General features: G+C 37.7%; 2 protein-coding genes across 10 annotated transcripts; one reads left to right on the top strand and one right to left on the bottom strand.

Moving 5' to 3' along the window:
• The first annotated feature begins 852 nt into the window (after positions 1 to 852).
• LOC142163357 (uncharacterized) lies at positions 853 to 3,735 on the top strand. The gene is made up of 2 exons (XM_075220632.1): positions 853 to 1,417; positions 3,611 to 3,735. Exons 1-2 carry the CDS (start codon positions 853 to 855, stop codon positions 3,733 to 3,735), a joined length of 690 nt encoding a protein of 229 aa, XP_075076733.1.
• A 4,180-nt stretch (positions 3,736 to 7,915) lies between these two features.
• Positions 7,916 to 34,571, bottom strand: LOC107812107 (uncharacterized). Of its 9 annotated transcripts, none has more exons than XR_012694278.1 (17): positions 34,362 to 34,570; positions 34,128 to 34,268; positions 33,139 to 33,505; positions 32,913 to 33,002; positions 32,734 to 32,824; positions 32,137 to 32,194; positions 29,237 to 29,280; positions 27,528 to 27,698; positions 27,321 to 27,419; positions 26,602 to 26,670; positions 18,965 to 19,103; positions 16,871 to 17,066; positions 16,491 to 16,627; positions 16,355 to 16,394; positions 13,445 to 13,619; positions 10,365 to 10,530; positions 7,916 to 8,139 (listed from the first exon to the last, which is right to left on the bottom strand). XR_012694278.1 is itself a non-coding variant. In XM_075219770.1 (17 exons), the coding sequence occupies exons 2-16, from the start codon at positions 34,263 to 34,265 to the stop codon at positions 13,453 to 13,455; spliced, it is 1,734 nt and encodes a 577-aa protein (XP_075075871.1). In that variant the 5' UTR covers positions 34,266 to 34,268; positions 34,362 to 34,570; the 3' UTR covers positions 10,178 to 10,530; positions 13,445 to 13,452. The 9 variants fall into 9 exon arrangements, 6 of the variants coding, with proteins under 6 accessions (XP_075075871.1, XP_075075869.1, XP_075075868.1 ...); XR_012694280.1 differs by lacking the exon at positions 10,365 to 10,530 and adding an exon at positions 11,584 to 13,168; XR_012694279.1 differs by lacking the exon at positions 7,916 to 8,139 and adding an exon at positions 11,584 to 13,168 and having other exon boundaries at positions 10,178 to 10,530.
• Positions 34,572 to 72,089: the final 37,518 nt, after the last annotated feature.

Raw genomic sequence — 72,089 nt, forward strand, 5'->3', positions numbered from 1 at the left:
TGACTTGAACTAGCCCTAGGACTTGGCTCCGAGGTCATCGAGATAAAATGTGATTCCCAACTAGTAGTAAACCAAGTGCACAAAATTTTTTACACAAAGGAAGAACGCATGCAACAGTATGCAAACAAGGTTCAGGCATTGCTTGCATAGTTCAAGGAATGGTCGATCATTCATATTCCTAGGGAATAAAACGTGGAAGCAAATGCATTGGCCAATTTATGGTCATCTACAGAGATGAAAGGATCTGACTCTAGTATTATCGTTCAACTTCTACATTCGATATTGGATGTGGATGGTTACTGTGATGTCAATTCATCCAACCTAGTTCGGGATTGGAGAAATGGGTTCGTCAAGTATCTTCGACATAGAAAATTACTAGAAGACCTGAAGGCATCCCGGGCAGTATGAACCAAAGCAGCTCGTCACTGCCTCGTGGATGGGCAATCGTATAGAAGATCATACCAAGGACCATTGGCCCGATGTTTGGGAACCTCGGAGGTGGACTACGTGATGAGAGAAGTCCACAAAGGAATTTGTGGGAACCATTCTGGTGTAGATTCGTTAGTTCTAAAGATAGTTAGGGCGGGTTACTATTAGCCCCGGATAGAGCAGTTCCCAATGGCATTCGTTCATAAATGCGACAAATACCAGCGCCATGCGAAATTAGTGCACCAACTAGCAGAACTCTTGCATTCGGTATTGTCCCCATGGCCATTCATGAAATGGGGAGGGGACATAGTCGATCCTCTGCCACAGGGTCCCGGAAAGGTAAGATTTATGTTAGTTTTAACAGACTACTTCACTAAATTTGTTGAAGTAGGTACTTACTGAAAGATCAGTGAACGCGAAGTGATGGGCTTCAAATTGGACCACATAATCTATCAATTCAAAATATCGAAGGAAATTGCTTATGAAAACGGGTCGCCGTTCATAGGCTCAAAAGTCACAAAATTTTTGGAAGATGTGAAAATCAAGAGGATTTACCATTCGAGTGCTAACAGACAAGCGGAATCAACAAATAAGGTGATTATCCAGAACCTTAAAAAGAAGATAGAAACTGCTAAAGGCAAATGGCCCGAAGAGCAACAGGGTGTACTATGGGCATACCGAACAACGGCAAAGTTGAGCACGGAAGAAACACCTTTCTCTCTTGTATATGGTACGGAAGATCTGATATTGGTGAAGTTATGGGAACCAACTTTGATGTTTTCCCGATCAAACAAAGAGGCGAACAATGAAGCGATATTGGTGAGGATGGACCTGCTATACGAACACGGGGTCTTGGCGTGCGTGAGGGTGGTGGCTCAAAAGCAAAGGATGGAAAGATATTATAATCGGAGGGCCAAACTTTGCTACTTCAAAGTAGGAGACTTGATTTTGAAAAAAGTGACTCAGAGCACTCGGGAAGTTAACGCAAGTAAGCTGGGTCCAATATGGGAAGGTCCTTACTGGTTTCAACTGTTACCGGTAAAGGATCATATGAATTGGAGAATTAAAATGGAGTCAAGTTGCCTAGTAATTGGAATGTGACTCACCTCAAAAGGTACTACTGTTGATGGATCTTATCAATATTGAAAGTATGTGCTGCACTCTTTTTTCCTTCGACCAATTTTTATCCCAATTGGGTTTTTCTGGCAAGGTTTTTAATGAGGCACAACAGAAAGCATACTACGGAAGGAGCGTCATTGGTATGGATAAGACTTTTAAATGACAAGGCATTGAAATCTTCATACCAATGATAAACCGCTATGTGGATAGTTAAATAATCTTTGGCTCAATGGTAAAATGTTGATGGAAAGCAAAGCTTGCCATCAAACCAAAGACTATTTAACCATTCACAAGTTGTTTCCACCAATAAAGCAAGACTTCCAGTGTTCTAATTCGCATACTTCGTATTTGAACACTAGGGGAATAGTATAAGATAAGACAACAATAATGTCACAAAAATCGAAAATTGCTAGAACCGGGAACAATATTATCTCATTAGGACCGGGGACTGCATAACCAGTCCCGTAAAAATAAGTTCTACAAGTTAGCCACATGTATTGACAATTTTTTTACTTTAGCAAATGAATGCTTATGTACTTTTAAAGATAGAAAAAATACAATAAAGTCCTTTTATTTTTATTTTATTTCTTGTCCAAATGATGAGTTGATTTTATCATTTGAAAGTTAACAAAAACTTTAAATGCTTGTGCCGGAATGAACAGGAAACATCCTCTTCAAGAGCACCGTAAACATAAGAGGGCCATCTCTTATAAAATCCTCATAGTAAAGGGTTGATTCCGGAAGAATTTATGCCCAAAATCAAAAAGCTATTGGATGAAAATATACCCGAAGCTTTAGCCAATTCAATGCAAAGAAAATGTAATTTGCACAACACTTAAGCAAAAAATTATTTGTTTATCAAAGTGCCAAACTCGGTGAAAACTTTGGCATAATTACAAAGAATAAAAAAGAGAAGAGAAAAAAAAGTAACTAAGCATCATTGTCGCTGGAGTCCGAATGGAGAGAGGGATCTACGTTTCCCCCGGTGGAGGAAGGCGGATCAGCTACCGGTCCGGTGTCTTTATCTTCTTCTTCCTCAATTTCCCATTCGGTCCCCAAATACTAAGAATCAATAATCGAGGAGTCAATTGCAGCGGGCCGAGCGGGAAGGCGTTCACGAGCAGATAACTCCAGTTCTCTAGCCTGGGCAATACAATCATCTATATTAGCGATGCCCACTTTGGCATCTTCCAAGGTTTTCCTCCTTATATGATATGTGGCATAAGACTTTACAAATACGAGGGAATCTCCTTGGTCCTAGATCTTTGCTTGGAGCCAATCAATTTCGGCCTTCGGATCTTAAGGTAGTAAGGCGAGAATCGAGCTCAACATTCGTAGTTGAGTGAATTCGGTTCTGATCTATGGCCCTCTTCAGCCTCTCCATCTTGGCCCTCTTTCCCTTGGTAGCATTGGCCTCCTCGGTTTTGGAGCTTAAGCCTTCCTTCAAATTATTTATTTGCTCCTCAAAGACAGACTCGCTGCTCGGTAGCAGCAAGTACAACGTCGTGGAGCTCGGCCCACTTAGTCTTAGCCTCTTGAAGTTGCTCGTGTAATTGAGTAGCTTCTTGGCTGTGGGCCATTTTATCTTGCTTGCTCTGCTGCAACCGAGCATCAATCTTTCCATCTTAGCAACTTTTGCCTCCAACAGCGGGAGGCATGCATCGAGTTGGTTCCTTTCGGCCAACAATTGATCCCGCTCGGAAGCAAGTTCATGCTTATCGAGGATCAGTCTTTGCAGGCCATCGGAAGCGAGAAAGTTGGCCTATAAAAAAGAGTATCAAAGTTAGGATTTATATTGCAGCAACTAAATGGAAAAGAAGATATAAGAAAGCAAGTATGATACAGCTATTGCCTTGTGCATGGAATTGTTTAACAAGAATTCTCCCGAAAGGGAGCACATTATCTTCCAATATTTTTCGGAAGCCAGCGACTTTAGATAGTTCGCAAGCTCTACCGTCTTGGAAAACAGATGGCACTTCTTCGAATCGAAAGAGTGGTACTTCTCCTCCCTTGAGGATCTATGGAAGGGGTGAATAATTGTGCCCTAAATTCCCATGGTCAGGATACCAAGAAGGAGAAGCATCCCTTTCTCGAACATTTATTGCTAGTCGAGGAGATGCAGTTGGTACTGGGGGTGAAGGTGCAACTGGTGTTGAGGGGCATAAAGTTGCTAGTGTGAAAGGATGAGAAGCAGCTATGGCAGGGGCAGTGCTAATTGTTGTTTACTGGATGGTCGAAGGCAGACGAGGCACAGGGTACGAACTCCTTGGACCAGAGGCAGCAATGGGGATTGGAAAGCAAGAATCGGCATTATCCACCAAGTCCATCTCGCCCCAAAGAGATTGGGTCTCTCCTGTGGACGGGTTTTGAAGCTCCCCCGGTTGAGCATCCAGTTGAGCTGATGAAGATCTTTTCCTCTTTTGAAGGGAAGCTTCTCCACCACTAGCTTCCTCTTCATCATCGAGGACCACTGTGACAATGGCCAGCTCGGTCGTTGTTTCATTTATCTTCTTCCTTTAACCCCAGCTGAGGAAGAGCGTCATATTTTTAGTTACTTGTTCTCGAGTTGGGGACTCCGAGAAGAGGCACCCTCACCGGGGTCAACTAAGACATCAACCTCGGGGCAGGTCACAGAGCCTTGCAGTAGTCCTGAATCAAACAAAAAGCGGGTTAGCAACTTTTTTATGAAGTTATCTGTGTTCATACAAAGATAAAAGGAAAAAGAACTCAGATTACAATAATTTTTGGCCTTCCACATGTATTTGAGGGCCATCTCCTTCCACCGACGGGATTCTGGTGTTGTGATTTTAAGAATTTTCTGGACCCACTGGTCCAGACCTTGAACTCGTGGTGGCTCCCATCGGGTAGCTAGAACAAAAGAAATAAGAAGATCATTAACAACTGGAAACAGTCTTTTCATGAAGGAAAGAAATGAATCGAAAACTTACGGAAACTATTCCATGACTTAGGAAAAGACGGAGTTGTGGCCGGGATAATGTCCCTAGTAGCGATAATGACGAATCGCTCCATCCACCCACGGTCATTGTCATCATCCACGCTGGTGAGAATAGCGTGGTGGTCGCGTTTGCTAAAGTTTATTACTCCCCCATGGAAAATTTTAGGAGAGTAAAGATTTATCATGCGTTCAAGGGTTAGGGTTTCCCCAGTCTCCGTGCTCACTTGGCGAAGGCAAGCCACTGTTCGCCATAACGATGGGCCTATTTGTGCTAGGGAGAACTGGTACCGGTAGCAAAACTCCAAAATAATAGGGTCGACATTCGACCACAGGGAGAATTGCCTAAGGTAAAGGGATACGTATAGACATACGTAAAACCCTTCTTGGTAAAGGTAACCCGTTTTGTCATGTCCGGAGCAAGTAATGTAAGATCAGGGCAGTTGCAGTTCTTATTCGCATTATGGATACTAGAAGGACGAATGGAGGAGGAATACCTACTAACAACCCAAGTCTATGAAGACGCAATAGGGGCCTTCTCTTGGAAGTCATTAGTAGTACTGAGGTATTTTGGTATGATGGTGCTTACAGTAGGAGGTTTAAAATCGACGTCAGTTTCTTTGTCCTTGTTTCTCTTTGGGCCTCCACCTTAGAGGAGACCAGAGTTTCCAAAAAGGGTAATGAAAGAAGCCATGGTAATAATGAGTCAGAATTTTTTTTGTTAAGAGCGTTGAAGAAGATGGAAAAATCTCTAAGAAAATATAGAGTAAGTATGGAGAAGAAGAGGGACTTACGAAAATTAAGACTTAGGAAGTAAAGAAGTAAAGCAATGTGCAGAAGTAAAGATATAGACAGTAAAAAGTGTGGTCATGATTACCTGGAAAACTGGAAAAAAAATATTTGTTGAATCGTGGAACAACACGTGTTCGGGGTATTAAATGCGAGAAGACGTGCGTCCTTTCAAGCGTCAGAAACTGTTCAGGACTTTCCCGCCAAGAAAAGGATCTTTATCAACTTCCTGGTAACACAAAGATATGTCACCGGAAAGCAGGGGGACTATTTGTATGGGGTAAAATTGGTTTATAATAAATGATCGAATGATACGTGGAACCGAAGACAGGTAAAGGCGAGTCAAGTAACAATCAGTACCGGATATGACAACTACAATCGATATCTGATAAAACCCAAAGGGAGCATCGTCAACGGGAGCAAACCGAGTATTTGTCATCGGATAGCATTCAATGAGAGGATATTTTCTAATATAAAATGAGCAACTGTTACAGAAAATATTTACATTCATGGCCTGCTATTACATATTCATCAATGACTCCTTTGTTATCATTTTAGTGGGGCCTGACCCTAGGATCTTGTTTCCCTAGGTATAACTATAAATAGCAGGCCCAGCAGCCATTGTAAGAAACGAAATTCTTGTCAAACACATGCTATATTACTTTTGCTCTTAATTAGATAACTTTACTTGTTCTTATCATTGCCTTCACTTTTGTCCTTGGAGACATTGTGCTCGGAGCTAGGCTTGTCATCTTCTTCAATTTCAATTGCTAAATCTCGTTTTTAATCTTATTTCTTTATCATTTTTGAATCAAATCAGTTCGATTGTCTATAAACCACATCTCCATAGTGTCATGTTAAGTTGTCACTTACAATGGAGTACAATAGATTGGTATCATTGTTATGTAATAAAATGAGTGTGAGCAAACGTTCTGTGAATATTAAAGTGACCGGAAGATATCCCTATTATGTGACTTCGCAAGGGGTTGCTTGTTATGCTGCGTTTAACATCGAAGACGATGAAACTCTGAAAGATTTTTTGAGGACTCTAGATGAATACCGGAAATCTATTGTGATAAAACTGTTGGAAATGTACGTCAAGGCTGAAGATGTTCGCAATAATGAGGTTACGCAAAGTAGGGATATCCCTCAATCACCGGGTGGTTATTTTGGAGCAGTTTTAGCCGAACAGGTTCCGACTGAAAGAGTTTGGCATGATCTAAACTTATCTCCACGAGCGAATGGGGAGCGAGGAAATAATTTCTCCCCTAGTTTACGTAATCCACAAGCAGAGTGGTAAACATCAACTTTTCTTTGTATTACGATGTATATTTTTGTGTATTGAATTTGTATTAACACTCATATATTCCACATGGGGTACCGACCACATATGAATTTTACAAGTTATGAACCAACGGCCAGTTGGAATATGCCTAGTTTTGGTGTGTTGGATCATGGTGGTCCATCCGGGAGTCATCATCAACAGGATAATGTGCATCATGGGATATCAACACATTATGATTTGTAAGTGAATATATAAAGTTATATAAAGTTTGGACCAATTTGAGTAACTCATTATTTTGTTGGTTGTGCAGTGAAAACGAGTAACTTGTTGGTCTTGTCCTTACTTAATTGCCCGAAGACGATATATTTAATCGAGATCTGGCAAATGTGCAAAGTTGGGAAGAGAATAGTGATTATGACGACAATGCCGATGAGTCTGGAGATGACACATCCTTTCCTGACGAGGGTGATGATGAAGAGGAAGAGAATGCTGAACCTGATTTGACGAGGGAGCATGCTCCACCTCCCATTAGACCAAGAGTGTACGTGTCCCACGTGCCATTTCATTCAAGGCACATTCCCTACCTTGATCATTTGCCAAGTATGCCGGATATGGATGCCCTCACAAGGGATATTGACGAAATTCTGACAGCAATGTGAGATGAACTTAGACCAACGGTGCTGTCAAAGGGCATGCTTTTTCCTGATAAAGCGCAACGTACAATGTAAAAGAGTGCCGTGAAATGATGATATGGGAGTCATCTCCGGATGTATACAAGGTTAAGAGCCAAACGGCTGTTAAGGTATAGCGTCTTTTAAGAGCCAAATAAAGCACTAGCTAAGATAGCCCGTCCGAAAGGCATGCTATTGATGTTAGTGTTACGTCGAAAGGTTAGAATTTTGGGAGAATGGCACAATATAATCATTTGGCGCCACCATTTAAATTTTGATTCCACTACGAAAGTCTTGGAAAAATAATCGTTGGTCAGAATTTTGAAGCACGAAAGTTTCAATAATTATTGGGCAAATCTTATTGTGATTCGTCAAAATTCTAACGGTTGCCATAATTTTGCAAGTTATGGTAATAGTCACAAAATTCTAACAGTTGCCATAATTTTGCAAGTTATGGTGATAGTCACAAAATTCTAACGGTTGCCATATTTTTGTGCAATTGGCTACAAAATTCTGACCGATCAACAAATTTCTTCGCATTGTGGGTTAAAATTCTAGTAATCATCAAAATTCCTGGTACTTCAAAATTCTGACCGACGTGCTTTAAAATTCTATCGCGGGGCTATTTTTCCAAATCTTTAATTTAAATAGGAAGTACATTTGTTGAGATTACCAAAATGAGGAATACTAAGATTATATATTAGAAAGATTCATAAATATGAAAACTTCACAAATGATCCAATTCTAGTAAACTTGAGCAGAACTTGGTGCAGAGTAGAAGTTGAAGAAGGCTACCGAAAAGCTTCCCTCTAGCAACTGCGAGTGCGAACGCAACTATTTTCTGTGCAGTTCCTTTTTGGTATTGCTCTTGACTGCTTCTTATCTTTATACAACTGCAATCAAGAAAGAGAATGTGAATCAGTGCACGGATTATCTAGCTCACTGTTTACGAACTTAAGCTGTAAGTTATATCATATTTCAAGTTAAGCTGAAGGAAACTAACTAAATGGGATTGTTCCAATCACCAAATCATTAAGGAGCATATAGATTAGTCTAATAAATTTCAAATTAAGATGACAAATCTAGAACTTAGGTTGTACTAAACAAACCAGTTTAAATACAATACTGAATCACAAGTCTCCTCAAACTTTGGAAGCAATATGAAAATTTTCAAGAAATCCTACTATGCCTTCATGTAGACTTTTTTTTTAGTAGGTAAAGCAAAATTTCTCTTGATAAAACAGTACCAACGAGGTACTGAAATGTTACAAAAAGCTGGACTCCATCAAACACTACGCAAAAATTGTATCTAGAGAGCCCATAAACACTATGCCTTAATGTAGACTTTGTAATCATCTTACAAATATCAGTTCACAAGCAGTAAACAGAAGCTGTAAAGATTCAGTAGATAGACCCGTCATATCATCTTTCCACAAATGATGCGCCTCAATGCCAGATTGCCATTATCGTAGTGTATTATATATCCTTTTTCTCTTTGTATTGGAAGTCAGAGCAAGCATCGAGTGCCAAAAGGTAAGTGATAAAGAAATGTTTGCTTGGAATCCTCACTTCACTTTCTCGTGCATGGATGCTCAACATCAAAGTTTTAGTCAGCGGAGGTGAATGCAGGGTGGAGAAAGAAAGAAGGAGAAAAGGGAGAACCCGAGACTAGACCAAGTTATAATTTTGTTGATTATAATGCAAGAGGAAATCAAACTGTTCCAAGCCATTTTAATCAGCTCAGATATCTTTGATATTGTTTGTTGAAGTAAAACCAAGGTCTACTTCCTTGACAAATTGAAAACCAAGGTAGTTAAATTACATCTATAATTATCCTTGATTCTCTACAAAATCACCTACTAGGACTTTGATTCTGGGGAGACGAGTTCAGACCAAGGCTCTCACCCAGATTGTTTCATATAGTCACAGGATTATCTCAAAAAAGAAAACACAATCTCTTATGTTTTCTGCTACTAATGCAATTTTTTGAATTATGCTCGCTGGACGCAATTAACCCCTACAAAAGCTAAACTATTAGGAATAGCATTGAGGAAAAAAATATCATGCTAAGAGAGCAAATAGGATGTCAATTTCCAATCTGTAAGGGAATCATTGAATGGAACAGGAAAGAACTGGCTTTTTTTCCCTATATCGAGTTTTCTGTTATTTTCTTACATCGTGGAAAAGTGTTCCACAAACAGTATTTTAGAGCATTTGGACAGTCCAAAAAGCGCAAGAGAGAGGCTATTGAATGGAACTATAGCAGTAGTTAGATGGAAAGTAAAGGTCTAGTATAAGATTGTATTCTCAAAGGTCTGGCGAAATGAATTTTTCTCCAGAAGGCATTCCACCGTCTAACATGTTCCAACCCTATGATGTACTTGCGCAAAAATGAAGGTGCCTACAAATCAATACTTGCTCAGAGGTTAAACAAGGAAAAGTGATGATAATCAGAAGTGATAACAAGATTGCAAAAGGAATGTGCAGCTTTTAGCTTGTCAAAAATCCACTTCACCTTCTCTTAAGTACTTTAAAGAGAGTCCACAACAAAAATAACCATCGGAGATTGTTGAAGTTAGAGCTCATATGTTGATTTAGTGTTTGGAAATTCAGGAAATAGTATTATCTTTTAATTATCAAATAAGAATGATTGCTAACCCATGGCAGACAGATAATATGAATCTAGCAAATAATCAAGAAAGAAAAGAATACTCATTCTCTCATTCTAGTTTAAGAAAGTAAATTGATTGACTTTTGTTTTCAGATGCACTGCTTACATCTGTATGTTAACGTGATAGATTTAAGACCTTAAGCGCTTTTAAATTAATTTTTAAAAAATACTCTTTTTTCCCTCTATGTGCTCATTTAAATTAATTATAACTTTCGAGAGGTCTTACTCTTTGCTCAAAAATAAACCTTTTTCCCAAAAAAGAAAAGAAAAAAAAAACTTGGTATTAGACAAATTTTGTTGAAGCTTCTACCTTTTACATAATACAGCAAATAAATCTCACTCTTGATTTATATAAGCAATAATTATGCAGTCAGAGAAACAGAACACTGGGTGTGGAATGTGAAGCAAACCAAAAGTAATTATGCACCACCCTCGTGATAACCATACCAGTTTCTCCAACGACCATTTTACTCCTGACACACCACTGTAGACGGAGAGGGAATAAGGGACAATTTGTCGAATACCAATTTAACGTAGGGACATGAGTGGAATTCTGATGAATATCGGCATTCTTTTTTTTTTTCTTTTTTTTTTGCCAAGGCTGTGCAGCAACCTACAAAATGACAAAACAGAAAAGAATTACTAATGGCTTAAGGACAAACTACCCAATCCAAATAACATCGTTGTTCGAACTTCCAACTCTCACTTATATATAGGAAATAATTAGTCTATTAGATAACATGCTAGTTAGTTTTCAACCTGAAATTGTCTTAATAAAAAAATGCCTCTCCAGATTGATCATTACTTTATGTTAAAAAGAGCTACTCCGTCCCTCCCAATTTATGTGGCAAAGTTTAATTGGACAGATAAAAAGGACATTGTGCCTAAGGAATTAGGGCATCAGGGATCTACAAGCACACAATAAAGCTATGCTCTCAAGATGGCTATGGAGATATGGACAGGAGGAATCTAGGCTATGGAAGGATATCATAGTTGCTAAATATGGAGCACACAACCACTGGTGTTCCAAGAAAACACACACTCCTTATGGAGTTGGCCTGTGGAAGAACATCAGCAACCACTGGGATGAATTTTTCCAAAATGTAACTTTCAAAGTTGGGAATGGAACTCGTATTAAGTTTTGGAAGGATAGATGGATCGGAAATACACCTTTGAAAGACATGTTTCCCAATATGTATCAGATTGCTTTGAACATAGACTCCACTGTTGCTCAAAATAGAGACAATGGCACTTGGTGCCCACTTTTCAGAAGAAATTTGCAGGATTGGGAGGTCAGCAGCCTACTCACAATGTTAAGCTCCCTAGAAGGTCATAACACCGAAGATCAACAGCCTGACAAACTTATTTGGGGAAATTCTAAGAGAGGCAAGTACACATTCAAAGAAGGATACATTCACCTCTGTGGCCAGAATCCAATGATAGATAAGTGGACATGGAACCACATCTGGAGAACTAAAGTGCCTACCACGGTGACTTGCTTCACATGGTTGTCTCTAAATGGGGCCTGTCTCACTCAAGACAACTTAATCAAGCAGAACATCACACTAGTTAATAGATGCTACATGTGCCAACAACAGTCAGAAAGTGTAAACCACCTATTCATCCACTGCTCAGTTGCAAAAGAAATTTGGAACTTCTATACTACCTTTGGTCTGAAATGGGTTATGCCACAATCAACAAAAGCTTTTGAAAGTTGGTATTTTTGGAGAGTTGACAAATCCATCAGAAAAATCTGGAAAATGGTGCCAGCTGCAATATTTTGGTGTATTTGGAAAGAAAGGAACCGAAGATGTTTTGATGGCATTTCAACTCCACTCTACTCCCGCAAGGCTGCGTGTTTAGTTAACTTATTTAGCTGGAACTATCTCACCCCTGTTACTAGTGCTGATACTTTTGTGGATTTCATTAGCTCCCTGAGAGCAGCATAGGCTTTTGTATATGGAGCTAATTATCCTATCTCTTTTGTACTCTTTGCATCTTCTTGATGCCCTTTAATGAATCTAATTTATTTCATCAAAAAAAAAAAAAAAAAAAGGAAAGTGTGCCACATAAAATGGGACAATGGAAATACTATTTTCTTCACTACTTGAACCAAAGGAAATTCTTCTTTTACCAACTTATTTCTACATCTTGGAACTCTTAAATTTGTGGACCCCAGGTGGGATCAAGGGCGGGTCTAAGGTAAGGCAGATAAAGCCTTTGCCTCAGGCCCCGAAATAGTAAGGGCCCCAAAATTACAAAATACTATATTAGTATTATATATAATTCAAAATTTATACAAATATTATTAATAAAAAATTCAAATTTTTACATTTTTAAAATATTGATTGAGGTTGCTATTGAGTGAGTAAATAACGATAAATTTTTTCTCGCATTAAAAAATAGCATATTTACCTTCTCATCAATTCTAATTCCTCTTCCTCTTTGTATACTCTTTCTTCTCTTCATGTTTTTGATGATTTTACTCTCTAATTTCAACTCGAAATCTCTGAATTAGCTAATTATTTTTTGTCATATTTTATTTATTCATGCATCAGAATGCAAGTTCTTTTATGTCTCATCTGTTTTAATAAAGAAATTCTCCAGGACAGTGGCGCAAGATTCGTACTCAATGGATAATGAGCTGAATCCTCTACCTATTTCTAAATATCATGCTTTTATCCACCGGAGAGTTCGAAACCGTGATGTGAGCCTAACATCATCACGCGTTGGGCTCGTATCATAGAAAGTCATGTGGGTTTCTTTTGTGCCTTATTATCAGATGAATATTATGAAAATTTAAGGGCCTTTTAATATATTTTGGCTTTAGGCCACAAAATTAGTTGAGCTGCCCCTGGGCGGGACCATCGGCCCAGCCACCAAACTATATTCCAAATAATACCGAAGTGGGATTAGAGCACCATGTAACTTAGGCAGTATGATAAACCATGGTTTTTCTTCATGTCTTCAGCATTCGGTCATCTTAATCAGTCAGCTATGACGGAAACTTAAAACTAAAAGGGGAAAAAAAACAAACAAAAGGCAATGCTATAAGCTTTTATTTATAACTTCCTAATGAATATGGTACAGAAATCTCTAGCCTTCTCAAACATCCGTCTTGTATAATAATGGATAGCAGCAGCTGTGCACATTGAGAGATTTTTCCTTACTGGACTTGAGCTCAGGTAATATACTTTATTCACCTTTTCTGCAGCATTGGTTCTTCAGTCGACCACTAAATACTAATTAGCCTACAGTAGCCGTATAAGTGATTCAAAAAAAACAGGATGGAATTAGTACCATACTTAGTACACTCTTCACTGGGATTAATCAAAGGCAAAGAGGAAAAGTATTATATTCAAGTCCAAATGAAAACTACATTACTTGAATGGAAAAAAATACTTATGAAATTCAACACCCACAACAATTTGGCAAGGAAAAGGTTATGGTTGAAAGTGATGGAAAACTGTTAGATCCACCAAAATAGGAAAGGATATGATTCGTAAAAGAGAGATAAGAAAACTCACAAGACAACTTAGTAGTCTTCATCTTCGGAATAAGAGCCATCGACGTATTGGTCATATATCTGATATTCTCCAAGACTCTGATCATCTTGCACTTCATCCACTCCCGCTGTACTGAATGGAAAATTACCAAAGAGCTCTTGCAAGTAATCTCTTGAAACATTATCGTGGTTTGTGTCTGGGCAGCATATAGGAAAATTAGAATTTTGGGTAACTACTATCCGGCTCCAACAAAAACCTTGGCACACAATTCCAGTGTTTATAAACCAGAAGTTCATGGCTAGAAGACCCTAGAAAGGAAAAGGAGAAAGGAAAATTGCTCTAAACCACAAAATTAGACCTTAGAGGTACTTGAGCATCAAAAGTAACATATTGATCACTCCATGTAATTTCTATCTTCATTCCAATGCAACGAAAGGAATGTCTATTTTTTACCCAAAAAGAACTACTCTTTTTTTTTTAATAACCATGGTATCCAAACCAGCTTGCATGCACCTCAACTAATTCGACAAGGCCAAAAAGAACTTCTCTTTTATCACACAAAAAAGAAATCATCACTTTACAACACAATGTTCTATAACGACCCGACTAGTCGTTTTGCGTTCTAGCATTTTGTTTCGAGATTTGAGACTTCGAGTAAGCTCATTTGATGTTTTATGACTTGAATATAGGGTTGGTTTTGATTTTCAAGAGGTTCGGGAATGTTTTGGAAGATAAATTCTTATTTTGGAAGCTTTAAGTCGGAAGAGTTGACCATGGTTTGACTTTTGTGTAAACGACTCCGCATTGTGGATTTGAAGGTTCTAATAGGTTCTTATGATGATTTTGGAACTCGTAAGAATTTTTAGTTCGGGCCTCGGGTGGCTCGGGATTGATTCGACGCTTCTATTTGAAAGTTGAAATCTATGAACTTAAGAGAGTTGCATAATTTGGACTGACCATTGATTCTTGATTTTGATGTTATTATTCGTGTTTTGAGCCTTTCGATAAGTTTGAGTAAAAATGAACTTGTTAGGATGATTGGACGGGGACCGGAGGAGCTCACGTGAGTTTCGGGGTGGTTTCGGATCATTTTGAGCTAAGTTGATTGTTGGTTTTTCTATTGTCAGTGATGCTCTTCGCGATAGCGAGGTGTGTGTCATGATCGCGTAGAGGGACAGTGGCAAGTAGAATTTTGTTCACCACGATCGCGCGGAAGCTGTCCGTGATCCCGTAGGTCGATTGGTGAAGTTTCGCGGTCGCGAGCATTATTATGCGATCGCGTAGTAGACTTCTGGGACTGGAGGTGTTACTCTCTGCGATCGGGTGCGCAGGGTTGCGAATGAATACGTGTCTGCCAGTGACACTTTGTGATCACATAGGTGTGCCCATGCAATCGCGAACTCGATGCATTATTTGGTTCCGCGGTATTTTATGTCCAAAATTTTGAGAATTGTTCATTTTGCACTATTTTGAGTTTCGGAGAACGTGAGGAGGCGATTTTGGAGATGGATTTTGTGAGAAAGCACGGGAGAAAAATATATTATTAATCACTTGATTATAATACAATGAGCCCTATTTATAACTATATACAATACATATCTTACTCCTATTCTATGTGGGACTAGGACTAATTACATATTAATTACATAACTATCTAACACTTTCCCTCGAACCGGTGCATACAAATCATATGTACTGAGCTTATTACATATGTAACTAATACAAGGACCAGTGAGGGACTTGGTGAAAATATGTGCAAGCTTGTCATTCGACTTCACAAACTTTGTAGCAATATCTCCTAAGCGTATTTTTCACAAACGAAGTGATAGTCAATCCCAATGTGCTTAGCCTTGGACAGAGTTATCCAACACTTGTGCTGGTTGAGGTAGTTGATATACCATAGGTGTGCAAGTTCGTCCAAACCCCACTGTTATCTTCTTCTTTTTTTTAAGAAAAAAGAGATTGACTAGACCGGTTGCTAAGCTTTCCAATAGAAACTAGCTACTCCCCTCTACCTTTATGTTCAATATCATGTAAACTATTGCAGATAGTTACTTATACTCCCTCTATTTCAATTTATGTGAACTTATTTGATTGGGCACGGAGTTTAAGAAAAAAGAAAAGATTTTTGAACTTGTGATGTAAAATGAGGCATATTGCATTAAGGTAAATTGTTTTCAAATATGGAAAGGGGTCATTCTTTTTGGCACGGATTAAAAAGGAAATAGGTTCACATAAATTGAAATAGAGGAAGTATCTTTTTAAGACAACAACTTTTCATGTAGACTTCATGTAACTACAGCATTCTACCCTCTAGTTCTTCTTTATTAATTGCTCTCCTGCTTCTTTTATCAGGCTGTGAGAAGAAAAAACAAAATTATTAAAGATGAGTATCTGCAAATTTTCCTAGAAGAATCATTTTTCCTATACTTCGTGAAAATCTCTTGCAGGTTTGATGATCATTCAACTAATACCATCCATCAGCATGTAAGCATAAAAGAAGAATGACATAATAATAGCCTGTTTGGCCAAGCTTCTTTTTGGCCAAAAGTGCTTGTTTTGGCCAAAAGTGCTTTTGGCCAAAAATTGAGGTGTTTGGCCACGCTTTTGGAAGGAAAAAAAGTGTTTTTAAGGAGAAACAGAAGCAGTTTTGGAGAAGCAAAAAAAAGTAGTTTCTCTCCAAAAGCACTTTTTTGAGAAGCACTTTTGAGAAAAATACACTTAGAAGCAATTTTTTAAAGCTTGGCCAAACATTAATTGTTGCTCAGAAGTGCTTTTCAAACTAATTATCCAAACACAAACTGCTTCTCACCAAAAGTACTTTTGAGAAAAGTACTTTTGAAAAAAAACACTTCTCAAAATAAGCTGATTTTTGCAGCTTGGCCAAACGGGTTATAAATCTGATTGAGCATGGTTTTGTTCCAAGGATACGTGGATCATCATGTATAGAGACATCCCCTTCCTGGCCAACCTAAGAAGACAAGGCATTAGTTGACTTTACAATGAGAAGGATGCTTATCACAAATTGCTTATGAATGCATCATCTCAAATATAAATATCATCTTACAAGGTCAAGAGGTTCACATGCATCCATCTCATCTTCAACATTATCATCCTCAAAGTCATCTTCATCATCTTCTAAATAATCAGGTTCATCAACTTCATTGTTTTCTGCTTTGTCATCGACTTCATTGTTTTCAGCTTCTGACATTTCAAGGAATTTATAGGAGAAAAACTTGAGTAAAGGCTCCGATGTGACAATAATGACAACTAGCTGGAAGATAAAAATATACCAAAAGTAAGGTAAAATCTGGAAGCCTGAAAGTACTCCAGAGAGCAAATCAGCTGTAGGGATAATTTTAGCTTAACAATTAAATTTCATGACAGATAATTACGTCAATGTTTAAGATTCATGATAGACTACAAATAACTCCAACTGTTTTCAACCTTTATGGACTTTTCCTTGCTCTTCAGGTCTTGTAACTTTCACACAAGTGTGAATCCTCTTCGACTTCTCAAAGCGGGCAGACACAGTTTTTAGTAAAGACTCTGCATCGGGATGAGGGCATACTGACATAAATCTCACAGCAATGCACAGTCTCAAGCAATCAAGAATATGAGAGGAGAACCATCCTGTTGTATTCTGCAAATAAAGTTATCAGAAGAAAAGTACCATTGGTGATTGCTTCAAGTATTTGTCAGAATACACAAAGATAACTACATTTATGCAAATCGGAATTGTTTAAAGTACAAAAGAAGTGAGTTACTAAAGGAAAACCCCCAGGGCCCAAACCCCCAAGAGGCAAAATCATATGTCCTTTCCACCTATCATCTGTTGTTAACATCCTCTCAGAGAAATTACAAGGAAAAAGGCACCAGGCAGAGCATGTAGGATATACTTAAAATGTTCATAGTAAAACATTCAATCTGAAAACCAAAAATAAAGAAATAAAGAAAGAGACCAAGGTGAAAAAGAAGTATCAAGAGATAACATGAACGTGAGCACAATAAAATAAAAAAATTAAACAATCAGTCTCTAGTGGACAAATCTGTTTGCTTCTCTCCTGAACCAGAGTGACTTCTAATCCTCAAGATTGTCAAGTCAATAGTTAGATTTGATTATCTTTCAGCACAAGAGATCTCATGAGCAGAAATATGACTTTTAGAATGAATGAGTGTGAGTATGCACACACGCAAATATGTTATTATCGCAAAGATAGTCCGCACGTTTTCATTTCTCCACTCACTCAATTGGTATTGACAAAGATGAATTGCAAGTCTTTTTGAACTTTCATGGGGAAAGGCAAACATGAAATTTGCTGTATGAGAGCTATTCAGACTCAAGAGAATAGGCCACAGGTTTAACTCAACTCCAAAAAATTAGCACCAGAGGTGAGAATTGTCCAAAACAATATAAAGAGATTACAACTATACCTCCGATCAATGTAGGACTCTAACACTCCCTCCCCTTCTACCCTAAGCTGCACATTAAAACTGGACATCTGGAATATGGATGACAAAGTGGTGCCTAACATTGAGTAACACAACACCAGGGATCCTCACGTATTCCACCCCAATTTAGAAACCAAGAAACCCATGCCTTCAAGTGGGCCATGTGACCAACTGTGTGTGATAGCCCAAAAGCTAGCTAACTAAACCCTGTCTTAAAGAAGACTTAGAACTTAGGATTTTTGTCTACTCTGGTCCATATTAAGAAAATGGACATAGGACCTAACTCAACCTCCAACACTAGCTCGTGAGGTGAGGATTGCCCAAGACCATATAAAAAGACTACAATTTATACTCTCAACCAATTTGGAACTCTAACACCAGAAAGCGGCGAAGAACAAAAGGTAACACAACATCGGGGACGTGTTTGGCTGTGATATCATGTTGAAGTGTGTGACCAACCCATCTAAGACACACTATATCTATTTAATGATATCTTCAACACGTTTCCCCACCTTCGGGCCTTGATTCTTTTCCATAGGCCAAATACGCAAAAATTTTGGCTTTTGGGGTTAATTAGTTCCAAAATTCATTTTCTTAACATGGTATCAACGTATCCAGAAGTCCTAGATTCAAGAAAGAGTCTACAGTCTATATGCGAAATTACTGCGGGACTCTAGAAACATTATTGTCCTGCCTTTTCAAAGAGACAATAAATTATTGAGATAAAGTGAATAGTCGAAGCATCACTCTGCTTCGTCCCTAAGTGAGAAACAAAGAAAATATGGAACAACATATCCATTAATTAAGAAACTACTTCATTACTTTATTAGTTTTCTACCATTATAAATTTATTATTCCAAGCAAATAGTAGACAAGAATTTACCATGTATACAGCAAGAAGTTACATACTTCCATTATCATAGTGGACAACATACACTTCAATCCTACTGAACAACTAAATGGTAACGGGGTTTCTGATTTGACGAAAGCAAGGGCATCACGAGCACCACAAACCATCCATGCATCAACGTGTCTAGCATACTATTAATAGCTTGTTGAAAAGAAATATTTTACTGAATGATAACATACATCGCAAGTTTCTTGATTTGAGGGTTTTCTGATTTCTTGTTGAATGTAGTTGTCCTTGAGTTCACAAAGTTGCAATGATATTTGACATTTATAAGGAAAAACACGGAAGGCACATATATCATCCCATCTATGTTTCAATCTGTAAAAAAAAGAAAATACGGCATAAAAAAGCCGATTAGCTGGCTGTCATTATCCATTAAACCAAATCAAATCGGGTTTATGTATGAGGATCATGTTGGCTAGTTCAGCACTAATTTAGTTCTATCCTAGTTAAGCGATGTGAATATCAAAGAAAAAAGTATTAGAAAGAAGCCCTGCAGAAAAGAAGTTAGCAACCCAGAGAAATAATACACGAGAAAAATATTATTGATGTATTAACAATGATACAACGAGCCCTATTACTCCTGCTACATGTGGGACTAGCACTAATTACACATAACTATCCAACACTCCCTCTCACGCCGGTGCACACAAATCATATGTACCGAGCTTGTTACATATGTAACTAATACGAGAAAAAATGAGGGACTTAATGAAAATATCTGCAAGATAACCACTCAACTTTACAAACTTTGTAGCAATATCTCCTGAGAGTATCTTTTCTCTGACAACGTAACAGTCAATATCAATGTGTTTAGTTCTCTCATGGAACACTGGATTTGATGCAATATGAACAGCAGCTTGATTTTCACACACAAGTTCCATCTGGCTGATTTCACCAAATTTCAACTCCTTGAGCAACTGTTTGATCCAAACTAGCTCACATGTTTCCATAGCTATTGCTAGATATTTTGCTTCTGCACTAGACCGAGCAACCGCATTCTGTTTCTTGCTCTTCCAAGACACCAAATTACCTCCTACTAAAACACAATATCCAGACGTAGAACGTCTATCAGAAGGTGATCCTGCCCAATCAGCATTTGAGTATCCAACGATCTGCTCATGGCCTTGATCCTTAAATAACAATCCTTTGCATGGAGCTGACTTCACATACCCAAGAATGTGGACAACTTCATCCCAATGACTATGACAGGGGGAATCCATAAACTGACTTACAACACTCACAGGAAAGGAAATGGCAGCTCTAGTCATTGTGAGGTAATTTAATTTACCAACCAGCCGCCTATATCTTGCAGGATCGCTAAGCGGCTCCCCCTGTTCGGGCAGAAGTTTAGAGTTAGGACCCATCAGAGTGTCAACAGTGAGTCATTCATGTCTCCTCAAGAATGTCTAAGGTGTACTTCCGTTGTGAGATCACAATACCTGAGCTAGACTGAGCGACCTCAATACCTAGAAAATACTTTAATCTGCCCGGATCCTTAGTCTGAAAGTGTTGAAAGAGATGTTGCTTCAACTTAGTAATATCATCCTGATCATTGCCTGTAATAACAATATCGTCAACACAAACCACTAGATAAATACAGAGATTTAAAGCAGAATGCCAATAAAACACAGAGTGATCAGTTTCACTATGAGTCATGCCAAACTCCCGGATAACTGTATTGAAACTTACCAAACCAGACTCGGGGAGACTGCTTTAGACCATAAAGTAACCAGCGCAAGCGACATACAAGGCCACTAGACTCCCCTGGAGCAACCAAACTAGGTGGTTACTCCATATAAACTTCATCCTTAAGATCACCATGAAGAAAAACATTCTTAATGTCCAAATGATAGAGAGGTCAATGGCGAACACCAGCCATGGATAGAAAAATGTGGATTGATGCTATTTTAGCCATGGAGAGAAAGTATTACTATAATCGAGCCCAAATATCTGAGTATATCCTTTAGCAACAAGACGGGCCTTAAGTCGATCAGCCTGGCCATCTGAACCAACTTTGACTGCATGTACCCAACGACAACGAATAGTAGATTTACCAGAAGAAAGAGGAACAAGCTCCCAAGTACCACTCATATGTAAAGCAGACATCTCGTCAATCATAGCATGTCGCCATCCTGGATGAGACAACACTTCACCTGTAGACTTAGGAATGGAAACAGAGGACAAGGGGGGACACACAAGCATAATGGGGTGATGATAGACGATGATAACTTAAATCAACATAATAGGGATTAAGATTAAGTGTGGTCTGTATACCTTTCCGAAGTGCAATCAATTGACTAGGAGAAGACCAGTCCGCAGTAGGAGCAAGGTCAGGTGCAGGACGTGAATCAGTTGTGCTTGATGCTAGGAGCGAACGACGACGATATGTCAAGAGTGGTGTTCCTGTGGCTGGGGATCTAGAAGGAGCAACATTAGCCTCAACGGTTGGTATAGGCAAGACTTCTATGGCTTAGGGTGTAGGAGGAGCTATAGTAAACTCCTCAAAGATTGGTATAGGTAAGACATCAAATACATCAAGGCGATCAGAAGAGGTAAAGTAAGGTCCAGACTCAAAAAATATGACGTCGGCTGACATAAGATACCTACGAAGATCAGGTGAGCAACAACGATATCCTTTTGAACACGAGAATGACTAAGGAAGACACACTTGAGAGCACGAGGAGCTAATTTATCTTTCCTATTGGCTAAGTTATGAACAAAACATATGCTCCCAAAAAACACGAGAGGGAAGAGAGTATAAGGCTGACCAAGAAAACAATACTGAATGCGGAATCTGATTCTTGATGAGAGAGGAAGGCATCCGATTAATCAAATAACAAGCTGTGAGAACTGCATCGCCCCAAAAACGCAATAGAACATGAGACTCAATAAGAAGTGTGAGAGCAGTCTCAATGTCTCCATATTTTCTGCCCAATCAAAAGGAAATTTGAAGAAAATTGCTGAAAAATAATATGCCTTGCCGGAAACCAAATCTGTCTTGGCGGAACCTTAACTCCGGTGAACGTAAAATCAAAACAGGTAGGGATAGGCTCGAAAAATTCCAGCGATCCCAATGGAAAAGAAAATTCCAAAAAAAAACTGACGAAAAGGAGTTTGTGTTGCGGACAACCATTAAGAGAGAGAAAACTCGACCTCTTTGATAAAAACAGAACTCTAGTGCTACGAGGGAGATAATTCACCTCAGAAAGGCAACAATGACTCTGATACCACGTAGATTTTGAGAAGAATAAAAGACTTATTGTATTTTTGTGTGTTTACATTCCATAAGCAAGGAAATTTATACAAAGCTCCTAATGCTAATTAAGGAGGAAAAAATCTATAAAATCAGTCCAGCTATCAAATCAAATCAAATTAAATTAAATCTTCTAAGTATAATCAAATCTCCTAAAATCATGCTAATCAACAATCTCCTAAATATAATCAAAACTCTTGAAATCATGCCAATCAACAAATATGCCATGGATTCACAACTTCTTTTGGAATGAAATATTGTACATGCGGGGAAGTAATACTCAAAATGTTACTTTCACACCATCTGTGTTCCCCAAAAACTCACTCTACTCCTACCCCCACCATATATGATACATTCTCATTAAACTCTTCCTAACCCTTTAAAATATTCCTCAATAGCCCACACCCATATGGGAGTGTAATATTTTTAGTTCTCCCTCCCCATCCCAAAACCCCACATTTCTCCGCAATCACCACTTCCAAAAGCATTCTCATGTACCCCAAATCCCCATGACCATTTCCCAAGTAACACCTTAATACTTATGTGAACCTGAAGTGGGAGCAAATAAGGCAAATTGAAAGGAAAAATGAAATAAGTTAATTTCTTCACATGTTAGTGAAATGCAATCCGTCGATTAAACATTCTAGAGAAATGAATTTCTGAAAGTTGGTGTTGCGGGTGAACAATAAGGGAAAGATGTCGATCACTTATTGTTGCATCATAGAGTGGCCTCAAAACTTTGGGCAGTGGTATTCTCGTTATAAAACTGAAACACATACCTCACCCGAATACAATGCAAGTTGGAGGTTAAGGAAGCTCGATCACATAAAGCAGCAATAAAGATACCATTGTCAAAAAAATGAACCTAGGGTCCAACTCTTTCCCCCAAAAACTAACTCATGAGGTAAAACTTACCCAAATTTGTATAAGAAGAAAACAATATATTCACTCCATCAAAGTGGGACACCCTAAACCCCTTGCACGCTCGAACCTGGACAACTAGAGCATACATAACATAAGGCCCAAAATTCGAAAACATAACAGTATGGCTATGGCTCTAATATCATGTTAAAAAAATGGAATTTGGGTCTAACTCAATCTGAAAAACTAGCTCATAAGGTGAGGATTGTCCAAAATAACATAAAGAGACAGTATCTCATTTCTTGAACTAATATGAGATACTCTAACACCCTTTGCATGCCCAGTTCTCGGAACTGGACATTTGGAGTGTGGACGATATAATATGAGGGCCTAACATTAGGTAAATCAAGATTAGGAATGGTTGACTCTTATACCATATTATAAAATGGACCTTAGACCTAACTCAACCTCAAAAGCTAGCTCATAAACTAAGAATCAACTGAGACCGTATAAAAAGATAACATCTCATTCCCTCAACTAAGCAGGACATTCTACCACACCTGGAATGCTTAGGGATGGCATCTGGAGCATGGAGAATATGACACGAGAACTCAACATTGGGTAAATTCATAATACTGATGCGTTTGGTTGCGGTATCTGTAAAGAAGATGGACATTAGGTATAACTCAACTCTAAAAGCTATCTCTTAATTTGAAAATTGCCCAAAATCATGTAAGGAAACAACAGCTCATTCCCTCAACTAATAGGGTACATTCTAGTAGCCATTATGCCTTTTTGGTTGACAATGTGGAACGGAAAGAAGAGAAGGATATTTCAAGGCAATGGCAAGTGTTGAGTCCCACATCAGTGGAATTTGGGTTTCTTGGTCTCCTTATATGGTCTTTGTTAGACCCTTGCCAAAGTTGATCGGCAAATGGTACGGCAGTGGCAAGGATTTGGCATGATGGCCTTGCCATTGGCCTATGTGCGGGGGAAATCAACATGCAAGACAATGCGGCCGTTGTCAATGGCAACAAACTGTTGCAAGGGTAAGTGTGACGGACTACACTACTATTAGAAGGCTAAGGTGTGACGGATTACACTAAAACACGAGTGGGTTCTGTGCAAGCAAAGGCCAAGGTCTTGACGGAACTAGGCAGGCTGGACGGAAGTTTGACAAGGCAAAGCGGGAAAAACCTAGGCGCTAAGACGAGGCAGCTTAGTGCCAAGGCAGTGGCATTGGCAATATGATGTTGCCTTGGCTTAGGTGAGCGGGCTGGCAGCCTGGCACCTAAGGAATTTGTGGGCAAATGACTTAGCAAGGGAATGGCATCATGGCTTGGTGACTTGATGCTAAAATCAGCTTGGCATTGGCAAAGGGCAGACTTGATCAAGTAGGGGTGACTTGACATGAACAAGCGGTTGTGGCAGCAGGCATGCGTGCAGCTAAGTCATGGGCGACAAGCTGTGGCTATGGCATTGAGTGGGAGCAGTGTCAAAGGGCAAGGTTGGGCGCAATGCCAGCCTTGGGCGTGCAGCAGATGGCCAGTAACGCGCACATGCAGCGCACATGCAGCGGTTGTCAAGTGTGCTGTGCACATGCTGTGCAGTTGGGCGGTTACAACTGCCATGTCCAAAGAGTTGCTGATAATGGGGCTAAGTCTATGCACGTTTTTAGGCATGTTTTAGCATGACATGCACGTTTTGATCATGGGTGATCATGGCCTATCAGTTGGGGGTGTCAGCTGAAATAGGAAAACTGAAAATGGGCTGACTACACTATATATATGTGTGTGCTAGCAGCCCCAAAAACGAGTCTAAGTACCTAGGGAGGGAAAATGAGTAAGATGTGGGCATAGGGTTGTCTATGTCAAGGCTTGAGCATGGCAAATTATGTGTCATTGCCTTGACAAGAGTGAGCAGCACGAAATGCCTTAGGCAGGGGCTTTTATAGGGCAGTTTGTGCAAGAGTCAGCAATTTTGTGAGTTGGTGTCTGCCAAGGGTGGCAGCACCTTGCCAAACTCCTGAGTTTTCTTTGTAATTCATATATTATAAAAGGTTGGGAAAGTTCCCGTAAATCTGCTTGTGCCTTTACTTATTTATGTTGCCTTGAAAATATTCTAAGTGTTAAACCTCCAAAGCGAAAGAAAATCGGAGTAAGGCTGAGCCAAGTTGAGACTTGACTGTCGCACAGCGGGCTGTTTTTCGGCGGACAGAAAACGCCCCTGTGACAGTCTTGGACAATCCTCACCTCATAAGCTAGCTTTTGGGGTTGAGTTAGGCTCAAGGTCCATTTATCATGGTATCATAGCCATGCACATCCCAATTTATTGTTACAGATGTTGGGCCTCCATTTATAATGTCCACGCTTCAATTTGCAAGCCTGGACGTGAGGGGGAGGGGGTGTTGAGTCCAACGTCGGTGGGATTTAGGTTTCTTGGTCTCCTTATATGGTCTTGGGCAATCATCACCTCATAAGCTAGATTTTGGGGTTAAGTTAGGCCCAAGGTCCATTTATTAGCAAGAATTCAAGGATTGTAAAGGATTCTTCTTTTTTCATTTCACTTATTTGGTGTAAGAAGGAACAGTTTGTCAAAAGATCAACACTAGCATGCAGTCTTACATTGTACATATATCTTTTGGCCCTCTTTTGGCATAAATGAAATGATATTTGACTAACTGAAAAGAAAATTTAAGACACTTTTACTTGGAACATTTGAAGTTTCCCATAATTACAAGATCCCTCTATGTCAATAGCTATATAATCCTTTTAGTACTATACTATTACTTGCGGTGGCCCTTTGACTTTTTGACCAACTCAAGCAAGATCTAAATATACAAACAGAGAAATTACTTTTCTCTCAACTTCTGAGTTAGTCACAAGAAATTAGTTTGATCAAAAGATGGAGAAAGAAAAGATAAGCAAGTTGTTTCGAGCTGTATCCTTATGGTCCTCTGACTTTTTACCGCTACTAACCGATAACAAAAATTTTGGGTGACGATGGGTGGCAGGCGAGACTCGTATTTCCTACCGCATCTCTCCTATCCCCTTACTTGATGTAAGGAGTGAGAACTTAAAGTCTAGGAATATCTCTTACTGACCATTTTCATTTGAATGTAATTTAGATGCTCTCTGAACCAAAACTCGGTGCGGCCATGACCACAGTAAAAGCAAGGGGCAGTTTTACAGCACAATCTCTAAACATATGGCTCCTCATAATGATTCATAGATCATGAAGACAGGAAATGATTGCAATTCTAAATACACCACACGGCTAGCCACATGATTGTTGTTTTCATGTTAACTTTAGCTAAATAAGCTAAAGGAAATTAATGTTTATCAATCTACTTAACTTTATAACTCGACAAAATTTACTCCAGTTTAGTCAGCAGAACACAACTCAAATAACTTGTATACCTTTTCCATCTGAACCAAACCTAACTATTTAAAGAGCTTCTAATACATTTCCCATCTGAAACCAGACCTATAGGACATATCTTGAGGTACTTCGGAAAACCAGAAAGTGCACTTCGCGCACCAAGCAAGCTTCTTTTAGTTTTAGATAATATAAATTCAAAGACGGATAAGGTTCAATGTGAGATGAAGATTACAGCATTCTCAACTACCGAGAGCTCATAAAGATATTTAAATTCTAAGAAACGCATAAGTGATATGAAGTTGTGAGAAGATTCAGTACCCAGAAGACGCATGACTCTCACAGTAGCTTCGTAATTCAGGGAGCACTCGGAAATCAATATTCTGGTATCTGTTAAACAAATTGCAAGAAGTAAGCACAAGCATAATGAAGAGTTCGAAAAAATTGCACCTAAAACTAACGTGTTAGAATTGATTTCAAGTACCTTAAGCAACACAAGAACAAGAAAAGTGCAAATAAGATACAAATGGATCACACACCTTTGGTTGATCCCACTTGTGGGGAAGAGGAATTAGCTCTATGTCAGAGGAAGAAGACAAATGGGAAGTGACAAATAAAGAGGGGAACAAAGGAGAAAATGGATAGAAATTCCATCTCTAGGATAAATCAACTAAATTTGGTCAGTTTCGTAATCTATATTCGAAAATATTTTACGCGAACTAAAATGTGTGCAGTCATAGGATTTCTGTCACCCTCTCCTAACCTCTCTCTCAACTGCAGATGCCACCTCTTAAAGCAAAAATTTACTGTTTTCCCAAGGTTTGCATGGGTATATACAACAGAACTATTAACAAGCAAGTGGAAAGATACATTTTCGATGACATATGAGACAAAAACTCTAATAAATCACGGACAAGGGGGACAACGCTCAGAAAGCATAATTAGTGAATACATATAACTAAGTGAAATTCACAAGGAAAACACTTCTTTGATAAGTAGCAGTAAAAGATTACAAGAAAAGATTACTGTTTCATTCTTACATGCGGGATTCAGGATCCTTCCGAGGATCATAACCTTTCCTTATCCAGAATCTACGGAAAGGCCCACTCGAAAAGTAATATGCTACTCTAAAGAGAAGCCTGCATAATGACGGAGATAGACCAAAAATTTATACTATGAACAGTATCATTTCCAAGACTTAATCCAAATGATAGAAGTGAAGACTGTATAAGAATTTCATATGCTACCTTTTGATCCTGCCCTCTCCAAGCTTCAGACCCCCATCACGCAAGCGCTCAGCTAATGATTCTTTGACCCATATTTGACGCTCTTCAAACAACTCAGATACCACCTTCTGCCGTCTCCAATCTTCTGATCCCTGCAGTATGTGCTTTTCCCAATCCACTGGTTTAGGAATCTGTATGAATGTTAAGCAGAACAACCAGGCAGCTGCAATACCATCATACTGCAGAGTGACTTTATTGTTTTATGTGTTTGTCTTTGTTGAATAAGATGTCAAGCATCCGTCTTTTCAAGATAATATAATCTTCAGTAGACTTCTCTTCACGGATGAAGAAAAGTGCAATTAATGAGTGGCAGCAGAGTTAGTAATGAAAGAGCTTCCCAATTATAGTCAAACCTCTCTATAACAACCATGTTTGTTCCGAATATTTTTGGATGTTATAGCGAAGTGTTGTTATAGAGAACATATATTATAACATAACATGAAAATTAGTTTCGGAACAGTTTGGCTTTTATAGTGAAGTGTTGTTATATAGGGATGTTGTTATAGAGAGGTTTGACTGTATAATTTGTTGATGACTCCCACCACGATTTTACCAAGCCACCAAACTCTTCCACCCTTAAAACATGAAGTACGAGGGCTTATTTTCCCATTCGCTGCACTTCAACAATAGAGGATGCCTGACCAGTGCATAAAAGAAGAAAAAAACGCTAATCTCGCCGGAAAAGCGAAACTTGTCCTCGCTGTAGCAACAGAACAAGCTGAAACCTGGGCGGGCGGAGTCGAATTCAAGACGCAACCCCCCGAGAGTGAAAACCGTGGTTGGGATGTGGCTGGAAAAGCCTGCACGCACCAGCGCAGGCTCATGCCACGCATCGAGGGCCCTAGGGTAGTGAGCTTTCTTGGCTAGGGTTGCAGGAAGTTATGAGTCTACTGGTGGTACTCCTACACTCACAATGTCCCTAGAAAGTATAGTAACCTAGAACAGATGCATTTAGTTGCCGGACAATTCCGTGACAACAGGATATCTCTAATGTATATGGCACTGATTACTGTACAGTGTCTACTAATCTCACTAGATGCTCTGATACCATGTGAGAAAGCAGGACAAGCAAGTAAGAATTGAGAGAAACTCTGTTTGATTATTCCCTCAAGCTATAGGGTTTTAAAATAGTAAAGCATACATGTTCTAAACTAGGAAAGCAAATCAAGGATTAGATAATTACAGGAAACTAATCATCCTAATTAATTTTTTCTGATCCTAATTGTATAATACAGTATATTTGAAATATCCTTAAAAACATCGATCACAATAATTTACAGAGGGAGAGGAAAAGTACCCTTTTCGTGGTGCACTTTGGTAGAAATAAGGCAACAAAAAATTTCAGCGGACTAGCTTTAATAGATACTTTCAAGGAGATTGGAAGGTACTTTCACGAGCTTCTATTTTCAATGTATTGTAACTCCAAGACACCGTTTCAATCCTCATTAATCCTACTTGTATTGATGAATAAAGTTGTTTCTCTCATCCCAAAAGAAATAATCAAAGTTGAAAAAAGCTTTGAGGTCTCCCTTATATAGGTCGTGGAAAGTGCTTCTATAAGCAAGGGTTGTTCTAGATACATTAAAAATGGAAAGGTGGAGAAGAAATTATCAGAGTCTAATAACAGACACAGAACTAATACTGATGAACTGCTGAGACACTTAAGGATATCTTTGATATTAACATCAAGGTTAAGACTCTGCTCCATCTCCCTCTACATTGAAAAAGAAATAAAAATTCATCAGTAAAATATTAGTGTGATGAAGAGTTCGAAGAACATATGGAGCATGTCAAGTAAAAGAATATGGAGTATGTCAAGCATGCAACTCTGGAAATGCTAAGGGAAGTGAAGATAAAATAATTCATAATGGCCTCAGCACGTAAGCAGACAAATAAGAAAGAGTTGAAAAAACAATTGAAACGTCCCAAAAAATCAGTCAATACATAGAGAAAAAAGACACAACAAGGTGAAACTGACTACCCTTATGTTGTTTATAGCAGCAATAAATGGATCAATGAGCAGAAGTAAGTGAAATTGATTATCTGGCATTGTTCATGAAGCCACTAAAAGTTCTTAAAGAGAACTAAAGATGTCAATATGCCTTATGGGTGTGGGTTATGAAGGAATATTATGAAGGTCTGTGTCGAATTTAGTGGCACTCGGGATAGGTGATGGGGGGAGTGTTAGTGTTTGGGGGCATAAATGGTGTGGGGATAACATGTTGAAAGCGGAAGTCCCGAGCATTTAAAGGGTTTCATGTTAAAAGAGGCTGACGGTCCAACAAATTCGGGGGTACAAGGTGAAAACGTTTTTTGGGATTTGAAATTCAGAAGGGATTTTCACAATTGGGAGGTGACTGAGTTCCAAAGATTGCTAGCTTTACTTCAAGGTACGTTATCAGATAGCCATGATACTATCAGGTGGAATTTGGGGAATAACAAAGTGTTCTCTATTAAGTCTTTCTATGAAAAATTCTTGGTTAGGGAGGAGGATGCCTTTCCATATAATTCGATCTGGATTCCTAAGGTGCCTAGGAAGGTGTGCTTACTTGGTTAGCAGCCAGAGGGGATGATACTATCAGGTGGAATTTGGGGAATAACAAAGTGTTCTCTATTAAGTCTTTCTATGAAAAGTTCTTGGTTAGGGAGGAGGATGCATTTCCATATAATTCGATCTGGATTCCTAAGGTGCCTAGGAAGGTGTGCTTACTTGGTTAGCAGCCAGAGGGGGGATCTTGACGGCCGAAAATCTCAGAAAGCGGAAGGTTGTTTGCGTCAGTTGGTGCTACATGTGTAAGGAGGCAGGTGAAGATGTGGATCATCTTCTTCTACATTGCAGTCCAGTAGTGATGGGAGATATGTGTAGTTGGTATGGTGCCTCATAGGTGATGCAAAGACTGTAAAAAGAACTGATGTCTAGCTGGAAGACTGGGAGAGGGAGGAGACGGCACAAGGCATAAAATGTTGCTCCACTTGCAATCATGTGGGTCATTTGGAGAGAGAAAAATAGAAGAGCTTTTGAAGGGGTAGAGATGAGCTTTACTCGGCTAAGGAGTAGCATCCGATCCCTTATTTTCTTCTGGTGCACCCATGAAATTCCTTGTTGTATAGATGATTAGGTGACTTTTGCAGGGATTCATATTTTCGTGTAGGTTTTTCTTCTTTTTGGTCTACCTGATCAAAAAAAAGTTCTTAAAGAGGATCAAGAATCTGCAGCTAACTTGTGCTCATCCCTGTTGCAATCTTCATAATTCTACATATATCTCATGATTAGATTCAGTATATAGAAGAGAAAAGAACTGGAAGCTTTCTCGTCAAGGTTAGCAGACATTATTGGAGAAAAATTATATTTCTTCCATTGAGAAAAAAAGGCAGCTCAGTACACAAAGCATCCGCGTTCACGCAGGCTCAGGGAAAGGGCCGCACCCTGGTGTCTTCCATTATGTCAGATTAACTTATATTCGGTTCAACTATTTGGAAAAATGCATTTGAATTCCTTTTCATGACAAATTGTCTTGTTACCGGTTAATATCTTTATTTTTCTTTACATGAGCAAATGTGACTTACATATAAAGTACATGAGTAAGTATTCGCAGTACAAAACAGGAATCTTGGTATATCAGAAAGTATGCGAAACAAAAGGAGCTTTGCCGAAGTGTTACAGAACAAATCAAACATTTGGGAGACCACGGGTCCAAATCTCGGCAGAGACAAAAAGAATAATTTTTTCCCATGTGTTCCCTAGTGGGCAGAGTTACCCATGGTGGGAGGTAGCAGGTACTAGGTGAATTGATTGAGGCACACACAAGCCTGGACACCACTTAGTATCAAGTACCAAAAATCCATTTTTACGCTTTAATTTCAAATCAGCATTAACATTTAACTGATTTTTTTTTCTTTTTGAGAAAGAACAGTTAACTGAATTTACATCGGTTTCATACTAATATACTATTGAGTAAACTACTTTACAGCATTGATCAGTAGTTTATTGCCGTAAGAATAGCGCTAGAATTAAGAATGGAGACAATTTAACATATAGATTAAACGGATCTAACCTATTGTGGTTCTTGCAACATGCAGAAGATCGATAATGACCTACTAACAAGAGCTAGATATCACTAAAAAAAGGCAGACCGGTGCACTAAGCCCCCGCGCAGGGCCGGACCATAAGGGTCTATTGTACGCAACCTTACCCTGCATTTCTGCAAAAGGTTGTTTTCACGGCTCGAACCCTAGACCTCCTGGTCACATGGAGGCAACTTTACCAGTTACGCCAAGGCTCCCCTTCAAGAGCTAGATATCACTAAAGAAAAAAAGAAATTATATTCCCATTAGACTGGAGACACAGGATAAGAGAATGCTTCAAAGGTAATCCGGATCCCTAAATTACTCAAACATGGAAATTTGAAGACACGCTTTCCTTGTTCAGTGCCTAGGCAGCATGACAAAAGATCTGCAGTGTTTTTGTTAAATTGATTGAAAGATTAAAACAAAATTGCAGAAAATATTTGACTGAAAATAAAGAATTTAAAACAAGAGAAAATTCCTCCATGCAGGCAGAAAAAATTACCTCCCAATTTTGCCGGTAAAGCACCTCTTGTTTTCTTTTTGGTGCAAGTGATTCTAATCTGCAATTACAAAAAGTTTGAAATTTACAAATAGGAAGATACCTCTCTTAAAGAGAATGCTTTAACTTAGACAAGGAAAGTGGTCTGCATCACATAACCGATTGTGGTGAGACAACTAACGTTACATGGACTCTCCATTTGCCTCTGTGTCGATCAGTTGTTATGCGTAATACGTGCAAATCCTCAAAGTACTCTAAAATCATGATAAAAGTTGAATCTACCCACAACGGATACTTATGCCCGCAGCAAATACATACCCATACCCAAGTCCATATAACGTAGGAGACAACAGAGAATAGAGGAGGAAGAGAAGAAAACCAGACACTTTTCCACCAACAGCAACTGAGACAGAGAGAGAGAGAGAGAGAGAGAGAGAGAGAGAGAGAGAGAGAGGGAGAAACAGACTGAGACACATAACAGAGAGGGTAAGAAGTGGTGGATTGCTAAAACCATGGTGCAACAAGAATGTGTGCATAGGTATACAATGTCTAACATTAGTTAAAACTGTAAGAACAGATTAACAAGCCAGAGCATCATACACAATATTCTCAGGCATATCTTTTAAGGAGAACAGAGGAGGTAGTAAAATCATCAAATCCTCCTGATCGACATCCATAAGACCTCCCTTCTCTACAAGCAGTAAACTCAAGAAATTAGGTATTGGAACAGAGGATTTCCCACATTTTGAAATTGCTGGAATAATCAGAGAATGGCTGACCAAATTTAGGTTCCACCTCTGCCCACTGTCTCTTTTTTCTTCTGGCAACATCAGCCTGAACGGCAAGAACATGCTGATAGTCTACCATTCCTTTGAAAGCAGCACAATTGTGCACACAGAAGAAAAAAGGGGAACAAGAAATTATAAAGTTAATATGTGCTCAAAGAAAAGCAGAAAGACAAACTGGGGAACATGAAGTGGTCTAACATTAAAAATTAGTTCTCACCATTAAAATGATAAGCTTCAGCAACATGAGAAACAATATTAGCTGAGAGATGCTCCTGCAATTTAGTAGCATTCTGCACTTCAATTTCTTTTGAAGCACTAGCAGAAAAACATCTAGACTCGTTAACCTTTTCTGCAGCTAATGAATGTCCAACACGAGAAATTTCTTGTTCACAATTAACAGGACTCCCTGAAGATTGCATCGATATTCCACAGCTATTGTCAGCAGTTTCGACATCCCTTACTTTAGTCTTGGATATTTTCAACAGGAAATTACTTCTATGCCTAAGCTCCCCAAAGGCAGGGTGTGAATAAGGATCTTCTGGCCGGAAATGGAGCTCCAGCTTATTTGACTGTGAAGTTCGAGCCTGAAATTAAAAGGAGAGTCAGCAACAATCAGATTCTAAGATTAATTGACATCAAATTTACCACATGTCTATAAAGCCAATTAGCCAGCCATTAGTATAACTATTAGTTCACAAACATCAGGGTGCTCCATAAAGTGCTTCTTTTGGAGTAAATTTACACTTCTCATGAGTTACATTCTTAATGCATGAAACCTACGACTACTTACATCAATTTTCAACTTTTTTGATCAAGTGGTAATGAAAAAGGATAGCAAGCGGAATAGAATTTGAAACAATATTTAATGAGCAATCTCAAAGGAATCCATTATGACATGCACCATTAGTACCACCAGTTGAGTAACTTTATAGAAGCTCGATCCTTTTTTGCTTTTATTGGGCTAAAGCAGTAAGGAATGTTTTCAAATTTCCACCATAACCAGGTGAAAAAGGACACCTAAGTTCTCACTGCTCCTGGAAAGTGAATTAGACAAGTGGAACTATTAAATGAACTTGCTCTTCCTTGACTGGATTTGCAAAGCAAAAAAGAATTAAAAGAAAAGGTACTCATAATAGCACAGAATGAGACTAAGAATTGAACTTTCAAATTCCAATGCGGTTGTACATACAACAAAATGTGTAATACCTTGACAATGCCTTGAATGCCGCCAAGAGTCTCAATGGCACGTTCCATTGAAGAAGGGTAAGCAGGGTAATGAACAGCAAAGACCTTGTCACTGGGTAAAACTCCTGATACTGAACCATCATCTTTTATAATCCCCATAATCTGTTATAAAACCAGCAAAAATTCAATGTCTCACATCCGAAATTTTGCTAAAAAACTTGGTTTTCTGATTCTTTTGTCCAGAAATTGTCTTACCCGTTGTGGAGAGGAGCTATGGGGTAGAGAGGAAAGTGTTTCTCTGAATGAAGTGTTTGTATACTGATGTTTCTGCTTGCCACTTTCCAAAGGGTAGAGTTAATCCTTACACAAAATTTTCCATTATTAATACTAGGCAGACCCAATGACTTTTGCTGTATATTTGTATTGAAAGATTCACTGCTAGCAAATGGGGTTTGGGTTCAGTGGTAAGGGATTTGGTTATGCGTTATTTTGTTCTTTTTACATAATTTTTTTAAAATAAAATAAAAAACACGCTAAACAACAGCTCCAAACGAAGAAGCCTACTGTTTCCTTTAGAATTACCATTTTTCCTTTTTAATAAACAAAACATTGTTACTCTTGTTCCATCATCTTCATCTCGAATGCTTAATAACATATTCAATGACATATTTTGTATGTTCAATGATATATTCCATGACATATTTTTTCTACTTTTTATGCCTATATAAAGGCTTTGTAATAGATAGTAAAATACACACAATTGAAGAAGAAAATCTCTTTCTTCTCTCTATCTCCATTTCTTATTCGTGTTTTACTAAATTGCTTTTATTTCCTTGTTCCATATTGTTACTTTGAGTTATATTTCATAACACATTATCAGCACGAGTCTCTAACCAATTCTATATATATCTACAAAATTGTCCTACATCCGGAAAGATTGCAATCACAAGTCATACATATCATTTCATGGTTGAAAGTAAAGAGAAACTACACATGGTAAGTAATGAAACATAAGAAGGTATGATTATCTTATACTTGTCATTCCTCTAATGTCTCGTATGCACACAACTTCATACCATACATGTATTGCATAAGCACATATTAATATTACATCTTTCATATCATATGAATGGAATAAAATTTTTGAAGTTCTATAAGTGAAAATTATAGTAACGGTTAATTGTTGATATGAGGCATGTCATGATAACCAAGGATATGTTATATAAGTTGTTTTATGCATATTTGTGTCTTACCTGTCTTAAATCTGTCCTACCACTTTTAACATTTTCTTTTACTTGGATGAATATTTTTCTCTTTTGGATTTTTGTACTTGCATATAGTACCAAAAAAGGGGGGAGTGTCACGACCCAAACCGAAGGGCCGCGACGGGCACCCGGTGCTTTACTCAACCGAGTACCAACGTAACATATCTTTCTTATCATGTTATCATGAGTAAATGAGCCAGAAAACCCGTCATGAGATAACAAGAATAAAACATAAGAGAATACTCAACGTATGAAAACCCAACATGATATACAAACTAATATATGTGACATACGGGCCTATAAGGCCAACATGACCATTAGTAAACTCGAAACATAGGCCGACAAGGCCATACAAGTATCCATACACCTGACATCTGTCTACAAGCCTCTAAGAGTACATAAAATCGTAAAGGTCGGGACAGGGCCCCGCCATACCAATCAATACATATCCAAAGCATACTGACCAAATAGGCAACTCCGGAGCAAGTGGAGTGTACCAACACCTTCGCTGAGCTGATAGCCTACTGGAGGACTGTCAACCTATTCATCGAGATCTGCGGGCATGAAATGCAGCGTCCCCAGGCAAAAGGGATGTCAGTACGAATAAAATACCGAGTATGTTAGGCAGGAAAGCATAAACAAGAACGGTAATGTAAAGAGAGAGATAGAGGAGATACAACTTGTAACATCAGAGTGCCTCCGGGGGTTACTGATATGAAATGCATAATACATATATATACATAAACTTTTTAAAACATTCGCCTCTGTGGGCATCATCATCATCATACCGTACCCGGCCTCAAAGAGGACTCGGTAAAAGCGTACCCGACCATCATAAGGTTCGGTAGAATCGTACCCGGCCACGTGGAGCTCGATAAACCAACTGATCAGTGGTTGCACAATAGGTGTCGTACCCGGCCGACTATAGCGCGGCTCGGTAGAGTAAAATAGATACATATATATCATGCATGCTCGACTCATGGAATCACGTTCTAACCCTTTCGGAGTGATGTAAGGTCATTGCACCTTCGATTAACATTATGGACATCCCTACCATCAATATGAACCTTAGTGGGATTTAAGGATCATACACACTTGTTTAGAATAACTTTATAAGGAAAGAACAACATGGACAACCTTAGTTTCTAGGAGTAGATCCGTTATGAATTAGCGTACCGTTTATGTTCGTTTCATTTTAGATCATGCCAATAGAAAGAAGAAAGTGCCTTAACATACCTTAAACCCGTTGAGTCCCTAATCCCTTCCAAGCAACTCTTCAAACAAGTCAACTCAATCTATCATAGTATAAGGAGATTCAAAATCAGTGCTGAGCAAAGGCTAAGTCTATAACTTAAGCTAGTAGCTCGTTTACGTAAATTTGGGCAGTATCTCCCTTGTAACAAGGGCCTCCTCCAATACCATATACCAACAACAATTACTAGAGCAATCCATCAATACATAATTATCAATATCAAGACACCATATAACAACAACAAGTCACAACTACATTACGACGAGCGACAAGCTCCGATTAGAATCCGTATACCCCTTATCAATCCTTATAGACTTCTTACTTCAACATAAAAGTATCATTAACATGATAATGAAGTCATTAATCAATGATTCCAGCCTTATACCATATATTTATAACAACGAAAATAATCCACAACTTCAACTATCCTCAATTAGCAACTTTATTCACTAGTTCATGTCTAGCCCATCCATTTAACTTAATCAACATCAAGATAACCTTAGGCACAAGTAAGATCACAATATACATACCTTATACAGTAACTTCAAGTCAAAATCCAAGTTATATTCAGTTTACAACAACCCTTAATAGCAATACAACACCATAGAAGTGACTTAAGTTAATCCAAGTATTATCTTGTAGTTTATCATCCTAACAACTTAACCAACATACAATCAAGCTTAAACACAATTAGTAGGCTATTATACTCACCTTATACAGCAGCAAAAACTTGGAATTTCATCCAAATACAGCCCACAACAATCCTCAATGACAACACAACCTCAAAGAGGTGTTGTTCTTCACTAGAACTAAGTTTTGATGTTGAAATATGGTGTAATCACTTTGGAATCACTTCAAACCCTTGTGGTATATGTTTAGGAGGGTTAGGAGAGGTTTGGAGACGAATTTTAGTTGAAAAATGAGCAAAAATAGGCGTCCAAATCGTTTATAAATTGAAGTAGGTCAACCACCGCCTAAGTGGGTCCCATTGGGAGCTGCTTGCGCGGTCTCGCGAAAACGCGAATATCTCTCTACTCCAATGTCGTATTGACGAACGGTTTAATGAGTTAGAAACTAGACTCGTAGACCTTCAATTTTTTAGGTAGAAAACCCCATTATTACAAGTATATATGGAGAAATTCTCAGATACATTTGACCTAAATTTCAGCAAATTTATAAATGTAACTTGTGATGACCTTTGCCAACTCTTGTTCCACAACTTGCTTGCCTTCAAAATGTAGAAAATGAATATCATACGACTAAAATAACTCATATAATAACCTCCTTATCATGTTAATAACCCTAGTCTCACCCCAAAGTACATGTTATAACATTCGAAACTTGTCGACTTTCAACGAAACTTATTTTCTTCAATTGGTTTAGCTTCTAAGATTTCTAACCCTCTTGGTACTCGTTATTCATGATATTAAATATTTGTAACCTCCAAGGTAACATGATTAACTTACTTTATTTGCTTCCAAATATAATCTCATTTTCGAGCTTACATCAATGACTTACGACGTACTCTCACGTATGAAAACTTGGGGTGTAACATCATTCCCCCTTTGGAACATTCGTCCTCGAATGTTGACTGATGCGCTTATCAGTTTCATAAACTATGGCTCTTACAAATACTTTAATGCTCATCTTTCCATCTAAGCAACTGTTTTGTGAATAAATCCAAACGCTTGGGCATTCCCCCCTTTTAGGCCTCTTTGTCACACCATGACATGTGGTTTGAATTCTTCCAACATCGTAACATTTGATACCTTATGTCATGCAGTATGTACGACTGTGTCCTTGTATGAGCGCCTAGCGACTCGTCTTCTCTTTTTCCTCCATCTTTTATCCAATCTCTAAGCCTTACTTTATGAACATATACAGAATTATGACAAGCCGTCGCTCTAGGCATCTATAGGTGTACTGATGTCTTTCGCTTGGTACTTTATCGAACTTAAGACTATTTCTATCTCTTGTTTCATAGCCTTGTATATCTATCTTTATGGATTTACTACATCTAGGTAGGTTATACTATACCATAAAACTTACTTCGGTTTATTATTACCGAGGTTTGCTACCCAACTCTAGGTTACTCTCTCGCTGCTTATCCTATATGTATAAATCTAAGTCCTTTAGTGCTTCCTCATTATTATTCATCTAAGAATAACAAACAAATCTCATCTCGAACTTTGGAACTTGTACCCATTTATTGTTTATTCACCTTAATGTTGATTTATAATCTATCACTGATAACTTGCAACCTCTTACGTAATACACTGTCACTAGGGCTCATATCTTATCGGGGAACATATGAAGTGATTTTCCTGATCCACCTAAGGACAATACTATACTTCAATAACCGTATTTCATTGCATCCCAACGCGATTCATCTTATGGGGGTATTCTAATCTCGTGCAATTAATGAAATCCCTTTCTCGTTAAATCATTACTCAATCAAAGGCCTAAGAATCATCCTATTATCTATCACAATTACACTCTTATTCTACCTCTAGGGCAGCATTCCATCTCTTCTAAATGCACCTAGTCTCAGACTCCTCTGTGTTCATTCAGGTTGTACCGAGCTTTTTATTACATATGGAAATCATCAGCTCCCTTGTTTTGATGGGTTTAATCCCGAGGACATACATATTCTCGTCACCTTCTCACTCACCTTTTCATATCCTTACTCCTATCTACCTAAAACCTTGTTGCTCTACAATATTTTACCTTAGGACCTACACCGATCTATTTATACTACTCGCAACCTTCCTTTAACTTGCTAGCACCATAAATTTCCTTTCGTGCCTTCTCAGTTGTCCTTAAATGTAAGCAATTACTTTTGTTGGTCGTTCTATCACTTGTTGCATGAATACTTGGCTTGTCTTTTTGCCCACGAATACTATAATTTCCTGTACCTCATATGATCTCAAACATCACCTTTGATTGCTTTTTTGTTTACCATTCATTAGCCATGATAGGTGCCACTTTCTTATGGAGTGTATACAATATTGTAATGAGACAGTTGTTACCGGATAATTTACTCTTTAGCTCACTATGCTTAGGTGGAAACCTTCTTCCTTATTTCCTCAGCTAGTCTTTCATTGTAGTACTTAGGGAGACCTTCTGGCTCTTGTAAAGTTGCGAGCTTGATATATCGTACACCCGAAGGTGATTTTCGTTATTCTTACTCGCCCATAATAATCCTTAATTACATAAATTTATGCCTTTGTGCTCGTAGAGTTACTTCTAAGCTCAAATTTTTATTGTCTCCTTAGTGGCTCTCTCTCTTATTTTTATAAACCTTAAAAATGGTACCTTTAATTGCCTCAACACCTATCTGAAATTTTTTCAAATGATTGCGATTTCGTATCTGCGAGACTGAATTCACTATGCTGCAGTTCACTACATTTATCTTGCATGATCTATTGATTTATCCGTGACCTCTTGTCTAGCCATAACTGGGCTCTTCCTGAATCAACTACTAATTACTCGTTGGTCCATTCTCATATATATATATATATATATTCTGCATAATCCCTCTTGGGATATATCCTTTGTCTTAACTTATCTCTCACCACTCCCTCTTGGGATATATCCTTTGTCTTAACTTATCTCTCTCCACTAGCTCCTGATGTATCAAGTGTCCATTCACACTTATTTATCAATAACATCCTGGTCGGAAACTTTTACTGCCTCTCCCCGGTGTCGCGCTTGTATAATGTTCTGGAGTAGCAACATATCTGCAGGAACTGAATAAATGCAACATCATCCCTTTCTCCTTTTTACCACATTCTTCCTTTACCATTCCATAGTTAACTGAACTGCTTAACTCCGACTTAATACCATATCACACCATATTCCCTCCTTCAGGGGAGTACTAAGATTTAGTACTACGACGATCTACTTATAGTTGTTTTACCTCTTCATCTTTGGCGTCTTTTCACATTATCAATGAACCTTAATCACCTTATGGTAACCTTCTGTACCAGGGATAACTAAATTTATTACGCACGAAGGTGACACCTACGGTAACTGGCACACTTAGTCCCTTAAGATTAACTCTGCTCAGAGTGCTTGCTTTAGGTAAGCGACTTCCTAAATAACCTTTAAAGGTTATTCGTCTGTTGTCTATTCTATTATTATTGGAGCACAATCTTTGAAATTCTCACGATGTCAACCATTATCAAATCCTCCGGTCCCTAATTCATGTTCGGTTTTATCTTGTTCACCAGCCCATACTGATTTTTATTACTCTGGGGTCTAACCTTTCCTCCTGGTAATCACGTTGAAGTCACCAACTCATTTCTCGAAATAAGAATATGACTTTATGGCTTATACTCTTTTATTGCCTTAAGACTTGTCACCTCTTGTATTTTCCTTCACTTGACTATAGACTCTGTCATCGTGTCATATTTTAATTTACTGTTATCACCCCTATATCACATCTTACTCATGATGCTTTATTTATTTTCTTCTTATTCTCCGGATAATATTTCTTTTGTCTATCACTTTATTCTGAAAACTTCAACAGAAAGTTCTTTCCCTATAAGCTCCCCTAGCTTCATCTCACTGGCTATTGGGAATGCCTAACATTCTATTTTTTACTCGGGGCTAGAGTCATACTAAGGTAACTATTTGTCCCTTCTAGGATCCCACTGCCTATCTTCTGAAATTTTTGAATGTTCCAGTATTCGTATCTGATTGTACTACTCTAGAGTTCACCATCTGGGTGTCTTAGAAGGAGATCTATTACCACATTTGCACCATCTTTCGGAAACGTTAGTTAATGATAACAACCTATCCACAATTTTTGGGTTACTCTAACTCCAACTGGATCCTGATATCCCATCTTTCTCTTAAATAATATCTGTTAGCTCCCATAGAACATAACTGAGATGGGTGTGGCCAATTGTACTTACCTCTGTCATTGATGAAGGTACCAAAATGCTTATATTTCTCTGCCTGATTTGAAAATATTGATAATCTTCATTATCTGGGTGTCTCGTACCCCTCTTCACCTTACTTCTTTTACTTGTTAAAACTTGTATCTAGCTTCTGAATTCCTCATAGATTTTCACCATATTCGTGAATAGATATCCTTGCCTTAAGGATCCTTATTAAGAAGCATACACATCTTAGTACACACATGATCTGTTGAAGACCTCATATTTACTCATCATAAGCATGATGTGAATTCGAGTTCCTCTGACTCAACTCTTCCACATCCACATGCAATCTCTTACCAACTGTCTTTGTGGATGTAGGTATCGTTGTATTACGACTAAAGTAGAATTTAGGAGTTTGAATTCTTACAACTGAGCTCTACTGCACGATCTAGAGTAAGAAGAAAGAGTGACAGACCTAAATGCCCTGTAGCCTCCTGCTTATAAGTGTGGTGCACAACACACCCATAAACAAGACTCTACTATACACGGCTTGTAGACTCCCTAGGACAGAACTGCTCTGATACAACTTCTGTCACGACCCAAACCGAAGGGCCGCGATGGGTACTCGGTGCTTTACTCAACCGAGTACCAACGTAACATATCTTTCTTATCATGTTATCATGAGTAAATGAGCCAGAAAACCCGTCATGAGATAACAAGAATAAAACATAAGGGAATACTCAACATATGAAGACCCAACATGATATACAAACTAATATATGTGACATACAGGCCTATAAGGCTGACATGACCATTAGTAAACTCGAAACATAGGCCGACAAGGCCATACAAGTATCCATACACCTGACATCTGTCTACAAGCCTCTAAGAGTACATAAAATTATAAAGGTCGGGACAGGGCCCCGCCATACCAATCAATACATATCCAAAGCATACTGACCAAATAGGCAACTCCGGAGCAAGTGGAGTGTACCAACACCTTCGCTGAGCTGATAGCCTACTGGAGGACTATCAACCTATCCATCGAGACCTGCGGGCATGAAATGCAGTGTCCCCAGGCAAAAGGGACGTCAGTACGAATAAAGTACCGAGTATGTTAGGCAGGAAAGCATAAACAAGAACGGTAATGTAAAGAGAGAGATAGAGGAGATACAACTTGTAACATCAGAGTGCCTCCGGGGGTTACTAATATGAAATGCATAATACATATATATACATAAACTTTTTAAAACATTCGCCTCTGTGGGCATCATCATCATCATACTGTACCTGGCCTCAAAGAGGACACGGTAAAAGCGTACCCGACCATCATAAGGTTCGGTAGAATCGTACCCGGCCACGTGGAGCTCGGTAAACCAACTGATCAGTGGTTGCACAATAGGTGCCGTACCCGGCCGACTATAGCGCGGCTCGGTAGAGTAAAATAGATACATATATATCATGCATGCTCGACTTATGGAATCACGTTCTAACCCTTTCGGAGTGATGTAAGGTCATTGCACCTTCGATTAACATTATGGACATCCCTACCATCAATATGAACCTTAGTGGGATTTAAGGATCATACACACTTGTTTAGAATAACTTTATAAGGAAAGAACAACATGGACAACCTTAGTTTTTAGGAGTAGATCCGTTATGAATTAGCGTACCGTTTATGTTCATTTCATTTTAGATCATGCCAAAAGAAAGAAGAAAGTGCCTTAACATACCTTAAACCCGTTGAGTCCCTAATCCCTTCCAAGCAACTCTTCAAACAAGTCAACTCAATCTATCATAGTATAAGGAGATTCAAAATCAGTGCTGAGCAAAGGCTAAGTCTATAACTTAAGCTAGTAGCTCGTTTACGTAAATTTGGGCAGCATCTCCCTTGTAACAAGGGCCTCCTCCAATACCATATACCAACAACAATTACCAGAGCAATCCATCAATACATAATTATCAATATCAAGACACCATATAACAACAACAAGTCACAACTACATTATGACGAGCGGCAAGCTCCGATTGGAATCTGTATACCCCTTATCAATCCTTATAGACTTCTTACTTCAACATAAAAGTATCATTAACATGATAATTAAGTCATTAATCAATTATTCCAGCCATATACCATATATTTATAACAACAAAAATAATCCACAACTTCAACTATCCTCAATTAGCAAATTTATTCACTAGTTCATGTCTAGCCCATCCATTTAACTTAATCAACATCAAGATAACCTTAGGCACAAGTAATATCACAATATACATACCTTATACAGTAACTTCAAGTTAAAATCCAAGTTATATTCAGTTTACAACAACCCTTAATAGCAATACAACACCATAGAAGTGACTTAAGCTAATCCAAGTATTATCTTGTAGTTTATCATCCTAACAACTTAACCAACATACAAGCAAACTTAAGCACAATTAGTAGGCTGTTATACTCACCTTAGACAGCAGCAAAAACTTGGAATTTCATCCAAATACATCCCACAACAATCCTCAATGACAGCACAACCTCAAAGAGGTGTTGTTCTTCACTAGAACTAAGTTTTGATGTTGAAATGTGGTGTAATCACTTTGGAATAACTTCAAACCCTTGTGGTATATGGTTAGGATGGTTGGAAGAGGTTTGGAGATGAATTTTAGTTGAAAAATGAGCAAAAATAGGCGTCCAAATCGTTTATAAATTGAAGTAGGTCAACCACCGCCTAAGTGGGTCCCATTGAGAGCTGCTTGCGCGGTCTCGCGAAAATGCAAATATCTATCTACTCCGATGTCGTATTGATGAACGGTTTAATGCGTTAGAAACTAGACTCATAGATCTTCAATTTGGTAGGTATAACACCCCATGATTCCAAGTATATTTGGAGAAATGCTCAGATACATTTGACCTAAATTTCAGCAAATTTATGAATGTAACTTGTGATGACCTTTGCCAACTCTTGTTCCACAACTTGCTTGCCTTCAAATGTAGAAAATGAATATCATACGACTAAAATAACTCATAGAATAACCTCCTTATCATGTTAATAACCCTAGTCTCACCCCAAAGTACATGTTATAACATTCGAAACTTATCGACTTTCGACGAAACTTATTTTCTTCAATTGGTTTAGCTTCTAAGATTTCCAACCCTCTTGATACTCGTTATTCATGATCTTAAATATTTGTAACCTCCAAGATAACATGATTAACGTACTTTATTTGCTTCCAAATATAATCTCATTTCCGAGCTTACATCGATGACTTACGACGTACTCTCACGTATGAAAACTTGGGGTGTAACAGGGAGAATAAAAAAATGTCATACTGATTAGAAGCATAAATCATCTTGAAGAAAACAAGAAATACTTCACATTTTATGTAGGTTGATTAATTACTTCTTTGAAATTTGGAAAACAAATCAGCTACTGAGAAAGTATATTTCACAATTTATGGTCGTATCATTCGAAGCAAACAGTGATTAGTATGACTACTAGAAGAGGTATTTTCGAGTATCCATTATCTACTTGGTGCTTGCTACTGACTTACCATTTTCAAGTATTTTATATGAATGATGCATAAGCTACAACTGGTAAGTTGTTACCTATAATGTCACTTTTCAGGTAATATAAATGCTGAATTTATGTATTAGTACTATATATGTGTTGTTACCTATATGTTGTACTTTTGATAAATTTATTCACTAATTGCTTGGTTGAATTGAGTGAAAAAAGTCATGGCGTTAAATCAAATCCAATAGGGAGGGTATACCCCGAAAACAATAATATTTTTGAGAGAGACTCAATAAATATTTTGACAATGATTTTATAATCCATTTAAACTCTAATAGAATTTAGAAGAAATATTCTGACTACAAATGGTTGTATTTCATATAGATGCTACAAATAATTAATAAAACTTTACGCTGATTTGAGATTTGTACACTTATTTAAGAAAACAAATTTGATTTGTTAAGTTGCAAATTAGTTGTATAACTCTCTTGGCATGTGATTGAAATTAAGGCTTGAGAATGAATCTCAATATTGTTTAGCCTATTATGCCATTAATTGAGGGTAAGACATCGGGATGCTCCATAATGATAAGAGCTGGGTTTGAGTCCCAATTTATTATGGCCTAACATGTCTTTATATTGGTAAGCCATTGGGTTTGAGTCGCACTATACCATATTGATGATATAATGATGACTAAAGAAAAATAATATATTTTTCATGAAAAGCATGAAGATTGTACCACTTGATTAGCTCCATTCTTGAAGTGAATGTGGTAGCAGTGCATAATAAGTCTAAATAAAGACAAGTGGTTGAACAATGAACGTGAGCGATCCAAATAATAATAATTATCACAATGATTATAAAAGGAGAACAACAAGGGTTCTCAAAATAGTCCTTTAAAATGTGAAGGCAATGTTTACCATCAAATCGGTATGAAGCACATATCTGATTATGATCCATTCCTTGAAGAGAATGTGACTTATGATAAACATTGAGAATGGAGACCCATTCCTAAAGGTAAATATGATAATATGTGATAAAAGTAATGAATAAAGACATGCAAGGCATGATTGGATGAATACCACACAACTCGCCTTTGAGGAATGTTTGAGTGAAATAAAGAGAATAAATATTATTGTGTGGTTACATGAATATGTCATTGGTCTCGTATATGTGATACGCCAAAATATTTTGTCATGCCTTATAAAAATTATTAAAGATAAAATTAAAGCAAGAAATAATTTTGCTTATGATAATTTTGACCATGACAATTTATTATGATATAATTTTCTCAGTGAAGGAGACATTTACCATATGAATGATATGATAAAAGATCTTGTAGTATAAAAGTTGTTAAGAGCTCCGGAAAAACTAATTTGTTACTATCCGGATGAATAAAATTATTCATGACATTGATATTGTAAAGTCTCAAAAGAAACTTTTTGAATTTCAAATGTATAAGTCAAAGTGATTGGCATATTGAGACTATAAATGAAAGGAAGATTGAATATCTTCATATTTCTATAATCATACCAGGTAAATATGAAAGATTACCCGATTTTCTTTTTATTTGTACTACACAAATATAAGCATGATGTTGGAATCATATGCCACAAGTAAACTAGAGGTTTACTAAAATAAATATTAGTTGGCATGACCGATTGACCATCCCGGTTCAATTATGATGCGAAAAATTAATTAAGAATTATATTGACATATATTGAAGAATAGAAGATTCTTCAAGAATTCCCTTGTGCTGCTTATTCTCATGATATACCAGTTAAGGTTGGGATTGAATCCCTTGATTTCTAGAACGAATAAAATGTGATAAATATATGGGCCCAGTCACCTGCCATGTGGACCGTTTACTGTTATATGATTTTAATAGATGTATCTATTCTTTGGTCACATGTGCATTTGTTATCAACTTGCAATTTGGATTTTGCAAGATTGCTTGCTCAAATTATTAGAGCAGAGTTCCAGAATATAAATTATGATGATTTATCTTGATAATACTAGTTTAAATTCAAATTGGTTTAGCGAAAATTATATGCCTCCAATTATAGCTAAATCATTGGTTATGGGAACAAAACTCCCAAAAATGAAATTTGGTATGAGATGTATTATTTAATATACACCAGCACTTATACGCATCTAGCCAAGTTATGAAAATTTCTCCCTATCACAATCGGTTCAGGGTCAGGAACCAAATAATTTCTATATAGAAATATGAATGTGCTATATGATTTAATTATGCCACCACAATGCACAAAGATGAGTTCCAAAAAATGGTTGGGAAATGTGTGGGTGATCCCAACATTAGGGGAGAGAAAATGGATAGTTGAGAAAGTGATACGTGAAATGAATTATTATGAATACATATAGATCCTCGTACAAGAAAATATGAACTTGAAGTTCAAGTGATAATTAATTTATAAATTATTGCCAGACACATTTGCTGACCCAAAGCTAAATGTCATATTTCAGTTGCTAATACTCCAAATAGAATAAAGTCCATGAGGGATATAGTCTATGGCACACATGAAGCGTAACAAACCAATCGGTTCCAAAGATAAAACTCCTTGAATAAGGAGAGGGGCAAATGTTCAAGATGGTCATAATAAGGAGGCAAGTGCTCTAGAAGAGCACCACGACATAACACTTCGTAAGACCTCATGTGAGAGGCTCAGGTACCTGAAAATAATGAGATAAAGAGATCTCAATAAGTTATGTCTTTATTGTGTAATAATTGAACCGATATAAAATGATCGTCGACGATATTGTTAACATAATGTAGCGCTCAATATTATTAATATTGACGAGGATCTTGAGCTCAAATCTGTCATGAAATTTGGACATATAAATGATTGGTCAAATGAAAAATACGCAATGAAAATTAACTTCACTTGAAAAATGTGAAGTTGGGAAGATAGTCCCAACACCTGAAAGTATAAAGCCAATGGAGGTATAAATATGTTCTTGTGCAAAAAAGTTCAAGTCGATAGACATAAAGACGACTTGTGACACAAGAAAATTAGTAAATATCCTCACATTGATTATATGGAGACATGTTCTCTTATGGTAGATATAATCATTTCAGGTTTTACTCTGGCAATACATGAAAACTTGATATGCGTATAATGGAAATCATTGAAGGATTAAAAAATTTCTGATGCATATTAATGTTTCCAAGAAATTTATTAAATAAAGCTTCAAAAATCCTTATACGGATTGAAACAATCAGGGCGCATGTGGTATAATCGCCTGTGTGAGTACCTATTGAAAGAAGGGTACAAGAATGATTCAATTTGTCCTTGTATCTTTATAAAAAGATTTGGATTTGAATTTGTTATAATCTCTGTGTATGTTGATGATTCAAATATCATTACAACTCCCAGGCAACTTCCTAAAGCAGTAAACTGTTTAAAGAAATAATTTGAAATGAAAGATCTTGAAAAGACAAAATTTTGTCTTGGTCTACAAATTGAGTATATGAAAGATGAATTTTTTATCAATCAATCAGCATACACTGAAAAGATTTTAAAGCGATTTTATATGGATAAAGTACATCCATTTAGTACCCCGATGGTTGTGAGATCACTCGATATAAATAAAGATTCATTCCGACCTCATAAAAATAATGAAGAACTTGTTGGTCCTGAAGTACCATATCTTAGTGTAATTGATGCACTAATATATTTTGCTAACACTACAAGGCGTGACATAACGTTTTCAGTTAATGTCTAAGCAAGATATACCTCTACTCCTACAAGTAGATATTGGAGTGAAATTAAACACAAATTGTGTTATCTAAAAGGGACTACCAATGTGAGCTTATTTTATGGCAATGATTGCAATCCCGTTCTTGTCGGTTATGCCGATGTAGAGTATTTATCTGACACACACAAGGCTTGATCTCAAACATGCTATGTGTTTACATGTGGAGGCACTGTCATATCTTGGCGATCGACTAAGCAATCAATCGTGGCTACTTCTTCTAATCATACTGAGATAATTGCTATTCATGAAGCAAGTCGAGAATGTATTTGGTTGAGGTCTATAATATATCTTATCCGAGACAAATGTGGTTTGAAGTGTGACAAACTACCCACAATTTTATATGAAGATAATGCAGCATGCATAGCCCAATTGAAGGGATGATTCATAAAAGGAGATAAGACAAAGCACATTTCACCAAAGTTATTTTTCACACATGATCTTCAAAAGAATGGTGATATCAATGTGCAACAGATTCGTTCAAGTGATAATATGGTTGATTTATTCACCAAATCTCTACTGATGTCAACCTTCAAGAAATTAGTGTGCAAGATTGGGATGCGAAGGTTGAAGGATGTGAATTGATGCTCTCATCAGGGGGAGTTAATACACGTTGTACTCTTTTTCCCTTACAAGGTTTTGTTCCACTGGGTTTTCCTTGCAAGATTTTTAACGAGGCAACCAAAAGGCGTATTTCTAAATATGTGTATTCTTTTTCCTTCATTAGGATTTTTTTCCCATAGGTTTTTTTTTCTAATAAGGTTTTAACGAGGCACATTATTTATGGACATCCAAGGGGGAGTGTTATGATAAATATCATATTATAGCGGATGCCTGCTCTTTCTCCATGATTTTCATCTCAAATGCTTAATGATATATTCAATGATATATTTTGTATGTTCAATGACATATTCCATGACATACTTTCTTCACTTTTTATGTCTATATAAAGGCCTTGTAATAGATAGAAAAATACACACAATTGAAGAAGAAAATCTATTCCTTCTCTCTATCTCCATTTCTTGTTCATGTTTTAATAAAATGCTTTTATTTCCTTGTTCCATATTGTTACTTTGAGTTATATTTCATAACAAACATAAACTTTTTCCTTTTCAAAAATATTCTTTAGTTTACTTATTATTGTATATTAGCTTTGCCTTTTAGGTCATAATCTTTTCTTAAATTTAGAACTCATACACTTCAAATTCTAACTCCACCTCTGACCCACGTGTATCCACGAAAATATATTATAGGTAGCTTATTTGGCAAAGTTTTTGAGAAGTCAATGATGCTTTTGTTTTTTTTTAAAAAAAAACAACTTATAAGAAAAAAACAAGTGTTTTCGTTAGTAGAAGAAGTTATTTTTGAGAAGCTAAGAAAAATAGTTTTTTCCTAAAGCACTTTTGAAATCTTGCACAAATTACTTCCTAATATGGTAAAAATAAGTTTTAAATTGACTAGTCTTAGAATATGCGTGTTGCGCGTGTATCTCATCTCAATGAGTATAAATTTTTTAAAACTTACATAAATATTATATTAAAAATATATTTGTGTTAATTATAAAAACAAAAGTTAAAAGAAAAGGTATAAGCTCCTGAAAATAATGATTATTAATCTTATTTAGCTAACTCAATAAAGGAAGAAAATATGCCCATAAAAGTCCTCAATCAATATATTCGACTTTAATTTAGTCAAGTTTTATAATTTCATTACTTCAATTTCACAAATTATCACACTTTCTTTTTTTTCATACTTCTTTTTTAGTTTTAGCAAAAACACGTAACACTTGAAGATTTAAGAGTTCTGATGTTGGAAAAATAATGTTCGTAAATTCATCATAGGAAATACAAACAGGATCAGCTAACTGACATAAGGTTTAGGGTTTGACAACAAAAACTTCCGTGAAAATCATAATGTGTCAGAGTTTCATGCTTTTATAATAGTGTAAATAGATAGATTTTTAAAAATATATTTTGCACATGTACCCTTTTTCACTCATTACATAGCTTGTAGCTAAAAATAATTATTATAATGTATTAATTAAGTGCATATAAATTTTAAAATATTTTGTGGTTAAAAACAGAACTCGTAATAATAACAGTTGTGATTGTATTTTTATTATTATTTTATTAGGTACATAAATATTATTGGTTGAATCTCATGTAATTATTTTTATAAATGTTATTATTAATTCATGTATTTAAAATATGAAATCTAATCGCATTTATTAAAATGTTAAATTAATATTTGTTTCAATTTGCTAAGTATAAAATTATGGCCTTTCGTTGTAAATGAACAAAAGGAATAGAAGCAAATGAAAAGGTCTTTAACGTTAAAGAAATATGTAAATTGCACTCAATTAGGTTGTCACATTTAAAATTCTGGACTTTTATGATTAGTTCTAGTTAAAATCTAAGTCATTTTTCTCTCTTATTAAAACCAATCAATTTTTGCTAGGAAGATTTTTAATCTTCTCGAATTAGCTATTTGTTCAAATATATAAAAAGTAAAATTTAATTGACTTTGATGTCCTAAATATTATGATTTTCTATATAATAGTTCAAATAATGAAAGATTTAATAAGCAAAATTTTAGTTAATTTAAAAGTCCTAAACATCAGAAAAATAATTAAATGACTATATTGTCTAGTATGAACTCTATTTTTGAAGGGTAAAAAAGACGAACGACATTTTGCTAAGGGCCTTCGTGCTTTTAATATAGTACTGGTCTTAGGGTACGCGCTTTGCACGTGTTTCCTGTATCAATAAGTAAATTATTTTTAAGAAATCACATAAGTAGTATTAAACAATGTGTTTGAGTTGTAAAATAAAAATAAAAATATAAATTTGTAAATATATGTTGATTTGTCAAATAATACAAATTGATAAATTAAATCTTTTGGTGTTTTGTAGATATAAGAATGATGAGGTTGGCCTATAACTCCTACAAAATTTAATAAGTAACAATATAAGTTCGAAAAATGACTTAATATTGAATTAATATTTTATAACAAATAACTTTATGTATAAAAAATATAGGGGATGTTATTTTGGAATATTTACAAAAAAGGAAAAAAAATTAATGGCAACTCATTTGTAATACATGTTATACATTTTTCTCCCGCATTGTTGTAAATTTTGGCCTTTAAAATTTTCATATTACACATAACTTTTAGATGGTCAAAATGAATTAAAGTTATAGATAGTTAAAACATGGACTGCACTTTTATGATAGAAGTAAAGTTTTTAAGAAAATAATTATACAAATTCACGTACATACAATAGCTTAAATATTTAATTTGGAAGAAACGTGTATGGAACTTTTGCTTTATCAAATATATGCGTGTGCCTAATTTGTATGCCTAAATACAATAAGCAAATATATTATAAATGAATTGTTTGATTTATACAAGGTAAAAATTTAATAGATTTTAAAGTTCTTAATATTAGTATTTCCTACATAATTTAGTAAGGAAAGATTTAATAACCAAAATTCTAGTTGATTTTTAAAGTCTTAAATATTAGAAAATTAACTTGAATTATAATTTTAGCCGTTGTGAAATTTGTAAGGGGTAAAAAAGAAGCACCACATTTCGCTAAGGGTTTCGTGTTTTTAATATAGTGTGTATGTATATATATATATATATTGAATAATCATATTTTGAATAACCAAATGAATACTACAGCTAAAGTGAATTTTCAAGCTAAGTGATTTTGGCCAGTAATTGAACGCAGATTTATGGCAATAATTAATTCGACTATTCTATTCCCCCTCCCCCCTAAATATTAGAAAAAATATAGTTATAGTTGTGTCATAATTAAAGTAAATAATTTATATAAGGTAAGCTTTTAATTAATTTTAAAATTATTTTCTCCAATTTCGAAATAAGGAAAGATATAATAAATAAAATTTTAGTTGATTTAGAAGTCCTAAATATTAGAAAGACTATTTTGTCCAGTATAAAATATATTTTTAAAGGATAAAAAAGGCGAACGATATTTCGCTAAGGACCTTCGTGCTTTTAATATAGTATAGATTAGTCAAATAAATTGTTAGTTTTAAATATTTAGAAAACATAATTTTTAAAAAGTATATTTTAAAGTAAGATTTTAAAAGATTGGCCAAACAAGCAAATAGTCTATTTGAAATACACAAAAATGACAGTGTAAATATGTCAACTCGGTTCGCTAGTCGCGACTGGTTTGCGGTCGCGGGATTGACAATCAGTTGTTTGATTATTTCCCAAGTATTGCTTGTGTTACTTTTTTCGCATGAAGACATCATTTATCGAATTCCTTTTAAGAAAAAGACAGATTAGGAATCAATTTAGATATTAGACTTGAATAAAAGAGATAATTGTACTTATGGTCTCTCAGTTATTATTGATAATTTTGATTTTAGTCTTGTAATATTTGATTAAGTATATTTTAATCTATAATTCTGTAAAAAAAATACTGATATTTATTTAAATAAAATGAATATTTTTTGTCTCTCTATATAGGAAATATGTGATATTATAAAATTTTATTAAAATAGTATTGATCTTAAAAAGGAGTAATAGTATAAACTTCAAATAACATATTAATAATTAAATAATTTAACACTTAATAATTCTTTAAATTTGTAAAGATACACATTTAAGGGATAAAATATACATATCAATTAATTTAAGATTAATTATGTTTAACCAAAAATCACAATGACCAATTATGCAAATTTGAAAAACTAAAAACTCAAATTTTCCTCAGTAAAATCTCCTCGCTTCTCTAACTCCTCCGGGCGCCATTTTCCATTGCACTTTTGGTAATTGATTGGTGCTTAATGTCATTCAAGATTTGTAAAAATATGCGGCTTTTATATCATTGCAAATCTAAGAGCCTGTTAGGTCAAGTTTCTGGGAGGTTAAAAATTACTTTTTTATTAGAAAAAATACTTTTCTAAAAATTTGATGTATTTGGCCAAATTGGAAAAGTGCTTTTGAGCAATGTTTCTAAAAAAATACCATTACCAATGTTTCTGCTTTTGGGAAGTGTTGGGATATATACTATTAACTATAAGTTTGAATATATTGTTTATTATGAAAATATTATTTATTCAATTTTAATAATGACTTAAATTGATTATGTATTCATATATATTTACTTATATAGTAAATGATTTAGTGTATAGAGTTTAGCTTATACACGAAAGATTAAATCACCTTATAAGTATAAAAGTTATGTTCACAATCTAAGATGAAATTGAACAAACCATCGGAATGATTGTAGCACAAGATTAAATATATTGTTGTTATTTTTATTACGCATTTTTATGGTACTAATATATCATCTCCTATTGCTTTTTTGAGTCGAGAGTCTCCTGGAAACAGCCTCCCTACCCTTCGGGGTAGGGGTAAGGTCTGCGTACATATTACCCTCCCCAGACCCCACTTGTGGGATTATACTGGGTTGTTGTTGTTGTTGTTGTTGTTGTTGTTGTTGTTGTTGTTGTTGTTGTTGTTGTTGTTGTTGTTGTTGTTGTTGTTGTCTTGATTATGTAATAGTATAATTCTGACTTCTTATGCTAGTTTATTTTATGTATTGAACGGACCAAGTAGAGACAAGTTTTTATACTGACTTCATAAAATAAGTCTCTAGTCTATTAAATGTATTTATACTCTTAATCTTGATATAATTATTATTAGTTGTGTATATTATTTATTATTTTAATTTATTAAAAGGCGAGATTCTTTTGTGGGTCAATATGCCTGGTAAATTGGACAATAATCATATGCATTGTCGAAGTAATAGTTAGTTGATGGAATTCATGTCTCGGCCTAGAGATTGATAATGCACCTTTATGAAAACTTATAAGTTTTAATGTGTAAACCTGCATGTAGATTTTGTATCCATCACATGAAATAAGTTAAGTGAATGTCTAAAGAAAATAATCAATGAATTAAACTGTTAGTAATTTAATTTATTTGATTAGTATCTGAATCTTAATATGAGGAGTTAAATAAGGTCTAATGAAAGAATTTCAAAATTAAACTAAGGAGTGTAATTACGAATTTTTAGTGGAATAATTCGTAATTTATTATGGTAATATTAATTCAAATATCTCGAATTAAGTCCATAATAGGAAGCCTTGTTAATTAAATTATGTGGTCCATGTTGTGCCTGAATAATTAGGAATTAAATGGAATCTTATTTCTTGATGAAAAAGGAAGACCCAACTGGTTTAGAAAAAGATTTTAAACCCTAATCTATGGCTATATAAAGGGGTCTTATTCCATAAAGATGCTATGATTTTACTACACGTTTTTCATGGAAAAAATTTGCCTACGCGATTTTGCAATTTCTGGTATTATTTGGGTAACAATAGAAGACCATGGAACTGGAGGATGATCTCTTGGATATTTTTGCTCATGCTTGAAGGTATTTTCGCGATCGCGGTCATGCTTTAAGAGATAAGTATCTATTTTATGTTCGATTAGAATTTGTGATTGTGTATTGTCTATATTACATGCAAGTGATGTTGGCTACTTTTTTTTTTTTTTGCAAATATACTACTAGGCTGGATGCCTAGTGGCTAATATATATAATAATTCAAAACAGGAATCCAATGTTTACAATTTGTCCAAAACCAAAACTAAAAGATGTAAAGCTAAAGCTAAGAAGTCTGCAAAGGCTAGCTATTACAACAGATATCATAGTCAACTCCCAGCATATGGTGGTGTATGTATCCACAAGCCAAGGGCAAAACCACAAAGTAGCACCTCTAACGCTCTCACCAGGAGCCAAGTTTTGCATTCCAAATGACATGGCAACTGTGAATCTCCAACCAACACAATCCACTTCTAGAGCTAACATACCTTCCAAGTATCATATGATTTCTTTGTGTCACGACCCCAGTTCGCCCTCCATGAACTGTCGTGACGGCACCTAGTCTCTATGACTAGGTAAGCCTAAGTGCCTAACAAGTGCAGAAATAAAATTGAAACTTGCGGAAATATAAATAAAGGAAAACCAAGAATAACCAAAAAGGGAATCAATATATAGAAAACCGCTCGGCATATACATCACGACATCTCAAATTTCTATAACACTATCCCAAAACCCGAAAACTCATGAGAATACAAGCTAGAAGAAATACAGTAAAGTGCTCTAATCTCCGAAATGTCTACATCAACAGTAAGATAGAAAGGCTAACACTACAGGATAGAATAAAAATAGAGACTCCTTGGTCTGCGGACGAGGCAGATGTACCTCGAAGTCTCCGAAAGATCTCCCTGCCTCAAGGGTAATAAGCCTGGGTAGAGGTACATGGATCTGCACATGAAAAAACATGCGCAAAAAGGGGTATGAGTACACCACAGCGGTACTCAGTAAGTGCCAAGCCTAACCTCGGTCGGGTAGTGACGAGGAAGGTTAGGGCTCTACTGAGGTAAATAATAATAAACATGACAGGATAAGATAAACAGTATAAATGAGAATCTACAGTAAAAATCTATACATTATGATAAGAGTACAATAACGGAAACAGAAATAAAGGCATAACACAAGGAAAACACTGCTCACAACATGGATAATAATCGGGGATCTCTTGGTATCCCGAGGATCTCTTGGTATCCTCAATTTGTACACTAGGGATCTCTTGGTATCCCGGGGATCTCTTGGTATCCTTAATAAATACACTAGAGATCTCTTAGTATCCTCAATAAATACACTAGGGATCTCTTGGTATCCCGAGGATCTCTTGGTATCCTCAACACCCGTGCCAGGGATCTCTTGGTATCCCGCACCTCAGTCCAGATCATAAATACATACAGGAGATCTCCCGGGATGCCGTCCTCCCAAATTAAAACACACAGCAGCAGCTCAAGAATATCAAAATAAATACTAAGTTCGTAACAAGTAAACAGTTAATTCTAGCCTAGCATGATTCACGTAACGCAATTAAGGCAGTTTAAGCAAATAGGCAATTAAGTCAACTAAGCATGCTTTTCCAAACTAACACTAGCTAAGTTTGCAATTAGAATAAAAACAGGTAAGAAAGGAACTCGGTTTTAAATACTTAAAGTAAAACTGGATTTTCAACAATTAGCTCAAGTACGCGCTCGTCACCTCATGTACAAGGCATTTTAACTATCAAATATAATATCCTAAGGGGAAGGTCCTCCACACAAGGTTAGACAAGCCACTTACCTCGAACCGGCTCAAAATCAACTCAAAACCACACTTTTGCCACGAGTATCCGACTCCAAATGGCCCAAATCTATTCAATTCAATTGCATATTGTAAATAACACCTCAAGTAACTGATTCTACAATTAAAGTCCAAGCTAATACGCGAAATTATGTAAAATAACCAAAACTCCCCTCAGGCCTACATCTCGAAATCGGGTAAAATTTACATTTCCAGAAACCTCGTACTCTCACGAGTCTATACATAACAAGAACACTAAAATCGGAGTCCAAATGACCCCTCAAATCCTCTTTTAAAGGCCTCTTAAACTCAAGCCTTAATTACCCATTTTTCCCAAAATTTTCACCACTAATTAGGCCTTTATCACATAAAAATGAGTTATGAAGTCAAGGATGTTACCTCCAAGCGATTCCCCTTTGTTTTCCTCAAAAATCACTCTCAAAAGCTTCAAAAACAATTAAAAATGGTGGAAATAAACTCCCAAGTCGCGGAACCCCTTTTTAAAATAATGCCCAGCAGTTTCCGCATCTGCGGTCCTGGGACTGCATCTGTGCTCCTGCTTCTGCGGAACAAATGTCGCATCTGCGACTTCCCACTTAAGGCCAGATTTCGCATCTGCGACCCTTTACCCGCAGGTGCGGTACCGCTTCTGCGGAAAGTATACTGCATCTTCGATTCCTGGAGAGATGGCCAATTTTTGCTTCTGCGGCTCCGCATCTGCGGTCCCCAAATCACAGATGCGAAAATACCAGAAGGCCAGCTGCTGCACAACTTCAACTCCAAAATTTTTCTCCTTTAACCATCCGAATTCATCCCGAGGCCCCCGGGACCTCAACCAAGGGCATCAACATATCCTAAAACCTTATTCAAACTTGTTCAGATCTTCAAAACACTTCAAACAACATCAAAACAGCCAAAACACATCAGATCAAGCCTAAGTTTCAAAAATCTTCCGAATTCCGTTTTTGATAAAAAAACCCAACCAAAACACGTCCGAATGATCTGAAATTGTGCACACACATCCCAAATGATATAATGAAACTACTGCAACTCTCAAAATTCCATTTCCGACTCTCAGATCAAAATCTCGCTATCGAATCGGAAACTTTAAAATTTCGACCTTCGGTATTTCAAGCCTAAATTAGCTACGAACCTCCAAAACACAATTCGGACACGCTCCTAACCCTGAAATCACCCAACGGAGCTAACGGAACCATCGTATTTCCATTCCAAGGCCGTCTTCACACTGTTTTGACTACGGTCAACTTTCCAACACTTAAGCTCTCATTTAGGGACTAAGTGTCCTGAAACTCACCGAAACTCAAAACCGAACATCCCGACAATTTACATTAGTAGAAATAAACTTGGGAAAAGCAGTTAATAGGGGATCGAATCGTTAATTCTTAAGACGATCAGCCGGGTTGTCACACTTTGAAACACAACATGTGCTTCTATTTTCTGGACTTCAAGATGTAGCATGATCGATCGTCATTTCCGGTGCTAATGAACATCTTCAATTGACGTCAAAACCATGTAGTTTGATCCAACTTCATGCTCAACGACCTAGACTGCCAGTGAACATAGGTGTAGAATCCTATTTCCTGCCTTACAAAACTATCCCAAACACTACCATGGCACCTCCATACTGGGCATGTAACCATGCCAATACTATTGAATACTACCATAACAGTACCTAGATCCTCAAGAATAGACAAGTAACTTGTTAACATGCTGGATTCCTGCTTGAATGCACCATTTGAGCCTTCTGAAGATTGTGTTAGTGTAAGGTAAAGTTCAACCTGCAAACTTAACCTGTCTCCAAGCTTAACAAAAACATAGTAGTAGTTTTGCCAATAAGTGCAATGTCTTATTTATCTCATGAATGACTTTTTGCAATACACTGATCCCTCATTCCTATTTGTGTTCCTCATCTTCGTTCCCAAGTAATGATTGCAGGAGCTGATTTATATAGAGGCTTCAACTTTGGACAATAATCAGCATTCCACCATGCCCTAATCACCTGATGTACATGCACCAATGGAACAGTGATCCCAACAACATTTAGAAAGGTCCTCTACACCTTATTGCAGTAACTCCAGTCAAGAAAAGATGATTATAGGACTTCTCTTGTGGTGTTGTATAGCACCAACACCTAGACATATAAATGTATCATTGCCTTCTCCAAATGTCATCTGTAGCCAGTTTGAATCTTCATAGCCTCTAGAGAAAGAAAGAGATCTTGAATGTCAGTCCCTTTATCCACATATTTTTGAATTCGGGCTTAGGATTTGCCCTATGCCTTACAAGATGCCAAGAACTACTCACATTAAACATGCCAGAAGTAGTAGGTTTCCACCAAGGCCTATCCCAGAATTTATCACTTTTTTCAAACTATACCTGTTGCTTGATGTGATCCGCAATGTCTTCTGTAAATGATTGGTTAAACTCTTCATTACAACCATCTTCTTGCCTTAGTTCAACCACCTCTTCTAACTCCTCATTAATGTGAAAATCTGGAGGCACTAGGTGATACAAAGCTCCTAGACCTGTCCAGTTTTCATGCCAAATATTACTGGTTCTAGCATTAATATCCCACCAAATCTCATGCTCCACTTCTGGTCTAGCATTCAACATTTGTTTCCAAATATGTAATCCTTTATTAATCTATACTATTGTAGGCAACTCCTTTTTGCAATATTTATTCCACATGAAATTTGACCATAAAGAATTTGTGGTCCTAAACCTCCACTACAACTTTGCAAGCAGTGCTTTGGAGACATCAAACAATGATCTGAAACCCAACCCTCCTTCTTCATTTGGAAGACACAACTTCTGCCATGATGCTCAATGCCTGCTTCTCCCTTCCTCATTTGTACTCCAAAAGAACCTTGCAAACAGTTTATGTAAATTTTCAATGATATTCTTAGGTGGATTCAGTACTGAGAGAATGTGTATAGGCATACTTTGAAGAACACTACTTATCAAGGTAGCCTTTCCTCCAAAAGATGGCAACTTCCCTTTCCATGAATGTAACTTAGCCTTCACTTTTTTAGTAAGACCATCATAATAGTCCATCTTCCTCCTGGTATAGACTATAGGGAATCCTAGATAAGTAAAAGGAAAAGCACCTCTACTGAATCATGTGAGATCCACAACTGTTTGGAACAATGCATTGATGCCTTAGAGTGCATATTATAGGAGTTCTTTGCCTTATTGATCAACTGCCCTAAAATCTTCTCATAGTAATTCAACAGTGCTATGATCTTCTTCAAAGATTCTGTATGGGCTTATACAAATATGATGGTGTCATCAGCATATGCAAGATGATTCAAGGGGCCAGTCCACTTTGGCATCCCAAAACCTACAAATGATTTGTCATCAAACAACTTGTTAAATGACCTAGATAAAATCTCAGCTAATAGGATGAACAAGGTAGGAGACAATGGATCTCCTTGCTTCACACCTTTAGAAGATTTGAAGAACCCTTAAGCCTGAACATTAACCGATACAGAATACCAATTATTGGACAGTAAACTCCATATCATGTTGATGAAGTGTTCAACAAACCTCATTTTTCTCAACACATGTAATAAAAACTTCCAGGACACCCTATCATATGGCTTAGTTATATCAAGTTTCATGACTGCATTAGCAGGCTTGGCCCTCAATCTAATATCAATAATAATCTCTCGAGTTAGTTGGATGTTCTCAAAGATACTTCTACTTTTCACAAATCTGGATTGGTTGTTTGATATTAATGAAGGCAGAAAACTCTCAAGTATATCATGCAGCACTCTTGACAACACTTTGTTAATGAAATTGCTCAAGCTTATAGGCCTCAAATCTGAGAAAGTTTGAACCATAGGCTTCTTTGGTAGAAGAACTAGGTTAGTGTGTGTAATAGATTTAAGCAATGCAGCTCCCCAATAGAAGTGTAACACCATATCATGAATGTCCTTGCCAATTATCTCCCAGCACTCTTGATAAAAGGTACTAGTGAATCCATCTGGACCACTAGCACTTTCTCCACTAAGTTCAAACACAGCTTGTTTCACTTCTTTACTCATGGATTATTACACCAAGTTTAGGTGAATTAAAGGTGAAATTTGGGAATTTTTTACTATGGTTTTGGAGAGTGAAAATTGATGATTTGTGGATTGATTTGAGATTGGATTTGGATGAAACATATATATTTGGAATCATATCAGAATGAGTGTTCGGGATTAATGAGTTTTGACAGATTCCAAGATGCGGGTCCGGGGTTGACTTTGCGTAATTGATTCAAGATCATAGCTTTATTGTTTGACTTGTTTCCTATGGCTTTTATTGATGAAATTAAGCTGCTTTGACTAGATCCGAGTTGCTCGGAGGTCGATTCGCGTTGGAAGGGCATTTTGAGTATTGATTCACACATTTTGAGGTAAGTAACATATCTAAACTTGGTTTGAGGGTAATAATCGGTACGAACTATGATACTTGAGATGTGTTGGGGGTGACGCACGTGCTTGGTGATGGGCATGTGTGCGTACACCTGGGTATTCATAATTCGAGTGTACTTTAGGCTACTATGAGACTAGTTTGCTTTCATGCCTTGTTATATCCATGTTTTCTCAACTTGAATGATAATTTGAGCTAAAATTCATGTTAGAATCATATTTAGGTTAGGTGCTTAATTGTTTGAGATATGATAGAGCTATTCTTATTGTTTTAAGCTGTTTACCTTGATTGTAGTCATACTCTCAGTCATAAGAATTATCTTGATTGATGAATAGTACTTGGGGCAAGGATCTGCTCCTCCAAAATATGCTAATATAGTGAGCGCAGTCATAGTGTTATATATGTGCTTTGTTGAGGGCCATTTGTGCCAGGCACCCGTACAGTATTGGTGCCAGGCACCGTGAGTGTGCTTAGTGTGAGTATACTTGATGACTTAGCTATGATATTATTGACTTGACATGTAAAATTGACATGTAGGCATAGAGATATATTTTTCTCATGCTAGATAGTAAATGAAACGTCCTGTCTGTTGTTGAGAATTTGGAGAGTTAAGTTTTCCTGATAAACTCGTGTTTAAGTGATTTCGGTGAAAGATTGAGCTTTGATTGTTATACTTGAAAAGTATGTCTAATTTTCTGTAATTGTGAATGAGCTGAACATGATATCTTTTGAGTTATTTACTTTATCGTCTTTATTATATTATGATTTCTTATTGATTATTGGGATTGGATACTGACTTTCTTCTAAGCTAGTCACTATTTTCAGCCCGAGGTTAGGTTTGTTATTTATTAAGTACATATGGTTAGCTTTACTTATACTAAAGTGTGATGACTCGGCCAGTCGTCTCAAGAGTTACTGCTCCGTTTTTCCTATTTCTGCTTCTTATTGCTTTGTCTATCAGTTCCATATGAGATCGGGTTGGTTGGCTTGGGTTCGTAAAGGATTTGGTAAGGTTTGAGACACTTAGTCTCTTTTGAGGAAGCTTAAGTTAAAAAAAATCAATCGGATGTTGACTTATGTGTTAGAGGGCTCGGAAGTGAGTTCCGATGGTCTGGTTAGCTTCGAGAGGTGATTTGGGGCTTAGGAGCGTGATCGGAATGAGTTTTGGAGGTCCGGAGTAGATTTAGGCTTGAATTGGCGAAATTGGATTTTTGGCGATTTCCGGTTTATATGTGAGATTTTGATATAGGGGTCAGAATGGAATTCCGAGAGTTGCAGTAGTTCTATTGTGTCATTTGGGATATGTGTGCAAAATTTCAGGTTATTCAAACGTGGTTTGGTTGGGTTTTTTTTTTATCAAAAGCGTAATTTAGAAGATTTTGGAATTCTTAAGCTTGAATCCGATGTGAATTTGGTGTTTTGATGTTGTTTTGAGTGTTTCAAAGGTTGGAACAAGTTTGAATGAGGTTGTGTAATATGTTGGTATGTTTGGTTGAGGTCCCGAGGGCCTCGGGTGAGTTTCGGGTGGTTAATCAGATCATTTCACGATGTTTGGAATTGTAGAAAACTGTTGTGTGTTGCAGAGGATTTAAACCTTCGCGTTCACGAGTGGGTCCTCGCGTTCGCGAAGGGTCAGTTGGTGAAGGCTGGGATTTAAGCCTTCGCGTTCGTGAGGAAAGCTCCGCGTTCGCGAAAGGTTGAGTGTTTGGTCATTGCATTCGCATGAAGGGGACCGCATTTGCGTAGAGGAATTGGGCAGCTGAGCTTTAGGGTATTTTATTCTTCACGTTCGCGAGAGAGGTAACGTGATCGCGAAGGGTTAGTCTGAGGAAGCATCGCGTTCGCGCTGGGCATGTCGCGATCGTGAAGAGTAATTTTTGGTCAAAGTTGTATTGTGCTTCGCGAACGCGAGGCGTTGACCGCATTCGCGAAGAAGGATTTCAGACTTGGGCAGAATATTTAAATAGTCGTCTTGTCCACGATTTTGGGGTTTATTTTCACCATTGTTGAGCGGTTTTGGAGATTTTTGAAAAGGATTGAAGAGGGATTCAAGGGGAATCACTTGGAGGTAAGATTCATGGACTTATAACTCGATTCTAATGTGAAATCTACCTAATTAATCATGAAAATTAAGCCTAAAATTGAAGAACTAGGGCTTGAAATTTGAGACCTAGAATTTGGGATTTGAGGGGCCATTTGTGGTTGGATTTTGATGCTTTTGGTATGAATGAACTCGGGGAGTGATAAGAAATCTATTGATGTAAATTTTATCGAAATCCGAGACGTGGGCCCGGGGGGTCGGGTTTTGGTAATTTCAGGATTTATGTTGTAAATTGATTATTTTTGCTTGGGCTTCGTTCCCTTAGCATATTTTGACGTCGTAACTCTGATTTTGGATAGATTCGACGTGAGTGGAGGCTGATTCGAAGGGCAAGGCGTTGTGGGCTAGAGTTTGGACCGGATTGAGGTGAGTAATAATTGTAAATGATGTCCTAAGAGTATGAAACCCCGGATTGCACATCGTTGTGCTATATTGAGGTGACGCACACGCTAGATGACGAGCGTGAGGTCGTGCACTATTGGGGATTGTGACTTAGTCCGTCCCGAATGACTATTTTATCGCGTATTTGACTGAAAACTATTTGCTATCATCATGTTTTGGGCTGAATGCCATATTTGGGCCTCGTACCAACAATTTGAACCCTTAGGGGATTTTTATTGATATTTCCTCACTATTTTGACTTTGTACCTGAACTCAATCATGCTATATTCTACTATTTTTCATAACTCAGCCATGTTTACTCCGCTTTAACACTTAAATGATACTTTAAATGATATTTTGGGTTGAGCACTATGTTTACTGTTGGCCGAGTGGCTGTGAGATTCTGACTGAGCAAGGCCGATGACCTATGTTGTGAGGAAGCACTCATTATGATTATGAGGCCGATGGCTTGAGATTTATACGCTACGATATGGCTTGTTGATATGAGGCCGAGGGACTAATGATGATGCCACGAGATGGCTTGATAATGCGCTTGGGCCGTAAGTGGCCCGTCAAAGAGTCTGCACACCCCCAGTGAGCGTGGGTACCCATTGTGATATGAGAGATAGCCCGAGGGGCTGGTGTTGTTCTATGATCTTGCCCGAGGGGCAATCTTTTATGTGTTTATCTTTCTTATTGCCTGTGATTTATCTGCTTAATTGTTAAAAAGGCATTTCATGAAGTTTAAACTGAACTAAATGACTTTACATATCTTCATTGATTTACTATTTCTACTGGTTTTACTGCTTCATTATAGCCTGTAATATCCCTTACGTGTTTTCATATCTCTCAGTCGTTTATTTATGATTATTACTCATTGAGTTGGAGTACTCACTTTACTCCCTGTACCCTGTATGCAGATTCAGGCATTCTGATCCTGCTAGCGCGAGTTGAGAGCTCCCGGCAGACTTCGGAGTCCACAAGGTAGCTGCTTGGCGTTTATAGTCCCGTGTTTCGCCTCCTTTTATCTCATTTTTATCTATTTATCAGTTATTCTATAATGGTTTAGTAGGCATTTCAGACTTGTAGTGTATTGATAGATGCTCATGACTAGTGATACCCCAGTATCGTGCTGTGTTGAGTTGTATTCCACAAATTGTTTTGTACTGTCACTGCTTACTTTTGGATTTATATCATGTTTAAGACTAAATTCTTATATTTTAATTGCTTAAAACTGAATCAGAAATGTGTCGTCTAGCCTTGTCTTCACAAGAGGCGCCATCACGATCGGGTCCGGGTTTGGGGTCGTGACAAGTTGGTATCAGAGCCTAGGTTACATAGGTCTCACGAGTCATGAGCAGGTTTAGTAGAGTCTCGCGGATCGGTACGGAGACGTTTGTATTTATCCTCGAGAGGCTGCAGAACCTTTAGGAAAACTTCATATCCTTGAAATTCTTGTCGTGCGAATTTTTGATCCGAGTACTAAACTTCTGTCATTTTATTCTCTCACAGATGGTGAGGACACGCGCTACTGGTCGTGGTAGGGGCAGAGGTATGGCCCGCACAACAGCTAGGGCAGCACCTGCAGATCCACCAGCCGCCCTAGTTCAGGATCAGGTCCCAGTTATGGACGCTCTAGTAGCATCAGCTCAGGCACCAGCTGTGCCCATTATGATTCCGAGTCTTCAGGATGCCTTGGCTCAGATTCTATCAGTTTGCACTGACCTAGATCTGGCGGTTTCAGTTACTACAACCGCAGCTACTTCTCAGGCCGGGGGAGGCAATGAGACTCCCGCCACTTGCACACCTGAGCAGGTCGTGCAGGGACTTCAGATGTCGGGGGCGCATCCAGCCCAACCGGTTACAGCTGCTCAGGACTATGTAGTTCCTGCCATGCTAGAGGACGAGCAGCGTAGGTTGGAGAGGTTTGGTAGACTTTAACCTCCGACCTTTAGTGGTGCAGAGGGCGAAGATGCCCAGGGTTTCTTGGATAAGTGTCAGAGGATGCTTCATACAACGGGTATTCTGGAGACTGACGGGGTTGATTTCACTACTTATCAGTTTTCGGGAGCTGCCTTCACTTGGTGGGAGACTTTTGAGAGGTGTAGGCCTGTTGGTCCAGCACCCCTTACCTGGCAGCTGTTCTCCGTTCTCTTTCTGGAGAAGTATGTGCCACAGTCTCGTAGAGAGGAGTTGCGTAGGGGGTTTGAGTGGTTACATCAGGGAGAGATGACTGTGACGCAGTATGAGATGAGGTTCTCCGAGTTAGCTCGTCATGCTATTTGGTTGGTTCCGACGGATAGAGAGAGGATTAGGAGGTTTGTTGATGGCCTCACTTATCAACTTCGTATTCTCATGACCAGGGAGAGGGTAACTGGTGTTACTTTTGAGGAGGTTGTGGATATTGACCGTGAGATTGAGTCTGTTTGTCGCTAGGAGCGAGAGGAGAGGGAGGCCAAGAGGCCTCGAGGATATGGTAGTTATAGTGGTACTCCTTCGAGAGGTCAGTTTCAGCACGACAGATGACGTCCATTCAGGCATGCTCAGCCAGCTCGCCCAGGTTATCATGGGGCATCGTCGGGTCATAGTTCTCACAGTTCTCATCAGGGCCAGTCATCACTTAGTGCGTTTCCAGCTCAGAGTTCGTCCCGTGCTCCATCAGTTCAGGGCTCTTCTATGCCAAAGGCATCTGCTAGTCATTCCGGTGCTAGGTGTTCCCTTCAGTCCCCTTCTCCAGCACCTGGGAATTATTATGAGTGTGGAGAGATGGGTCATATATAGAGGCAGTGTCCTCTCAGTCATTAGCTTCAACGCCCGTTACTTCACCACCACCTTCCCAGCAAGCTAGGGGTGGGGGTCGGTCATCTAGGGGTTGTCCTAGAGGGGGAGGTCGATCAGGTGGCGACCAGGCCCGTTTCTATGCACTTCCAGGCAGACCCAATGCTATTGCTTCCGATGTTGTTATTACAGGTATTGTTTCAGTCTGCCACAAAGATGCCTATGTATTATTTGATCTCGGTTCCACCTTTTCTTATGTGTCATCATACTTTGCTCATTATTTGGGTATGCCCCGTGAGTCTCTTGCTTCACCTGTTCATGTATCTACCCCGGTGGGCGGTACTGTTATTGTAGGCCATGTGTACCGGTCATATGTAGTGACTATTGGGGGTTCGGAGACCCGTGTGGATCTTTTATTATTGTGTATGATGGATTTCGATGTCATTTTGGGCATGGATTGGCTATCTCTGTGTCGTGCTATTCTGGACTATCATGTCAAGACAATCACATTGGCTATATCGGGTGTGCCACGGATTGAGTGGCGAGGTTTGACTGATTATGTTCCCAGTAGAGTGATCTTATTCTTGAAGGCCCATCGTATGGTTGGGAAGGGTTGTCCTTCTATCTAGCCTTTGTGAGGGATATCAGTGTAGAGACTCCCGGTATTGATTCTATTCCAGTTGTGAGGGATTTTCCCGATGTGTTTCCTGCAGACTCGCCGGGCATGCCACCGGGCAGGGATATTGATTTTGGTATTAACCTGGTACCAGGCACTCAGCCCATTTCAATTCTGCCATATCGTATGGCATCAACGGAGTTGAAGGAGTTAAAGGAGCAGCTTTAGGAACTCCTCGATAAGGGGTTCATTCGGCCTAGTGTGTCACCTTGGGATGTGCCAGTTCTATTTGTGAAGAAGAAGGATGGCACTATGAGGATGTGTATTGATTATAGGCAGTTGAACAAAGTAACAGTTAATAACAAGTGTCCTTTACCTCATATTGATGATTTGTTCGACCAGCTTCAGGGAGCGAGAGTGTTCTCCAAGATTGATCTTCGTTCGGGTTATCACCAGTTGAATATCAGGGACTTAGATATTCTTAAGACAACTTTCAGGACCCGATATGGTCATTATGAGTTCTTGGTGATGTCTTTTGGGCTGACCAATACCCCAGCAACGTTCATGCATTTGATGAACAGTGTGTTCCGGCCTTATCTCGACTCATTTGTCATAGTCTTCATTGATGATATTCTGGTATATTCGCGTAGTTAGGAGGAGCAAGCGAAGCATTTGATAGTTGTGTTGCAGATATTAAGGGAGGAGAAGTGATCACACCCAGCTATGTCTTCTAAAAGATAAAGCGGTCATTGCAAATATAATCTGGTTTGAAGTCCGGAGTCGAATCCTCAAGGAACTAACGTATCTATTACAACTTTTTGGCAATGCTATTATCAACTCAACCACTTTCTAGATGTAAGATTTTGATCAATAAAGATTTGGTTTTCGTTTAACTACTTCAAATAATATTAAAAATAAAATAAACTTAAGCAAAGATAATTCAATGGTAAAAGGTCTAAGGCAGTGATGTCCCCAATTGCTAGTTTTAGATCTTGACTCTTTCGCTATAATCTCGCCGTAATATTCTATAAGGATTAGGAGCTATGGGTTATCGTAATTATCTCTCGATCAACTACAATAATTTACTACAGCATTCTCTCGAACTACTCTAGCTGACAATATGTACAGCTCTAAATTATCCCACCAAAGTTTCGTTATCTCTAAACCCACTTTTAAGTTCAAGTAATGAATCTCTTCAATCACCCAAAAGTGGTGTTGTTCAACATTAATCTAACCCAATATTCTTTCTCAAGCAATAGAGGTAACTAGACACGATTAATCAAGGGCCCATTCAATTAATCACCATACAAAACATAGTAGAACAATCATATAATAAATCCAGCTCGATTATAACAAGTTGAGTCAAAACTTCAACCAACAGTTGGGTTCATCAACCCTAGATAATTGTTTAGCTACTCATAATAAAATAAGAGAAAACTACTAAATTGTTCATAATGTAAGATTGCAAGAAAATAAAAGGGAGATAGAAAAACTCTAATGTTTTGTTGATCTTCTTACACTTGTTCTTGCCTCCATTAATGTCTAAAAAATAGCTTAGCTCTATTGTGGGCGAGCTTCTAAAGTTTAATAAGGGTTTGGAACAAGTTTTCCCGATTTTGCACTTTGGTCCCTCAATTTTCTAGCGAATGAACAGTTCACCGCGGTCGCGGCAGAACCGCGGTGAACGCTAAACATTCTGCCTCGCCACTTGATCTACCCGGTTTAACCGCGGTGGATTTCCTTCAGTCCATTTTCGCTATTTCATGCTCGGGTACTTCTTGATTGGGCGTTTCTTCACATTATTGACATCAAAATACTCCTTAGTGCTTTCTCACTTGGATTATTCCCTGCGAAGCAAAAGAACACCAATTAGAGCATTTTGTTATCAATTTGCCTATAAAACCACAGTAAAGTATGGTAATATTAAGGTGTAAATATCATCTATATAGCCTAATATCAACACCCCACACTTAAATCATTGCTAGTCCTCTAGCAATCCACCACACTCTATCAAAGTTCCTTCCCTAAGCTTTTCCTTTAATGAATCATGCCTTGAACAATTTTATCAAAGTTGCACCTAGAAGTGAACAACCTTTGCCTTATAAGTCGAATCTCTCATACCATGCAATACTCGTACTTGCTCAACTACTATATATAGAAGTCAAGATTTACTTTCCTTTGTGAGTCACATGCCCTCACATCACACAAGAGAGTAGTATCACAAATAATATGAGTAAACATAATTAGGAATTCAGATGGACAAAATTCACTCACTCTCAAAAAAAAAAAAATTCACATGCCACAAAGATGCACCATAGGATTGCCCTTAGTGTAATACTCTACTAATCGAGTCTATCCAGTCTAAGATCAATTAGGATTTCACTTGGTTGTAATGTAGTCTAAGGGATGGGTAGGATATGTTTGGATATAGTGACTAACCTCCCTAATCACTTTTAATACAAAACACACTAACATTCCATATTATTCTTATGTCAACCAGACATTCCCCACAATTTATTCATAGCATCCCCTTTCTTTAGGTGCATTTGCGTCAAGACACCACTTATCAACTACTATATTTATTTATTTATTTATTTATTTTCGTGGTGCTTCTTCTTTTATTCATCAAAATGCACCTTTCTTCTATTTCATTGGCTCTACTCAAAACCAAACCACCACCCCACACTTTAACTTTTGCATATGTCAAGGCCATTCAAGTGCTAATGGGAGGTAAAATGGTTCAAACAGAAGGCTATTCAAACAATTGGGTAAAGTTCGCAATGTGGGTGCCAAAGAAACATGCTTATAGGCTCAACGGGGTTAAATAAGATGTATTACATTCAGGTGGGTTTACGTTATATATATCTGGCTTAACAAAGAAATGCCTTTATCACTTCTAAGACTGAATGAAACTACTATTTCGCTTTGCAAACACACAGGGCAAGTTCTAGGCATCAAATGTCAAGCATGGAATATAGTATAGCTCACACACACATGGCATATGACTCCCTCCGGATTGATTTATCAAGACATTCTCTTTTGAGTGTTCAAGGTAGCTACAAGCATACAATTTTAAGGCACTTTTAGCAAGAGTCAACCACTGAGATTAGGCATTACACTCTAGTGTCGATTGTGTTCAGGTGTACTAACGCCAAGGAATTCTCTTTCTAATTCAGCTCGTAGCCCATCAATGCTAACTAAAACTAAAGACAAAATAACAAAAATTACCTATACCCGGTTCAAGATAAACCCTTGGAAAAGAACCATGGCCCAAAGAAAAACCAAGGGGGAGTTACTACACTACCTAAAAATAAAATAAAAAAATCCTTTTGGTATTTTCTCCAGAATACTTCCCTCAAGAAACTGTCTCAAATATATGGCATTAGGAAGAGTCCTTATAATCAAAGCAAAACCAAACACCAAAAACAATCAAAGCAAAACCAAACACCAAAAACAATCAAAACAAAACCAAGGAAAAATTCAACAGTTAAATTATTACAAACACATAAATACATTGAAGTATCCCCTACCCCACATAAAATGTAGACATGTCCTCATGGCATAAAAACTTAAAGAACAATGAGGTAAAGGCACTTCCCTAGAAGATCACTCCTGATCGGAGACGGTGTCTAGGTTCACATTGCATGCACAACCCAGAGCTCTTAGCTAGCCTAAAAATTTCTTCTCCGACTTCACTTGCCTGTCAGCTACTGCATCCACGCGGGCACCCAAATCAATGACTGATGTACGCAACCCAGCCAGATCCTGCTCCAAACCTGTCAGGTGTGTACTTCAGCGGGGCTGGGAAGGGCCTGCCTCTTCAACTCTCATAGGTGGTGGGACCTCAGCTGCTTCAGAATCATCATCATCTGATTCATCAACATTCACCACCGGCTCCATCCCAATTCTGATTTTTCTTGCCATGAACGGGGCTTTGAGTGGTAATTTCCCATCAACTCTAAGGTCTTCAGGGACCCTAGCAATACGGCACAGCCTGGTGATGAGAGAAGGAAAGTAGAAGCCTTTGAGTAACTCCGGTAATCTAATCAGCATCTTATCATGGAGGAGCCGTGCCACATCAAAATCCCTGTGGGCCATGAAACAGTAGATCAATGCCGCTCGTGGTAGATTGACATCAGTTGTATTGCTGGAGGGCAACAACCGACTAGTGATAATAGTTAGCCAACACTTAGCCTCCCAATTGAGAGACTGGGAGTTTAGTGTGATCCTGTGCTTTATCCATATGTAATCTCTGTCTGGCACACAGATCGTTTCAAGAATAGTTCCCTACAAGGCACTTGTTCGGCTAAACATACGATAATCATCAGATTCTCCCCTGAACACTGGCAGCCTGTACACCCGACGGATGGTCTCGAGGGATACATTTACCGGTGTATTGTGCACAGTAACAACCTCATTCTCACGTTCCGGGCAGTTCGCATAGAACTCCCTTACCATCTAAATATTGGACTCCCCCGGTAGCTCGAAGAAGATGTTCAGCTGACGCCTCCGTAGCTCGTTGAAGATATTCGGGCATTCCACCTCTAAGGCATCTCGGTCAATATGCACCTCATGTAGCAACTTCTTAGCTGCCTTGGCATTGTACCTGTCCTCCGCCTGTTTGGAGATAAACCTAGTGCTGTCAAATTGTGGTGCACTGGCTTGGCCCCTAGCTCTCGAGGAGCTGCCCGGTCCACTAACGGAGGACCGGTGTTGTGTCTCTTCCTAGAAGGATTCATTGTACCTTTCAAACAGAGTAACGCCTATCAGTGAGCGTGTGAATTGTGTGACTATG

Source organism: Nicotiana tabacum, chromosome 8 (genome assembly GCF_000715075.1).
Source record: "Nicotiana tabacum cultivar K326 chromosome 8, ASM71507v2, whole genome shotgun sequence".
Taxonomy (NCBI): Eukaryota; Viridiplantae; Streptophyta; class Magnoliopsida; order Solanales; family Solanaceae; genus Nicotiana; species Nicotiana tabacum.

Bases quoted from the DNA above. Each gene is read 5' to 3' on its own strand.
- LOC107812107 (XM_075219767.1), bottom strand. From the start codon at position 34,265: ATGGGGATTATAAAAGATGATGGTTCAGTATCAGGAGTTTTACCCAGT. The intron at 27,699-29,236 runs TATCCTTAAGTG...AACATTCATACA, and splicing joins CTTGATGTTAATATCAAAGA to GATTCCTAAACCAGTGGATT. The intron at 13,620-16,354 runs GTATCCTTGGAA...TATGCTGCCCAG, and splicing joins CTCTATACATGATGATCCAC to ACACAAACCACGATAATGTT.
- LOC142163357 (XM_075220632.1), top strand. From the start codon at position 853: ATGGGCTTCAAATTGGACCACATAATCTATCAATTCAAAATATCGAAG. The intron at 1,418-3,610 runs GTAAGCTGGGTC...TCCCATGGTCAG, and splicing joins CACTCGGGAAGTTAACGCAA to GATACCAAGAAGGAGAAGCA.